Raw genomic sequence first — 72089 nt, forward strand, 5'->3', positions numbered from 1 at the left:
GCAAACATCAGAAAAAAGGATTAGATGCCATGCAGAAGTGAGCATCCCCTGTCGACTGGAGTATTCTCCTCGTCATGATCGGGAAATAATGGAAATCCATCGATTTACAAAAGATTGTATTTGCTGACAGGATCATTGTATCGACCATAGAACGACCATACAGAACTCACGAAAAGATGCTTTTAAACGAGACTGTTGATATTATTGTTTCATCAACATGTTTGTCAATGACTTTCCTCATTTTAGAAACTGTTCATTGCTAGAGCATGCTCTCGTGTATCTTATCAAGTAAGATACATAAACCTCAATTGCAGGCCTGGGGGCCATACAACTTAGACGAGCTCACTTTTGATCTCAGTCTCACTTTTCCGCAACATATTCCTTAGGGAAAAGTTAGACTAAGATCAAAAGTTAACTCGTCTAAGTTTTATGGCCCCTAGGCCTGGAGATAAGGGAAAAGGGAAAAAGTCAAACTTAAGTCATCACGTTTATCATAAAGATTTGTTGTTATATTATCACAAGTAACAGGTTTTTAAAAAGCTTGCCTAAATCAATCAATTTATCTGCATGAAGAGTGATAAACCTTTTGAGCAATACTTTTGTGGGTTTAAAAAATATCCTAACTTTATATTTTGAGAACCTTGTGTAATTGAAATATTGATTTTATTTAACTTGAAGAAGAATGATCTCTACACTGCATACTAAAGAATTGTTATTCTGGGGGTGGGGGTCTGCAAGTGGAGTGATCTGCCCTTGGATCTAAATTGATTTCAAGTTGTTGTAACACCTATTATAAAATCTATTGTAAAATCATGCATTGTAAATATTTTAAAAGATGGATATAATTAAATACACATTTCGTTGGAGTGTATTTTCTCCTCAGTCTGAAGTAAACAGTAATAATGTGTGTTCATTATTTTTTTTCTTAAAGGGGGGGGGAGTGTTGACACTATCATATATTAAGATTGAAATCAGTAAAAAATTCAATATTTAGGCCTTTGTGGAAAGAAAAAGCCTATATTTTTCGGTGCTTTCTTATTTACTGTGTGCATCTGAACAGAGACATATAATAGATCATGCATCGATATCTGGAGACGATGTCTTGAACTGCGTTGTTTATTATTATTGTTGAACTAGTCCATTTATGGAATAAAACAACCGCAGGATCGTGAAACAAATTAGAAAAATCATTATACCCCCCCGCTTGAAAAGTGTGAGGGTATATAATAATCGGGATGTCCGTCCGTCTGTTACGCTTTGGGGTACCCACTCCTCTCATACCGCTGAATGAAATTTGATGAAACTTTCACAGAGTCTTTATTACATATTGCCATTGTGCACCTCCTATTTTACTTTTTGATCCGACATATAGTTTGGGTTTCCCGTAGCAAAACATGGACACTGCTATTATTCATATAGGAGGCGGGGGGTATCATTTAGTAAGCTCATTACTCACAGTATATATCTCTGGTTTCTTTAGTGATGCATGCCCATATACTGATGTGTACGATATGCTGTTTTAAAGAATGATATAATTCATACAATATAGAACAATCCCAGGAAAATAGCTTATTAGTGACATTTCTGAAGCAATAAAAGGAAGTTAATAGGACAAGCTTTATTTAATTCCTTGGAAGTTAACACACCAATTCAAACAATATAGAACAATCCCAGAAAAATAGCTTATTAGTGACATTTGTGATTTAAATCTATGTCTACATTTTTAAAGTCTAAATCTACAATTTTATTTCACAATGAGCTAGTTTTGAGAGATGCCAGGGACATCAACCCCTTTCGTAGAATATAAATGGACTGATCCAGTAGTATAGCAATGCAGAAAACAGGATACACGGGCATGTTGAAACGGCGAATCACATGGAATAATCTGTTTCATGCAAAAAGAGTAAAGGAAGTAAACACTGCAGTATTTTGCAGCAGTAATATCATTCTTTTTTCTGAAAACTGTTTCTTTTAAAATGCAGGTAAAGGAATTCCAATGTAAATCAGCTTGCACAAAATCTAGCTCTCTAGATATGATCGCACAGTTTCGGATCTTGGAAATATCAATCCTTATATAGCCTGACGCCGTGACGTCAGGCAATAAACGTCTAATAAATAATCCAAATATGAAACTGATGTGTCAGACTCTGTGTAAATTGACAATACGTCGTCGATATATGTATCTAAATGTTGGGTTAAAGGCAACAGCAACTGTTTTCTTTTTTTTCGTATATAACAGTACTGAATCACACGAACACACACACACACACAAACCTGCAAATAATGGGGACACAATTAGTACCCATTTGAATTTCAACAGACTGTTGGAAGAACCTGTCTCCAAAAATAATATTAAATATTGTGAATCAGAAATTATTTAAAATTCAGAACACTTCTTTGTACAATCAAAATTTTTTAAACAAAGTAATTTACGAGTTCCAGTTTTGTTGTAAACGCAGCTGTCAATAATGGCATAAACTATATTTATTTTTTAAAGATTATTTTGAGATCAATCAATGTTCCTCATCTTTACCTTTTACAATGAATACATTTAAATTGAACTAGTTCTAAATTTCGTGAAGGACAAACTCAAGGTAGAAAGTAACACACTACTATTCATTTTACATAATAACGATAAAATTCATCAGGCTTTGAAGGTCATCATACATAATTCAATTTTTGCTTGGATAAAGATAATAACAACTTTAAATAAAAAAAATTTCGGTTGTTATGGATTGCAATTGGTATTTATTTGAAAAATGATTGAAAACAAGATAAAAAAAAAGAAAGTTCTAGAGACCGATTCTTTGAATAAGACAGTTTTAAACCAAAGTCCCGTGCCACAGTAGGTGGCTAGGTGCTGGAGTTTATGTCTAAAAATTTGTAGCTAATTCATTGTCGGCAAGTCAAAAAGTTTCAATATCAGTGAATTCAAAATTTCTCAAAAGGGATGTTAAACAAACAAGTAAACAAAATTGTCATTGCAAAATATTCCAACTACATTTATCACCTTTCATAAAGAAATATTTTAACACTTTAAACCCCTGCACTAACATTTATAAAATGTATTAATTACGTTGGAGTTATGACACCAGTAGAATGCTGTTGTATCACAACCTGATGTGATGAAGATCCCGCGATTTCCCATTCCCCATCATCTTGTCTATATTTCGTTGTATCCTGGCGTTAAACTGCTTATTTATACCCTGGCTTAACAAGGCAAAATATGCAAATATCAGACACTATTTCCGGAAATACGAGATACTTTATTCGAGATGGATTTCGCGCGATATAGTCTTGCGCTTCAGCCATTAATGATATTGTGTGCAAGCCGTGAGAACAATGTCAAAGGAAGCACAATACACTCTGTCTATTTGGATTCATTTGCGTCGCCTTTTCTACACAATTTTTGGTTTCCAATTGATTAATCCAGTAATTAAAAATATGGAAAATAAATTGGGTTTATTAATATTGCGGAAGTTGCGTACACTTTTGATAATGTTAATTCGAAACATAAAAGCAAGACTACTTAACGTAGATGAAATTGTGCGCTTTTAATTTGCTGGTGTATCTCTAACATTTAAAAACATGCATATACATGACTCGAACAATAAAAATCCTATCTTAGGTTACTTAAACATTGTACGAACTCGGGGTTGTCCGGTAAAATCGTGGACAAGCTTAGGTTTTCCAGATTGAAAAATAATCATCACTACGTTCTAAAACTTTCAATACTCTTTAATACATGTTTCATCAATATACATTGCAAATTTCAAACAGATATATGTATAGATAAACGTTTTATGAGATTTTATATTAAGTGATGTATCGCCTTACAACGCACTGATGATGAAACATATGGAGATACCAAACAGTATTCAAGATCAAAAGTCCATAAAATAATACATAAGAGGAACAAAGCAGACACGAACTGCCTTAACATTAGAGGTGGGATCATGTGCCATAGAGGTGTGAGCATCCCCTGCCGTCAAAGTGTCTAAAGCAGCTTTACGTTTCCTCTTCTCAGATTAAAATCTTGGATAAGTCCCACTTATATATACAAGGATTTCATTCATTCACATATCTGAGTTTCCCTTTATTCCTTCATAAACAGTCGACGAATCTCACATTATGTATTTATTTATTTATTTGTAAGTTATGGACAGTATTCTCACTGCAATATTCAACTTAATAGGTAATAATCATATATCGACTGTCTACAGTGACAGTGTTTTTAGCTCACCTGAGCCGAAGGCTCAAGTGAGCTCTTCCTGATCAAATTTTGTACGTTGTATGTCGTCGTTGGAGTCATCGTTGTTGTCGTCGTCGTAAACTTTTCACATTTTCGACTTCTTCTCAAGAACCGCTGGGCCAATTTCAATCAAACTTGGCACAAAGTATCCTTGGGTGAAGGGAATTCAAGTTTGTTCAAATAAAAGGCTACGCCTTTTTCCAAGGGGAGATAATTATAAATTAGAGAAAAAATAATGGCATTTTAAAAAAATCTTCCACTGGGCCAGGAAAGATGGAACTCATGTGGAATCATCCTCAGGTAGTGTAGATTCAAGTTTGTTCAAATCATGACCCCCGGGGCTAGGGTGGGGCCAAAATGGCCGACCAAAGTTTTACATAGGAATATACAGGAACAATCTTCTTCTCCAGAACCACTGGGCCAGGAAAGATGGAACTCATGTGGAATCATCCTCAGATAGTTTAGATTCAAGTTTGTTCAAATCATGACCCCCGGGGCTAGGGTGGGGCCAAAATGGCCGACCAAAGTTTTACATAGGAATATATAGGAAAAATCTTTAAAAATCTTCTTCTCTAGAACCACTGAGCCAGGAAAGATGGAACTCATGTGGAATCATCCTCAGGTAGTGTAGATTCAAGTTTGTTCAAATCATGACCCCCGGGGCTAGGGTGGGGCCAAAATGGCCGACCAAAGTTTTACATAGGAATATATAGGAAAAATCTTTAAAAATCTTCTTCTCCAGAACCACTGGGCCAGGAAAGATGAAACTCATGTGGAATCATCCTCAGGTAGTGTAGATTCAAGTTTGTTCAAATCATGACCCCCGGGGCTAGGGTGGGGCCAAAATGGCCGACCCAAGTTTTACATAGGAATATATAGGAAAAATCTTTAAAAATCTTATTCTCCAGAACCACTGGGTCAGGAAAGATGAAACTCATGTGGAATCATCCTCAGGTAGTGTAGATTCAAATTTGTTCAAATCATGACCCCCGGGGGTGGGTCCAAAATGGCCGACCGAAGTTTAACATAGGAATATATAGGAAAAATCTTTAAAAATCTTCTTCCCCAGAACCACTGGGCCAGGAAAGATGAAACTCATGTGGAATCATCCTCAGGTAGTGTAGATTCAAGTTTGATCAAATCATGACCCCCGGGGCTAGGGTGGGGCCAAAATCGCCGACCCAATTTTTACATAGGAATATATAGGGAAACCTTTAAAAAATTTCTTTTCAAGTACTTCAAAGCTATGATTAGTGATATTTATATGGAATCATCCTCAGGTAGTGTAGATTCTAGTTTGTTCAAATGATGAATGCCTGGGGGGGGGGGTAAATTCAAGCCCGATGTGCTCAGGTGAGCGCTGTGGCCCCTGGGCCTCTTGTTTTGCTAGTACCATAGCTGTTTGTCCGTATGTTTTGTTCTACCGGGGATTCGTTAGAACAAATTTTATAAAATTAAATATTCTGAGTAAACTATCGACTATTTAAGAATTTCCCATGTCCATGACAAAATAAAATTTTCCATAGCAAGGAAAGTGATATTTAGCACACATGTATTCACAAAACCTTTTAAAAATATTTATATTTGTAAAACTGACTTTGCACAGTCCGACTGCTTACTCTACCTTTTTGTTGAATCTTCGGACTTTCTTTGCTATTGAAAGTGTAACAAATATCTAAATATCCACATAAATATATGTGTGGGTTGGCTGGTGTGTATCCAATGAAAAAAAATCAAATAAACAATTTAACTGTACGCGCTCTCTACCTTTTAATGGCTCTTCAAAAAGTTGTGTTATTCTCCATTGCATTGTTATTGGACTTTTGAGTTCGATGTGAACGTCATCTTCATATCTTATGTACAAGTATAGAATAAACAGAAATCTAGGCGGATGACAAAATCTCTCATACATTAAAAAAACATTCTGATTGTACATACAAGTACTCGGAAGTTGACATAAAAAGATGCTAAAGTTTCTGATTGACATTATGTGGTTTTTGAACACCAGGTCTTCCAACAATTTATTGGAATACCAATGGTTACCAATTGGGCAACGTTATTAGCAGACCTATTTTTGTATTTATATGAAGCAGAAATTTGTTCCAAATATTATTATACATGAAATGAAGAAATCAGTTGTGGCTTCAACTCGACATTTAAATCGACGACGTATTGTCAATAAATAGTAATTTCCATTCTTATGTCGATAAGATATATCCCAGTGAGCTTGAGATAAAAGATTCCAGAGTCTGACACATCTGTTTCATATTTGGATATTTTATTTGAAAAGGACGTTAATGGTAATCTAACAACCAAGCTCTATGAAAAACGTGATGACTTTTTCTTTACATTCGTCAGCTTCCCTTACTTATGCAGCAATATACCTTCATAAGGATTTTTTTTTTGTGTCACACCAAGCTGCGTTCACACGGAGTCATTACGGCGTTGTTAAATTTTTAAAATCGCCGTGGAATCGCAGGAAAACTGCACAAATTTCTGTAAAATTTTCATAATATGAAGATGTCACGGCGTCCCTACGGCGACGGACGCGATCCTACGGCGATCTCACGGCGTTCTACTGCGTTCCCAAGGAGATCTCTCGGCGATTGACTGCGCTTCCGCGGAGTTTTCACGGCGCGTTAGGAGTTTTCACCTCGTGTTCACGGCGTTCTCACTGCGCTGGCTGCGTTCACAATACGTTCACAATGCGTTCTATACTCATTGATTTAAATTCTTAAGGAATGTAAAACATTTTTGTTTAAAGATTCAAGTTACACGATGAAAAAACTTCTAATCATGCCAAGAAATATTCTTATTAATTAAAAATGTTCTAATTACATAATTTAGTACTTAATTATAAATAGTTTTATGATTAAATTCCCTTTTTTTAATTTTATCGGGTCAGATGTGTTGTTAGATTTTCTTTAAATTTATTATGAATGTAAAAAAAAAATAAACACACTGAAAAGTTTTCTACAAAATTTAAGTGAAACAACAGAACAAGTTCTGATACATGTAATTTTCTCTTCCATTTTTGTTTTCACTCAAATGCTCCTGGTGCAACAAATACGTTGGAATAATTGCTGAACAAATATGATCCCATCGCTCTTGTTTTGTGAGCTGGCTGACAACGCCCTAACAACGCCGTGAAAGCGCATTGTGATCGCCAACGGACGATATATATATATATATATATATATATATATATATATATATATATATATATATATATATATATATATATATATATATATATATATTCTTAAACTACATGCGAAAGCGGATAAGTGAATCAAAAATATTCCTAAGGAACTATTTACCCGCTTATAAAACTAATCACTGGACACACCTTTTAATTATACCCTCGCTCCGAAGCCAAGGAGAGAGGAAGGGGAAAGGGGTATACTCTTTTACCCTTGTGTGTTTTTCCGTCTGTCTAGCTGTTTGTGTGTCTGTCCGTAAGTTTTGATCGCAGTTTTTGCAGCAGCTACTCATCACAGATGCTTGAAATTTTTGCACATTCTCCACTGAGGCATGCTATATCGTGGGATCCATTTTTTTTTAAATCCGATGTCAACTGCCTGTTAATCCGTGCGTCTGTCGTACAATACATAACACAGTACCGTCGCAGTTATTTTTCCAGCAACTACTTCTATTGCAGATGCTTGAAATTTTAGCGCATACTTTGTTGTGGCATGCCATATAATGGAATTCATTTTTGTATGAATCTGAGGTCAGCTTCCTGTTTGTCCGTGCATGTGCCCGTAACAGAACTTGTGTAAATTTCAGTTAACATATCAGTGTATTTTCACATCAGAGCAGGGTATTACTAGCGATCATTGGCTGACAAACTTGTGTTTGTCCAGCCCTGTTTTTTAAAAATATCAAACAAGTATGTAGTATACTTGCATTAAATTTTCCCGAATACCTTGTTTTATGTATACACATGTACGTATAATTTTAAAAATCAATACATACGAGTAAGTGCAACATTTTTTTTACGAATATTGGAAACGTTGACTCGATAACGAAATCATTCAAATTTAAATTAACCTACATCTTTTTCAACACGATATTGCCGTTTCTTAAGTTTTTTTTCCCTTTCCAATTGTGTAATTATTTTTTTTTATTGCTGTGTTAGGCGGAAACAATAATTCGAATAAATCGTATTTTTACTGATTTTAAATCGAACAAGAAATAAGATTAAATGTAAATTAAAACAAAACTTTATTATATGAACAAAACCTCTTTTCTCTTCAGTTGTATGAGTATGAGTTAACTTAAATTTTTTTTTTTGTAATTTTATCCGTTCCTTCTGTCGATTTCTGCACACACTTTTACTAATTATTTAAATAAAATTTGTCGAATTTGATAAATTCTGGATCAAGGGTCCCATCTCACACAAGATTGGGGGACAACCACATCACCAACCCAGTGGTTCAATTGGTGAGCTTATTTAGTGTCAAAAGAAAGACGTTCTTACTTTGTCTCGCATCCCAAGTTTCGTCTAATAAATCGATCGACTCGGACATATTAAAACGCGGAAAAATATTCTTATTTGCGAAATATATTAGAATGGAATTAAAAAAAATATATTATTTATCATTTATTGTCATACCATCAAAACTTTATGCGGTATCAGAGCAGAAAACGTCAAAAAACGCAATGTGCGTTAAAGTGCGTGATTGTGGGGTAAAGGTATATGCGTTAAAATGCGTGGTTGTGGGGTAACGGTATATGCGTTAAAATGCGTGACTGTGGGGAAGGGAGTTATATATCTCAATTGATTCGATACGCAAGAACATGCTCTACGTATGAAAGATTTCTAAAACGATGTTAATTAGTGACAAACAAGTCGTTGAAACAAGAATATCAACAGTCTCGTTTAAAGTCATCATTTCGTAAGTTCTATGGTCGATACAATGACCTTTTCAGCCAATACAATTTAACGTTGAGTCAAATGCTGTTTACATTGTTTATGGACTTTTGATCTTGAATACAGTTCGTTATCTCCATATGTTTCAGATTAAATAATAAACATCACATGCTTAATATAAAATAACTGAATTCACAATTTGCCATCATTTCACAATTTAAGTTAACGGCCGTGATTTTTGCTCACTGATTGTTCATTGACTTTGAAAACATTCACTTGGAATACATGTCATATATCTATATTAATAATAAACTAGATTAACCGAATATCAACACCTTTAAATGATTTATTTTTATCTCCAAGTCTAAAGAGTGATGTTTATAAGGGTTCAGAGCCTCCTTAAGCCTTTAGTTAAGGTAAGCCTAAATCAATATCATTAGTTACATAAAAAAAATCTCCACTTAATGATAAAAATTATGCCATGTTCATTAGTGAAAAGCTTTAGCCTCTCCACTTATGCTATGAGATTGATCCTTGGGGTCATTACCATTACTAGACTATCTTCATTTATAAGTAAATGGTAGTATTGAAAATTCTACACGGATTTTTAGCATAGACTACAATAAGTTCCATTTTTTGTACATCATATCCTACATGTATCTATAATGATTTTTTCTACTAAAACATCATTTGAGAATATGTAAACATTTATATAAATTCAATTCATTATTGAATATACGTAATAATAAAAAAAGAAGCATACAGGCCAAAGTCTGCTGTAAATTCAAAAGTTGAATTCATTATTATTAAAGGTTTTCAGAAACAATCTCTCGAAGTTCAACACAAAATTGAGGAAATGAGTGAATGCAAAATATATGTAGTTCCATCTTCCTCGATTAATTTACCTATGTCTTAACAGATTTGCAGATAACAATACTTTAATATTTTCGACACTTCATATTAGATTTGGTGTCCATAAGTGTGTATATATATTGTGTACCGTTATTGTGGAGTTTGATTCCCCCCTTCTAATTAAATTACCCCCTCTTCAGAAAACTAGATTTACAAAATAATCTCCCCAAAATAGCTATAGAGTAAGATTTCTCCCACGGATAAACTAGCGGAGGGGGCCGGGAATCCTAATATGTGCAATAGAGTGCGATTTTCCTTAACAAAAAATAGTTGACATTCATATTACATGGGTGTAAAAAATCAAGGGTGTAAACTCTTTCTAACATCTTTCATATCAGGCCAAAATAGCCAAGCCCTAGGGCCTGAAGACTGCGAAGTACTATTTAATTTGGATAAAACTATGCATTTATTAATATAATGATAATATTTTTATCAATTTGCATGACTGAGTGATATCTATTTATATGAGAACAGTGTGCGCTTGTCCCTTAGTTTAGAAGTTTGAACTTGAATGTATTTTCAATATATACTCACCGTCAATAGAAACGCAACACCCTTAATTTAGAAATTTAGGCATCACATCCAGTAAAGAAAGAAGGATTTTTTCCTTGGACTTTTAGTACAATACTTATGATTAACAGCTACAAAACCTTGAAAACCCCAAATATTGTTAAAATTTTTATTAAAAATGCAAAATTGTGATTTCTGATATTAGAGGGCTAAAAAGCAACTTCCGGTAATGGAAAGAAATTTATTCAACCGTTAAATAACTGATTTGGCAAAGTAAAAGATGTCCTAATTTTTTGTTACATAGTTATATCCCGTATATAATTTTCACCCTAGAATTAGAGTGTTGGGTTTCTATTGACGGTGAGTATATGTTAAAGAAGCCATAGGTTAGCGCTGTTAATTACCATGATTAAATTAAGAGGGCGCTTAATATTTTGGTCAAAAATTTAATACTCAGTATAATCATGCCTTTAGACGTCCACTAGGATGAAGTGACCATTGAGCCTAATCCACGATTTCAGAGGTCATGTATTTCACACTTGAAGTAAAAGTTCTTTCACTTATTATAATCATACCAACAGATGACTTCTTGCTGTCCATGAACAAACAAAATTTTGACTGTTGCGTTTTGATAATCCCCTATATTCTCAGATTGGCCAATATTGGTGAAGCAACGCCGGTACGGAGGCCAGTCGGTTGAGCCTCGCTCCGTGATCGGAAGTCACGGCCGCGACTGACCTATAAGTCATTTAAAATAGTTGTAGCAACTGTTCTTCGCCGGGCGAAATATTGTGTATTTCTGATGACAAGGTCTTCCCTTGAGTACCATTGATTTTGATCTTTTGGCCTTGATCTTTGAATTTGACTCACTTAAAAAAAAATTACTAGCTATAACACTTTAACGATTGGTGCTGAATCTTTCTTACATTTAACAAGACATATCTTTTCTCTGGGTAAGAATATTTTCAATCTCTTTAACTTGACCTTGGACTTGGACTTTGACTTGACTTCGCCAAATGCTGTCATATTGGTCATCAGTATTTCACATCTATTGTTCCAACTGTAAAAATAAATTGGATTACAATTACATTATGTTAACAGAAAAATCTTCGATAATAAATTATTTCAGTATTTGAAGTTAAAAAAGAATTGTTTTCTCCATTTTAATCACGCAAAACCAGCTATATGTACATCTATATAGTAGTAATTAAATTTCTTGTTTTCTAGACACGTGGCGAGACATACTGGTATATCTCGTTTAATTGCAGATCTCGTACATGTTAAACAGACGATGACAACTCCAAACGATAAATCACCCATATCATAGGAAAACAGAGCCTACCTTATGATTTGTAAATGTCAAAACATAAATCATCTCAAGACGAACAGATAATGCGTGCATGGATGTGTTGCTGAAAATGAGAAATTCTAAGAATATATTAAAAGCCCTGTTAAATAACAATAAAAACGTGTTAAATTTGTGAAGAGTATACACACCCTGTCATGCTTATCTGAAATCTTGGCCAACATCTTTCTAACAATATATCTGTAGAAAATCACTAAGAGCAATGAATATCTACACCGTTTCTTCAAACTCGAGATTACTTTCAACCTGTTTATATTAACCATAAGTTAAAGAAATTAATGGAGAACAGAATGCTGTCTAGGAACCACCTGACCAGCCTATCCAGCTTTGTATACACCTATCATTAGACGTAGCTGTACTGCTGCTATTCACAGTGGAACCATTTCTTGTTCAGTTAAGAAGGCGACATACCGGCATATTGATCATGGCACCACAGCGATTCAATGCGGCTGCTCGCTGATTTTACCATTATAATTGGTTTCTACGAGTATTAATATACCATACGCATGGAATATTCGTGAGTTCGTAATATAAATTGATGGTCATGTGTTAACAGGGGGTTTGACAGTCCAAACTTTGGACATCATTCTGTACATCAACTGATTTCAATCTAGAAGGTTTAAAAACAATGACATAGCGGGAAAAGTTTGAAAAGCAAGTTAAAGACTTTTTGAAAACCATGGGTTGTATAAATGCCAAAAAACGAAGAAAGGAGGCCTTGCGACAAGGACTTGAAATTTCATCATCGAAAAGAAAAACTTACTTGAAGACCAACGAGGAATCAGCAAACGGTTCGCCCTTCCACAGCCGGGACCCTGTCCCTCCAATACCCAACCTAACGGAGAGACAAAAGGAGCTGATCATGCAATCCTGGCAAAAAATACAGGAAGATATGTCAAAAGTAGGCGTTGTCATGTTTATGAGGTAATGCATTTTTAGAACTTTATTTTATTTGAAAAACCTGTGATAAATTATTTTTTTAAAATCTATTTCTTTTTAAAAGTTATCAATGTATAATGAATAAATTATAAATTATTTGTTGAAAGTTCTGGTATTTTTCACTTTTGTACATAAAATCTTCAAATCTGGTCGCCTTCATAAGGCTTGTAACTTCTTACAAAATGTGAACGTGTAGAAATCCAGTTATTAAATTGAAAGGGTTTTTTTTTCGTTTTCAAGTTATTATCTTGAGGGAAAATAATTGCTTGATATTAATGCTCTGAGTTCAGTGTATGCTTCAAACAGAAAAATGACAGTCGTTTTTGGAAAATACTTAGTCATCTTAGACATGCCTCTTAATTAAAAAGAAAGGATAAGGGATATTAATTTAAAGTCGTAAAGGATATAGAATTACAAAGATTTTACAAAGATCAAATATTTTTCTCCACCTCAGTGCCAATGATATCCCAGTATTATATGTATTATACCTCCCAAATACAACAAAATCCCTTGAAATGCATTCAGGTTTACTATGTATTTAGTTGCAAAGTTCGATTATTTTATACAACATTATGCAAAGACGAGCAATCCAAAGCTAAGAATACTCATCCTGAAAATAAGTCAAAATGTGGCGGCTTTCCTCCTAGTCACCTATAAGCCAGTATTGATCTAAACATAATTAGTTATTGGACAGATTTACTGATCATAAATATTTGCGTTGAACACGGGGTGTTTGAAGCCTTTTTTATGAACGTTCCCACTGTTCAACCATGTTCTTATATTACTAATTATATATTGTTCTTTGACTTTGCTGTCCATATTCCTTTGATGTTAGCATGATGGTTCTAAGGATATTAGACGTGTAAAAGTTCGTTACAAGGAAAACAAATGCACACTATGGGGTCATCAAGCGAAACAATTTGCTACAAGGAAAATGCAGCATAAAACGTTGTTTTAACAGGATTTCTGTATCATTGCGTTTGTGACACATTTCGTTTGATGGCGAGAATGATAGAAAGAGACAAGCTTGTTTACCAGAATCTACGTTTTAGAGTGATCTCAAGTTGATTTTAAACTGTTGTTACAGCTACTCAGAAGTTGCCAAAAACTATTTACTAAACTAAAAGATAACAGACCAGACACATTTATTTTCTTGCAACAAAGAAAGCTCTTAATAAGGTTAATATATATAAATTGTATACTCTTTGCGAGTTCATCCATCCTTAATGAGAGTTTCTATTTTAATAAAAATTAATTCAAAGCATTTTTTTTAAAAGGAGTAGGTCTCTACCGGTATTTAAATTTTGATATATTTTGATGTTTTTTTGCTTGATCTGAGAACTTGTGGATTTTCTCCTTTTTATTCAAGAAATAAATAAATCCATATAATTCGCAAATTTATGAAGTCGTCTTAATTTCAAATGAAAATTACATTGGTGCTATACTCACCAACCATCATCTTTCAAGGTTTTTGTTTAATTGTTTGTTTTCGTAGAAAAATAAAACTTGGATTTTATTCCCATAGTGCTCTCTTTAAAAGTCTCCAAGAAACAAAAATTATAATGCAAAATGCATGTTCCATCTGTTTGAGTAAATCACAAATTTATTGAAAAGGGAAGATGATGAGTGGAAAAAACCCACAGCTTTTATGCACACACAAACTCTAATCAGTTGCATATCAGTTTTAAGCCATGCAGTAAGAAACACAAACTTTATTCGATTGTCAACAAAATTAACCTTAACATTACCAGACATGTACGCAAGAAAATATTTGATAATGTCTGAATTATAATGCGTTGTGTCATAAAATAAATTCTTTTTCATGCCCAAAAAATAACATTATTGACGATAAATTCATATCTATATAATGAATAGATTTATATAAAAGTTTTGTGGAAGTGGGACATAAATCAAAGATATCAATTATTATTTTATTTAATTCCTTATGCCTTATTCTTGCAAAGTTATTGTTTTTATTCAGTGTTGAACTTAAAATGTATATGTATTGGTTTGCCTGCATTTTGACGAATTTAAAAGGAACGATAAACCTAGAAAAACTTCCTTTATTGAACAAAATTGAATTAAATCTAAACTTTAACTTTCCTTTGAGTAATTGAAGTTCAATTTTTAATTATGAATAAAATATTCTACAATTTATCAGCACTGAAGACTTTATCTCTAACATAATTGTTGCATACACACACAAAAGGAAGAAAAACAAAATTTGATAGTGCAGTAGTTTTCTACATTCTTTGACACAATTTTTCAACATAATTGTTAATCTCTACTTTTTTGAAGTTTTTTTTGTAAGTTTACCAAAATGAGCTAACTTCTGTATTGTAACAGATGTTCTATCAGTAACTGGAATGGTTAGAACGGAGGTCTAGCTAACAGTTGATGCTTATAGATCGCGGGCTCGTAATCGTATGTGGAGAAAAGGCATGAGATGAACCTGTGTCGCAGTCGTTGATAGCATAAAACAATCCTTAGATCTTAATATTTGAATTACAGGCGAATATAATAAAGAAGTCTTGCATTAATACTCAACAAGAGGAAAAGGAGGGTTGTTGTTGTCACCATTTGTCAATAGCACTTTTACAGAATCTCATTTTACACACGCAGACGCCCCTAAAACTTTATGGAACTTTTACAGTAATACTTTGTGAATATGTCATTGGAAAATATTTTTTATTTTACACACAGGTGCTTGCAAGATTACACCTTGCACTTTGCCATTATACTCATATAGGGGGCTGGGGTACCATTTGTGAACCTTTTATTTTTTTACTGTGTTTTTTTTTCCCTCAGGTTTTCTTAAGTATATTTGATAGATATACAGTAGTTGGCCATAATTTAGTTCCCAAAATGGCCGCCGTAGTTAAATGATGGACTATCCTGTTGCAAAGCAAAACTTGAATAGCAGGCAAACAATAATACACATTTACCTAAAGCTACTAGTATTTCGTTACGTATCCTTTTGCTTTGATTACAGCTCTCTCTTTGGAATACTTTGATATAGGTTTTTTTATATAATGTAAAGGAGGTGATGCCCAGATTTCACATACTCTCTTCTGACAAAGTTTTACGGATTTTTTTAGTAGTAATACTTTGTGAATATGTCATAGGAAAATATTTTTATCAAAAAAAGTATAAGAACCCTAGGAGTACGGAACACGGAAGGGGTCCCATACCCAAGCACCTGTGATTTTACATAATGCAAGATTACACCTTGCACTTTGCCATTATACTCATAAAAGGGGGCTGGGAAACAACATGTCTTTTATAATTATTTTCAAACAACCTTGAAGAAATATTTTCAACAAAATTGTGAACCTTTTATTTTTTTACTGTGTTTTTTTTTTTTAGATTTTCATAAGTATATTTGATAGATAAAAAACCCATATAGAACTCATTTTTTTAATACTCAGAAGATAAAATTAAAAACCCAATAATTCCGGATGCAGAAAGGTTAGAATTTTTATATTGCCCTACTCGGAAACAGGGGGAACTAAATTATCATGATTTGAACAATTCAAAAAAACTCATTTTTTTTAGAATCTATACTACGTATATACTCAAGGATGCTTCCACATACGTTTCAGATATGGGATGATAAAGAAACATTTCTCTAGCGATGTGTTATCATTGTCATTAAACCAGCAAGTTCGTATCAAAGATCTTCGTGACAGAAACTGATTGAAACAAAGTATGCTTTTACCAATACATTGCAGTAGCTTTCCTTATGACGGATTATTCACATAAACCCTGTATTTAGCTATTTACCGGTACAATTTTTGTAAATTGCAAGCAACACGGACGCCCACCAGTCAGAAAGGAAACGTACTACAATGTAAAATCTGAAAATATGCCCTCTAAGAAAAGCAGTTATCAGTATGTACAGCTAAACTCGATAACAAGTACTTACACCTACATGTATTCGTATGCGGAAAAAAAGGATCAGAAAGTGACAATTATGATATCAGGAGAACTATGCAGCAAAGTATACTTCATTGTGGTTTTATATATAATTTATCAAATTCGTTCATTCTTCACATTTATTTCTGACTAGGACTGGTCCCTGGGGAAATGTCTATGTATTTATGTTGTAATGTTGTGTGGAAATAAGCAATTGATTCCCTGGCACATAAGACTCCGTATTATTTGACAGTGGTGGTGTAAAGAAAAAGAAAATGTGTTTAACGTATAGAATAGAAACGTAGAATTGTAATGTGCATATGGTCCATGGGCCTCTTGATGAAAGTCTTGTTAATGCATGTAAATACACATTTGAAGCTTAAATCTTGAAGTTCTGATGAGGACTTTTTTCAATCTGTTTTACCAATACTAGCAATATTTTGAAATCCCGGTAGATTTACATGTAATATATATTCCTTTTATAATGAATAAAAGGAGTCTTTGTGGCGTCTACAGTATAGGAATTACTGCAAGTCTCTCAGAAACTTAATAAAGTGTGAAAGAAATATTCTGAACATTACTGGTCTAGCACGTCTACAAAAAACTTAATTGTGTAGCCAGTAAATATCATCCATTGACTGCTACAGGAGAAGGAACAAAAATTACGCCTATTTAGATGTAGAAGCTACATTCTATTCCTTCGAGGACTAATGATAAAAGTTGCAACCGAACCTAAAGAAAATTGTTTTTGTACTTCAATCAAAATCCATGCCTGCAAGACAAAGACAATTTGTAACGTTTAACATCGAATTCACATCTTTAATTTAGATCCCACGAAATAGAGTAATAACCCTTCCTTGGATTGAATTGGACAAAAACCATGACATCAAGAAAAAAAATACTTAACTCAAAAGAAACTTAATATTCGCTTTCTTTGACATTGCTGGAATTTCCATTTCTCTTCTATTTTGAAAAGGTTTTTGTTTTTGACAGAACTTCTAGGTCTTTTCCTAAGAAATACTTTTGCCGGTCTGTTCAATATTTACAAATTACTCTTTTTTTGAGGATAAATTTTATGCATTATGTATTTGAATAACACGGCATCTCAATGCGTATTACGCAATGCAGTATTAAACAATAGTGATCGCTATGCAATGAAGAATTGCAGCGAGTACTGTAGTTTTTGCTCTCTAAAGTATATTTTTCATGATATTTAATATTTACAGATTAAAAACAAAGAACTGCTACATGTTGATGTATAGTGTGATTCTAGTATTGCTCAAGAAATGCAGTAATAAAGTTATATTTAATGGTAGGCCTACATAGAAATCAGTTAATTATGATCAATCTTACAGATGGATGTACTTGTCTAGACGTGTTTATATCGTTTTACCATACAGTTCTGTATAATGTAAGTCATAATATTAAAGCAAACATAATTATTGCAATGATTAAAAACAATATCTTTACAACACTGTGACACCTAGGTATAACCTATGTAATTTGAAATATATTAATCTTATATGCTTCGTAAACTAAAATGAATATTGTAGGTTGTTCGAAACACATCCGGATGTTCAAGACGTGTTCATGCCATTCAAAGGTTTGTCACAAGACGATCTCCGGCACAGTTCACAACTTAGAGAGCATGCATTGAGGGTTATGGGAACAGTTGAAAAATGCCTGGCAAGAATCAATGAACCTAAAAAAATGGAAGAAATGCTGCATGACTTGGGGACAAGACACGTGATGTACAGCGCCAAAGTGGATTATGTTGACGTAAGTAGATATGGCCGACTTGGTGAACACGTGTACGAGCAAATTTCTTACTATTCATATTTATATTTTGATAATAAATGGTATAGTAGAAGTCAATGACTTTGTTGACAAACAGAGCATTTTCTTTCACTGAAATCTTATTTATCCTATTCCTAAATGTTTAAAATTAATGCATTACTGTGTTTTTTCCCCCGGATTTGTAACCAGTACATCAAATAGAATTCTACATTCCTTGTATTACTGATATGATATGAAGTTAAAAATCCTTGTATACAATCTATCTATCATGCCTGCAAATGATATAATCAAACAAAAAAGAACATCTTTAAGCATAGATTGAATTGTTTCTGCAGTATATTTATGTAACAAACCTCTTAAAAAAGCAAGAAAATTCGGGGGAAATAAGCGACGTGTCAAAACACTATATACCGATATCTGTGATAAAATACAGGTTTTGTTTTGAAAAAAATGTGAGAAATCTATCAGTTGGACAAGGTGTTCTTCAACTTATCTTGGGCTTCACTTGTTTATCTCTAAACAAGAGAATGTAGCTTGCAAAATCGCCATCTTTTTTTCGTAAATGTATGTAGAGCGAGGTCTCTTGAAGAAGGAGAGCAGCATTACAGATGATGAACGCTGTTTCCTCCGAAGACAAGCTTAACCCATCAATATTTATTTTGCAGCCTGAGCGGACTAAATGAAAATCCTGTCAGAATCTTCCGTTACCGAATGTTAAACATCTAAAATGAGAACTCTAATGGGATAGCTTTGCAATTACCAAGTCATTATTATCCTAAACGACACTGTCTTTCCGACAAATCGCGTTATATTCATATTGTACAGATAATTTGCAAAAAAAAATTAATCTTTTTTATGGCTGTAAAATGGAAGTTTCTGAGGATCACGTATAGATATGCCCTTGCATATAATAAATTATAAGCCAGTTGCAAACTATCTGCAATCAATTTACATTTCATTGATATATAGCGCATTCTGTCCGATTTTTGCTGGTCTTTGTTACAACTACATATATATGTTATAGTTTTAAAAAACGCAAAATTATTTTTACAAACATAATATGTTGTAAAAGAGGCCCTAAAACTACATCTTAGATTAAGAGATCTGTTAGACACACCGCTCACCTGAATTACGTTCGTTTCGGTTTTTGAGAATTTATAAATATTTTCCTATTCAATGTAAATCTTTGATCCCCTATTATGGCCCCACCTAACTACCAGAGGACATGTCTTAATCAATTCAAATTTCATCATTTTTGGCCTAGAGGTTCTTGAATAGAGACGTTTCTCTTCAGTCAATGCAAAAACTGTGATTCTTTATTGTTGTCTATTATATATCTAGAGACCACGATTTGAACGATTTAGAATCTATATAAAAAGGTTGGAAACAAAAAAACAGTGGAATATTTTCCTATATATTTCCATGTAAAACTTTTATCCCCTATTTTGACCCCAACCTACACCCTTGGAGCCCTTATTTTAACAGTTTAAAATCTACAATACCTCAGGAAGCGTGTACGTAAGTTTCATATTGTCTGATCAAGTGTTTCTTGATGGAAGAATTAGTAATCCTGTCATATTGTTGTCTTAGTTATCTCCCCATAGTAGGAGGCTTGGCCCTTTATAATTTTATTATTTAAATTAAAAAAATTCAATTATTGGGGGGATAAGTGTTTCACAAATATCTCTTGTTGCTTTTGTCTTAATTAATGAGTAAGATGTTGGACTGAAACATCCGATACCCTTGACCAGTGAAATTTAAAATATGAGAAACAAACAAAAGCTAGATGAACTGACCAATCATAAAATTTAGTGTCATTCAAACAATGGTATATACATGTGTAAATGCGTTTAATACCATGTAATGTTAATTTGCAAGGCGGAGGCCAGATAACGAAGTTATTAAAATGGTAGGTGTTCACAGAATCAGACTTGACTGATTAAGCCTTCCTTACTCTAAAGGTACTTATCACTGAGCGCAACATCTTAACAAATGAAAGGCTTATTTAAGTTATTTAGCTAGATAGGACTAAACAGTGAGCAGAATCGAGCCAGCATCGATATCGCAGAACATTACATTTATTACATGTTTAATTCCCATTGATTTATTTTATTCCAGACGTGCTTCTAAGTGATAAACTTGTAATTCGAGCAATATTTCGAGAAGAAAATCTGTCAGTGTGACACACGAATAACCTAGGATATGCATGTTTTAAATACTTAATAATATAAAAAATTTTAAGGTTGAAATGTCACAAAATAAAATATCAGTATTTTCTGGAATGAATTATCTATACCAGACTTCTTTAGCTGCGTATAAATAGTGATTCTTACAAGCGATTCGGTAAGATATTTTTAAAAAAGATTAAATTCTTTTATCATGGAAACTTGGATCACCCATAGTAGTCATACCAAATTCCAAAGGGTCATAATTTTAACAGCCTTGAATCTAAAATACGAAAAGTTTCAAGACAGCTGCGATAAAAATTATTACTATGAAGTTTATGCTTACAAAATTTTTAAGGAACATAAAACAACAAAAGTTAGAAAAATGGTGAAAATTTCAGCTTGATACCTTAAATATCATGAAATAAAGACATTATTTGTTCACCCGGCGCAGTCGCCATTTAGTTGCATGACGCCATTGTTACCTAATATACTTATCTTGATGAGATTCCTTGGAGTTAAGTAAAGATTAAAAATCGTCCTGTTTATATAAAAATGTCTTGAATAGCTAAATTTCAATGCATATGATATTGTAAATAGATCTATACATGGTGAAAGATTTCAACTTAATTATAACAGCATATTTGCTTGTAGGCGTTCCACATCTATCACGCATGATCAATGTCACTTTTCTACGTGACAAACTTTGAACGATCTTATTTTTACTTTTACATTTCTCGTCTCTTTAATCTCTCTTGATATTTAAAAAAAATGTACTTTGAATGCATTTTATTTTTCAATGGTTAAGTATTTCCTAGGTATATTCCATTTTTTTTTTTTACAGGGGTGAAACTTATAGCATGTTAGAAAAAAAAACCCAACCCTCATTCTGATGTCACTACAACTCATAAATTGTTTGGACATTTCATATAAAGTGTACTATGAAATTTCATAGAACTTACAGAATGGGGCTAAAATTGCAAATTTTACGGTATAATATTGTAGTACCGCATGGGTGAATTAATGGCATTTTTGGATGACAAATGCTCATATTAAAAAAAGTTTTTTCTCATGATCAGTTATACTTAGGTAGAAAAAACGTAATCTTCGAGGTTTCGCCGCCTAGACATTAACCGTTGCTTTAAAAAAAAATCAATTTATTAAAAAAGATAATTAATGATGTAAAGTTAATTATATTAATAAAAAAGATGCTGATTAAACGTTAAAAAAATCATTGATGTATCTTCAGCAGTTTTAATTTTATGGCGCTAGTCCACGAACTTTTCGAACAACTCGCGTACATATGAATGCTTCCATTCCATTTAGATATTACTGATCGTGGCTTTCCTGTTATTGATAAGACCCATAGTGGCTTTCCTGTTCTGAAGTAGAACCCCCAATACTTGACCGACTGATTCTTGAAAAGATTTTTAGCTGACCTGAGCTAAAGGCTAAAGTGAGCTTTTCTGATGACCTGTTGTTCGTGCGTCCGTTTGTAAACTTTTTACACTTTCAACTTCTTCCCAAGAACCACTGGACCAATTTAAACCAAACTTGGTACAAAGCAATGTTTGGATAAAGTGAAGTTTAATTGTTAAAATGAAGGACTGCGTCCCCTTCCAAGGGGAGATAATCAAGAAAAGAAAAAAAGGGGTGGGGTCATTAAAGAAATCTTCTCAAGAACCACTGGCCGGAAAAGCTGAAACTTATGTGGCATCCTGGGGTAGTGTAAATTTTATATTGTTCAAATCATGAGGGCGGGGCCACAATAAGGAATCTAAGTTTTACATCGAAAAATATAGGAAAAATCTAAAAAATCTTTTTCGTAAGAATCATTGGACCAGAAAAGCCGAAGCTTATGTGAAAGCATTCAGGGGTATAGTGTAGATTCTCAATTGTTCAAATCATGACCCCCGGGGGTAGGGTGGGGGCCACAATAGGGAATCCAAGTTTTAAAATGAAGTTACATGAAAAATCTTAAAACTCTTCTTTTCAAGAATCTTTTGGCCAGAAACTTATGTGGAAGCATTTTGGGGTAGTGTAGATTCTAAATTGTTCGATTCATGACCCCTGGGGATTGGGCAAGGTCAAAATAGGTATTACTAAGAGGAAAATATGTTAAATAACAGAATGGGCAAAGTTACTCAGGCGAGCGATGTGGCCCATAAGCCTCTTGTTTAAGATGCTCCCATCTAATTTTAATCTGTCTTTATTATTTCATATTGAAAGAGGGCGTGACCCTTCATTATCTAAACATACTCTGTGCCACATTTGTTAAAATTGGCCCGGTTGTTCTGTTGAAAAAGATATAAAAATTTAACGACGACAGATTAACACAGACTCTGCGCCCTGTTATAAGCACACAGACCTATTTTTGTATTCAAATAATGCAAATATGTCCAAAACCGTATATATGTACTTAAAAAATCTAATAAAATAAGAAAACACTAGCTGTGGCCTTCAACTCAACATTTTGAAATATCAACGACATATTGTCAATGAATGGTCATTTCCATTTTTATGTCGAAACGATACATGTATATCCCGGTGAGCTTGAATGAAGGATATGGAAAAAACGAACAGTATTCAATATCAAAGTCCATAAAAAATGCAAAATAGGAGCAGAGCAAACACGGACCTCTAAAACATCAGAGGTGCGATCAGGAGCCATGGAGGAGTGAGCATCCCCTGCTGACCGCTCACACCCGCCGTTTGCTCCTTATCATGATCGGAAAAATCCATCGTCAGTTCAGTGTATAAATAATGGACTAACAATTAGTATTAAAAACGTAAGTCAGCATTTGACTCAATGATAAATTGTATCTGCTGGCAAGGTCATTGTATCGACCAAAGAACTTAAGAAATGATGACTTTAAACGAGACTGCTGATGTTCTTGTTTCATCAACTTGTTTGTCAATAATTTACCTCGTTTTAAAAAATTGATCTTACGTAGAGCATGTTCTTGCGTATCGAATCAACTGAGATATATAAACGCCGTATACAGGTGATGAAGGTATATTGCTGCATAAGTAAGGGAAGTTGATGATATAATAAAAGTTAAAATCATCACGTTAATCATAGAGCTTGGTTGTAAGATTACCATTAACGTCTTTTTCAAGTAAAATATCCAAGTATGAAACAGATGTGTCAGACTCTGTGGTTATCTTTTATCTCAAGCTCAACGGGATCATCACGTTTATCATAAAGCTTGGTTGTTAGATTACCGTAAACGTCGTTTTCAAATAAAATATACAAGAATGAAACAGATGTGTCAGACTCTGTGGTATCTTTTATCTCAAGCTCACCGGGATATATCGTATCGACATAGGAATGGAAATTACCATTGTTAATTGACAATACGTCGTCGATATATCTAAATGTTGAGTTGAAGGCCACAGCAAGTGTTTTTTCTTATGCATAAGATTTTGCACAAATTCTGCTTCATACGAATTCAAAAATAGGTCTGTTAATAACGGAGCACAATTGGTACCCAAGGGAATTCCAATAGATTGTTGGAACACTGGTCTCCAAATATTAGATATTGTCAATCAGAAACTCAAGCATCTTTCTGATGTCAATTTCAGAGTACATGTGTGTACAATCAGAATGTGTTTTAACAAAATAATTTTGCAAATGATCAATGACCAAGTAAGTACGTTTACGAGTTCAATTTTATTGAAAAAAAAAACAGCTGTCAATGATATCAAAAAGCCTGGACTTTAATTTATCATGGAAAATGGTTGTGTATAAAGTTGAAAAGTCGTAAGTTTTTCAGCTGTTGAGTATCCACATCTGATTCAAACCACTTCTTGAATGTATTGTTGCACAGTACTCTTGAAGTTTTTCCTTCACTACTGTCAATATCTTAGATAGGAGTATAGAAAGAAGCTTGGTTGAAAATTTACTGGAACTCTCAATGTATCTTTGTTTGTAAGGATTCTTATGAAGTTTCTTTATCCAATATATACCACACAAAGTCTGACACATCTGTTTCATACTTGGATATTTTACTTGAAAAAGACGTTAATGGTAATCTAACAACCAAGCTCTATGATAAAGGTGATGACTTCAACTTTTCAATCGCCATTATGCAGCAACATGTACCATGGGCATGCTCTACGTATGAACAATTTCTAAGAAGAGGTAAATATTACCAAAAAAGTTAGTTAAGCAAGTGTAATAATAGTCTCATTTAATCATTTCTTAAGTTCTGTGGTCGATACAATGACCTTGTCAGCAAATACAATTTATCATCGAGTCAAATGCCGACACTTATTTCATATTAATTATTAGGCAGTTATATGCACACAGAATTGTCGATGGATTTTTCGTTATTTCCCGATCATGACGGGGAGCACACGACCGATCGGCAGGGGATGCTCACTTCTCCATGACACCTGATCCCACCTCTGATTTTTTGGAGGTCCAAGTTTGCTCTGCTCCTATTTTGTAATGTTAAATGGACTATTGAGCTTGTCGTGAATACTGTATCTCCGTATATTGAGCCTTTGGCACAGGTAAGCTAAATCACATTACAAAATCCAGACAACAGTGAATTATTTTCAACATCTTGATTTAAGTCCAATATTAAGGAACATGCCCCCCCCCCAAAAAAAATAGGGGCCACAACTTTGGTAAAAATAGGCCAAAACAACACCGAAATCAAAGATCTGAAAGTTAATAATATGAAAAAATCAGCGTGATCTTGCAAAGAACATTGGCCGAAAGTCATCACTATGACGGAACAACAGAATGACGGAGGCAAAGCTGTGACACTATATGCTCCGGCTATTTCATAGCTGTAGCATAAAATAATATTAATGATACTAAACTTAGTAATAGTACACATGATCCGACTACAAGTATTCTAAATCATTTTTTATGCCCCCGTAAACGAAGTTTCGGGGGGTATATAGTTTTTGTCGTGTCCGTCCGTCTGTCTCTCCGCAAAAAAACTTTTACCTTGCCCATAACTTTTGATTTAGTGAAGTTATGACTTTGATATTTCACAGTGTATTCCTTGTGACAAGACCTTTCTTTGGGTACCACCAAATTTGACCTTGACCTTAGAGTTTGACCCACTTTTAGACAAAAATTCTAAACTTTTACTTTGGCCATATCTTTTGAACAGTAGATACATGTACATGTACCAGAACATTTATACTTCAGATTATGTATTCCTGGTTGAAAGACCTTTCATTGGATACCAGCAACCTTGTCCTTTTGACCTTGGAGATTTCCGTACTTGTGAAAAAACTTTAACCTTGGCCATAACTTTTGAACGGTAAGGGTTAGGGCTTTCATACTTCACGTGTAATCCTTGTGAAAAGACCCTTCATTGGATACCAAGAACTTTGACTCTCTGACCTTCACCTTGGAGTTTGACCTACTTTTAAAAAGCAAATCTTGACCATAATATTTAAAGGGTTAGGGCCAATGCTTTCATACTTTACATATTTAATTCTTTGACAGGACTTTTTATGTGGTAGCAAGACCTTTGGCCTTAGAGTTTGACCTACTTTTAAATTTTTTAAACCTTGGCTATAACTTCCGAACGGTTAGGGCTAACGCTTCCATACTTTCATATGTATTTTTTGTGGCAAGGCCTTTCATTGAATACCAATGACCTTGTAGATTTCCGTTCTTATGAAAAAACTTTAACCTTGGCCTACTTTCATATTTCACAATTGTTTTTCCAGTGAGAATACCCTATATTAAATTTGCATTTTAGAAAAGTTTAATCTTTGCTATGTTGCCATACGGGGGCATCAGTGTTTCACAAACACAAATTGTTTAATTGAAGAAAAATAACTACTGCCAGTATTTTTACAATAATTATTTTGAAAGTGCAAGTGCATATAGGCAAGATTCGAAGATTCGATACATTGTACTGGTCCTTTTTACCACTATTTATAACATGTCCTTTTGGACTGAATATAATTCTTGTAGAAGTTTAAGACAAACAAGTGTAAGTCAAACAAGTCTAGATTTTTACATCATGTTCTGCTAAATCAACACTTTTTGAATATCATTTTCCAGAAAGACTTGTCATACAAAGACGGAATTATGTTTTTCTTTTAGCCTTTTTATCTTAATACTAGAATCCATGCAGTCTTAAGATGTTCGAAATATAACACTCAATAGGAAATTGCATCTAGAGATTCTTCGGTTAATAACTCTGTTTTTTTTCGATTAAATGATAATGGTGATAGAAGATCAATGTCTTTTGTATTGTGAGTGGTAAATTGGAAAATACATCACCAAATTACTTAAAAGCGCTGCAAGAATTAAACTTCCATAAAACGATGACAGATTTCTATGGGTTTTACATGCCGAATGCAGACGGATCTGAGAGTGAAAATGGCATGTCTGTGGATTTTCATAATTGAACTTATTAAAGGAAATATGTTGGGATTTATTGTTCACTGTCTCTAAAGGACTCATGTAAAAGAAAAAATCCGGACGGATGGCTTTGTTTGTCATGCTGACAGGAAATTGAGTTGGCTGACGTATAAATGGTCTTCATATGAGTATCAGTTGCTTATACTCCAACGCCAAGATTTTACCAGCCTAAGGAAAACAACAAAATCGAAATGTGAATTACCTTTCAGAATTTCAATTTTAAGGTTTTCAAAATTATTTTAATGCCAAGATTCGAAGATTCGATACATTGTACTGGTCCTTTTTACCACTATTTATCACATGTCCTTTTGGACTGAATATAATTCTTGCAGAAGTTTAAGACAAACAAACGAACAATTAAAGCAAGATGTGTTTGTGAAACACTGATACTCCAGCATGGCAGCTTATGGCGAGGGCTGATTTCTCATATGAAAGTCAAACTCAAAGGTCAAGGCCAAAATTGTTGCTATCCAAAGGAAGGTCTTGTCATAAGGAATACATCTGTGAAATATGAAAGCTCTAGTACTAAGTGTTCAAATGTGGCCAAGCTTAATTTTTTGAAAGTGGGTCAAACTCTTAAGACAGGGTAAAAATACGCGTACCAATTGAAAGGTCTTGTCACAATGAATACACATGTGAAGTATAAAAGCCTTGGCATCAACTATTCCAAAGTTATAGTAAAGATTTAAGTTTGGTAATTTTTTGTAAAAGTGGGTCAAACTCCAACGATCAAAAAGTCAAATTTGGTGGTATTTGAAGAAAGTTCTTGTCACAAAGAATCACATGTGCAATATGAAAGCCACATCATCACCAACTTAAGTTTTGCGCAAGGTTAAAGTTTTTCGGACAAATATACAGACAGACGGACGGACTGGGCAAAAAAATATATACACCCCCGAATTTTCAATAATAGGGACATAAGTAAAAGGTCATTTGGCCACATCGCTCACCTGAGTAACTTAGGCCTTTCTATTCTTTAACAGACTACCCACTTGTTATACTGTGGCCACGCCCTACCTTTCGGCAATCACAATTTGAACAATTTAGAATCTAAACTACCCAAGGATGCTTTTACATAAGCTTCAGCTTTTCTGGTGCAATGGTTCTTGAGAAGATTTTTAGAGTGTTTTCCAATATATTTCAATGTAAAACTTGGATTCCCTATTGTGGCCCCGCCCTACCCCCGGGGGTCATGAATTGAACAATTGAGAATCTACACTATACCCCAGGATGCTTTCACATAAGCTTCGGCTTTTCTGGTCCAATGATTCTTACGAAAAAGATTTTTATTTAGTATAAAATTTTATATAGATTTTTATTTAGTATAAAATTTATACTACCCCAGGATGCCACATAAGTTTAAGCTTTTCTGTTCAGTGGTTCTGAGAAGATGTCTTTAATGACCCCACCCCTTTTTTCTTTTCTTGATTATCTTCCATTGGAAGGGGACGCGGTCCTTCATTTTAACAATTCAAATGCACTTTATCCAAACATTGCTTTGTACCAAGTTTGGTTTAAATTGGTCTAGTGGTTCTTGGAAAGAAGTTGAAAATATAAAAAGTTTCCAGACAGACGGACAACGGGTGATCAGAAAAGCTCACTTGAGCTTTCAGCTCAGGTGAGCTAAACAAAACAAAAAACAAACAAACAGAAAATAAGGTCATCTTGCATTTAGAGTAAAGCAATACAGAACTTAAAATTACTGACAAGAATTGAAAATTAAATGAAAGAAAGACAAGTATCGCAGTATTGAGCAGATTTCAACTGGACCTGCCCTAGAGCACCACTGGAAGAAGATTATTCAGGATTGTTCAAACAAAGGGCCCACCTTCCGTCTACTGTGTATAACTATGAAAAAGTAGAAAACTGATGACATTTTTTAAGCCATCATCAACATCCAACTGGCCGGAGTACAAAATTTAAGTGAACAAAGCTTAGATAAGGTATACATCCAAAAATTGGGGATATAATGACACCTCAAATCAACCGGAAAATACAAAATTTGATTGAAAGAAATCCTTGAAGAGTATACATTCAAAATTGTTGGATGGGGTGGCACAATATGGGGTCGATATTTTATACATATGGATTTATTAGAAGATATCTTTCATAATTTTCTTAAGAACTACAGGACTATGACGAGTTGTATTAAATTAATATACAAGCTTCCTAAGAAAGTGCAGATTCAAAATTGTTCAGATCTTTCTTTCAAAGAGATAAAAATAGGTCACACTCCTAGTCGAAAAATATCTTTAAAAATCTTCCCAAGAATTATTCCCAAGATTCTTCCAAACATTGCAAGAATGATGGGAGGTCAAGTTTAGCATGAGATATTTTATTATGCAAGCGAAATTATTTCAAGTAAAAAACGGAGCCATTTTAGTATCGAAGCAACCCATATTGTGTAGATTTTAATCCATCGCTACCTACTCGAATAGGAATATGTATGTTTGTTTTTACAAGGTACATGTATATATCTTGATCTGAACTCCCTTGGAATGTTTTTTTTCTGGCAGATCGTTTAATTTACTCTTACTAAAAGCATCTAAAAGAAATCAGGAAATTGTGTTTAACAACAAAAAATCAGTTTTAGATTGTTTCCATTGTGAAACTAGTATAAACTACAAAAGAAAAATCACTTTTTACCCACATTATATGATTATTAAATATTGATCGGGAACAAAGGTTAGTCAGTATAGTGCTTTATTCATGCTTGTGCTAACACCTTCTGGTATAAATCCTCAGGCGAATCTCGACAAATGTGTAATAGTTATCGTAAATTGTAATCCCAAGGGTGGAATCCTTGCGATGTCACGAGTAGATCTCATTTGATCACCCAGTTGTGCCTTCTAAGCCATTGATCATCCGTCTTACAAATTCAAGCAGAGTAAAATGTTTTACACTTCATGCAGCCATTAAAAGAATGATTTCCAATGACGACACAAAGAGCAGTGGTAATGCTTGTTCATTTAAATGAGGTGTCCGATCAATTGTTCCTCTAATTCATAACAGAAAAACAACAATTTCTAAGTATAGTTTATTTACGTCTTATATGCATTTGGTTTATAAATAATCACGTGTGTAATTTTGTTGGGCAAGAAACAATCGGAAATGTTATTTAATGCGGGGGGCTGGGGGGGGGAATGTACGTATATTGTTATTTACACTTAATACAAGAGAGCAAGTGGTCATCATCCCCTGCTCATTAAGTTTATGTAGTATTACAACCTTTAAAGAAGCATGCAGGTGAAGCTGAACACGATTCTTAAATAGGCATACGCCATTTCGGTATCATTATCTACGATACACCAACACCAGGGTCTTCAGATTCATTACACCTGACCTTATTGTCACGGGTACTGGCGTGGAATGGCGACCCGTGTTCGTGCTGGTTATCTTGCATTACCTTTGACGTTGTTTACATTTTATTGCAATTACGTGTATCTGCACAACTATAATTGTAAGTTTCTTTGGTATCTTACTTTCCTGCATTAGACGAAGTGTTACGTTATTATTGTCGCTACTGAGTGCTGTTTAGCTTACGTCCGTCTGTACCGGTGTCGACTGATTACACTGAACAGTGACTTATAAGTCCTGCCCTTTTATATACGGGACTTCAGGTACTGCGAGAATACGAACAATCAAAGTACTGAGACAGTACTGAAAGACGGGGTCAAAATAATCTTCATGCTAGATTTCACAAAAGTGATTTTTTTACGAGTTTTAATAACAACTTTATTTTTTCATTAACATACTAAAAATAAAACTATGAATAATATACATTCACATTTTTCATTTAATTTGATTTGAAGTAGAAATTTTTATAATTGCTTAGTCTGGAAACCTTTCTGAACTGCTCCGAATTTCATCAGGTACGAACTAATAATTTTTCCGGAAGTAAACAATGGATGATGCGTACACATTCTCTAACCAGAGTTGTCTTCCGCTACGCTCACTACACCTCTGTCAACGCTCGTTGTACAAGATTCTTGTACAAATTTTAAATGGTGAAAATTTGAAGTTATAATAGTAATTAATTGTTGTAATTATTGATAAAGATGATAATTTATCATTTATTTCAAACATATATTCCCTCAAAACGACTTATTTTCAAAGTTTTAAGGGAACTATTTTGCGGAGTAAAAATTAAAATCTTAATTAAAAAATCTTTTTAAGTTTTAAAAATTTAAAATAAATATTGTTTTCCTATAATAAATATAATTATAAACGACTATTAATACAATTTTTAATCATTTACAATTTTTCCAAGTATCTTGTAAAACAAGCGTTGACAGAGGTGTATGTGGGAGCGTAGCGGGAACGACAACTCTGGATAGAGAATGGATGCGTACACAGTCATAATAATACGCAGGATAGTACTTTGTCTACTAGTGTTATTTGCAGTTAATATTTTCAGTTTTAAATTATCAAAATACTTTATTAGTTGAGTTAGACAAAGGTTTATATCAATTTCTTCAGTTTGATACAAAATGTTTATGTTTTGATCGAAACAATTTCTGCACTCTTTCGTATGCGTAGATTTAATTCATGTGTTATCACCACGGCTTCCGTTTTCTATTTTTAGGCCTCGGAGAGTAAACTAAAAGACGGGGTCACGTGACCCCGTCTAAAAATGGCGCACACATTCCTTTTATGAATCGTGTTCAGCAGTCGATCACTACCCTTGTTTTATGTTAAAGTTTGACGCAGGACCGAATTTGAGAATCGAACCTGTAACCTCCCGTACAAAAAGCAAGCCCCCACTAAGCTACTGCTATGGGTATGTGCTGCCCATAAATATGAATCCTTGTCAGTTGATGTATAATGGGTTGATATTGCTTAGTAAACTAACTGTTGGTAAATTTTTCCTCATTTCGAAGGCTTTTCATCTTTTATATTTCACACTATGGAGCGAAGAACTAAATGTTCCCATGTTCAGATAAAATAAACACTAAAAACAGAAATTTAATGTTCTAATAAATACCTAATCTCAGCGAGATGTCGTAGGGACTAAAATATTTGGTCGGACGTCCACTACGACATCTCAGTCCACTTCCACACAACTTGATTAGGGATTTTTTGCTCAGATTTCGACCGGTTGTTTCAATCAATACGGGCTGAAATGAATTATCTGCTCGCTTCAACTTTTTCCTTTGAACATCCCTTTAAGTCTCTATCACGATAAAACTTTCCTTGCTTACCTTTAAAATGTTTAAATCCAACAAAATATAAAGTTGTTTATTTTTCCTCTGTAGTGTCCAATTCATTTAAACCTCCGATGTTGAAGAGTTCCACAATAGTCTGCTTTGAATTATTCGTTCTACTACTATTTCCTATAGGAATGAACTATAGTACGAATTATTCAAAGCAGACTATTTTGGAACTCTTGAACATCGGAGGTTTAAATGAATTGGACATTACAGAGGAAAAATAAACAACTTTATATTTTGTTGGATTTAAACATTTAAAAGGTAAGAAAGGAAAGTTTTATCGTGATAGAGACTTAGAGGGATGTTCAAAGGAAAAAAATTGAAGCGAGCAGATAATTCATTTCAGCCCGTATTGATTGAAACAACCGGTCGAAATCTGAGCAAAAAATCCCTAATCAAGTTGTGTGGAAGTGGACTGAGATGTAGTGGACGTCCGACCAAATATTTTAGTCCCTACGACATCTCGCTGAGATTAATAAATACCAATAAATTGTATGATGCCAAAAGAAAAGATAATTTCTAACTGCAAAGAGCCCGAAGAGGTATGTCGCAAGGCTTTAAAGTCATATTGAATTCATTTTAAATATGTACTTTTCTCTTCTTTGCTACAGTTAATTGGTCCGCAGTTTATTTGGGCAATGCAGCCGGCACTGCAGGATCAATGGAACACTGAATTGGAGGAAGCGTGGTCTGATTTGTTTAAGATGATGGCGCACGTCATGAAAAACGCCATGCAGTTCTAATTTGTATCAGGATCTAACCTACCAGTGCCTATTATTCGTTCACCAAAGTTCCAGATGGGCTTAACAGACTGTACATAGTAATATTTTATAGAACAGTTTGTTTTCTTGACACTGTAAAATGAACGAGTAGCAAGGGACGTCTCATGCTTGGTCTAAACCTTAACCATATATTACATTTAAAATTTTAATAAATGTTGTTCATATGTTATGTTAAATATTGAATACTCTCCATATCCTTCATTTCATTACGATATAAGGTAAGTAAATCTTGATAAAATATTGTATATTCTGTTTTCTCACAAATATATACTTCTAAATTTGAACAATAATGTTTGATAAATTAATAACTTTCTGCCTTTACAGTTAAGATTCGGATTTAACGGGGAACACATTCTACTATTGCCAGAACAAAAAGAACACTTTGGCGGAGACGTACGTCTTTTTAGGTCCCTGAGTAAACTCCGAAGACGTTCCGTTTTCGTCCGTCGTGCGTTAACTTTTAAACATTTTCAACTTCTTCTCTGAAACCGCTTAAAGCCCGAGATAATAAGCTCCGCCTTCAGATTTACCTGGTCTGTATCCCCCTGTCAATCAAATAAATTAAGGTCCATCATTGGGTACTTGAAAATGATTGACATTTAGCTTGTAGTCCCTGTGTATATTTCTTTCACCTTGTTTGACACGCGTGGCCACCATCAAATTAACTTTCGGTTTTCTTATATTTACTGCTAAATCACCATCGAAATGAGGAAGCCATTGCGATACAAACAATTTTAGCTTGATTATAATTGATTATAATTACATGTATTACAAACATTGAAAAATGAAAATGTTCTCATAGTGTTTCAAAAAATAAATCAAGATTGTGTAATTTTTTATTCTAATGAAAAGTGCATAGTTGACTGAAATCTTGTTTTCACTCGTAAAAGATTTTTGTTTTGTAACGCGGCGAAAAAATTACGATGAAATAAAGGAGAAAAGGACTTTGTAACATTTTTTTGCTTGAAATGGATAGTAAGGTTGAGAACAAGATGTCTGATTAGTAGCAACTTCGCCTGGACAAGTATTTTTTTTTAAATTTTACGATTTTCTTTCTTTTCTCTCCCTATTTTATAACCAAGCGTTTCTTGCTACGTGGGTTCTTACCTCCGTTCAAGGTTACAGGTGTTAAAAATAGTTTTGAAAGAAATACAGAAGTTTCGTTTTCGTTTTAAGTTTTTTAGTTATAATCTAAATTTACTTATGGATAATATACACACATTTGTATGTAATTTTAACTTGACGAAACCATCGTAATGGCGATTTTTTCACAAGATACAGAATATACACCTGCTAAAGATAGGACCACGCGACTTTTTATACAAACGGGAAGTAACTGTTTATATCTATTTGTTATAATGTCGAAGTTATAATTGTTACGATATTTACGATAATACTGAATAGTTTTTTTTAAGAATTTGAAAGGGACATGCAAGGATGAGTATGTTACTGTTGAATTTAAACCTGTATTTCATTATATTTTTTAACAACGATCTTAAGTCATTGCTGCTGTGACGAACAATATAAGGTACATATACCGTAGATTTTTTTTACACAAGTCGACATGTGGGATTCTGCTAGTTTTGATATTAGATATGTCTGAAATTATGGAATTTTACAATGATCATTTATTATTACTAATGACATTTTTTATTCACAATGTCTACTAATTTTATGATGAACAGTAGGCCAGCAAGCTGTACAGGTAATACTCATTGACTTCCTGTGTATACTGTTTGTGTATAGGGATTAGCGCTTCCCACGGTCTGCACGACCATCAATGCCTCGGGGTGCCACGCATGTAAAATTTAGTCCCTCCCCTTACCTGAGAAAACCGTACGGTTAAAAATCTGGGCCTTTAACCAATTTCAACCAATTTTGCCATATAGCATCTATGGGTGAAGGGGAACAAAGATTTTTGAATTTCAGGGTCCCTGCCTCTCTGAAGCCTGAGGGGTGGGACTAAAACCACTAAAATTAATGCAATCTTTAAAAATCTTCTTCACTCCTGGACTTCAAGCAGTCAAACTGTTGGCATGATTGTAATAAGCAGTGATCCCGCTACAAAAATTTTGAAATTCATGGCCCCAGGGTCAGGGGTTCTGGTGTTAGGGCGGGGCTATATAGGTCTTAATGATACTGCGTTATTTCTTTGAAAATCATCTCTCTGCTCCTGGGTATTAAACAAACTAACTACATACATAGTAATGATGAGGAGGGTGCGCATCATTACCGCTACATTTTCGAAATTTTCATTACCGTTACATAGTCATTACCGCTACAAAAAAAAAAAAAAACACGTTACATTACTGCTACATATAAAAGTATACATTACCGCTACCGCTGCCTTTTTCGTTAGCCATATGCGTGTACAGTACAACCTATACATATACAAGACCTGTTTCCCTGCTCACCACGGGGAGGTGAAAGTAGGATTTTGCAGGATGCTTTGTTTTTATTATTATTAAAACCTATTTTATTTCATAAAACACTAAAAATTAAATCTAATACTAATAATTCGTTGAGGTCTGTTTTGCAGCTGCTTTTGCAACTCTTTTCAACGTATCTCCACAATTTTGAGTTTTTGAAAGTTATTTTTTTCTAAATTTATAAACCATTGATAAGTAAGCCGGCATTCCCTTGAATTGTAAGAAACTTCTCAATGGTGGTCATAATGTTCAGATGAGGCTAAATAATTACTTTTCGACTACAGAGTTATTTGTGTATATAGTCATTCTGATTAGAATTCAAATCAAAATTGTACTTCACTACATAGTGAGTGAATTCTGTTGATTAGAACTCATAGACCGAACCATACCTGGCTAAATCGATATGTAGCGGAAGTGAGCTGTTTTTGGCTGATTCAATATGTAGCGGTAATGAGTTGTTTTCGGCCGGAAAAATGTAGCGGTAATGATCGGTAGAAAATCTGAAAAAATGTAGCGGTAATGAGTTGAAATTTCTGGCAATGTAGCGGTAATGTTGACCTCCCGATGAGGAAGGGTGCCTCTTCAAAAAGTGTGAATTTCATGGCCCCGGGACAAGGGGCTCTGGTTTTAGGGCGGGGCTATATAGATCATATTGTGTAAGTGCATTATTTCTATGAAAATCTTTTTCTCTACTCCTGGGTATCAAACTTCTTCACCCACAAATGCTTTGTACCAAAATTGGTTGAGCGGTTGCATAGAAGAAGCTGAAAATGTTCAAATGTTAACGCACGACACACGACGGACGACGGCTGTCAAAAACGGATAGCAACAGATCACCTTAGTTTACTCAGATGACCTAAAAACTACATACTAGTACATCGTTTAGATGAGGAAGGGTGCCTCTTGAAAACTTTGAATTTTATGGCCCCAGGGTCAGGGTTTCTGGTGTTAGGGCTGGACTATATACTATAGTGAAATGCATTTACTCTTTGAAAATCTTCTCTGCTACTAGGTATTGAGCAAATGTATGATCAGTGGTTTTTCTTGCAGAATCATGAATTTTCCTGGGTCAGGGGTACAGTAGGGCTCTGGCAACAATCTATCTATTGGTATTATGTAACCAAATTTAGTATGCTAAGTATAAAGTTATAATGAGCAATGGCGCTTCTTTCAAAAGTGCAAATGTCTTAGCCTATGGTTTAAAACATGAACTAAATTCAATGGTTAAAAGTTTGTTGCATGATGTTCAGGTTACGTATAAGGCTCATGGGCATCTTGTTTTTTTAGCCGGGCTTTGCTGAAAGCAAAGTCCTGGCTATAGGCATCATGATCGACTGCCTTACCATAAATAGCACAGTAAACAAAAAACCAAACAGCATCAAAGCAGACACTTCTGATAAACAAAATAGTCACATTAGGATGCGATATTCAAACAAATATTTTTAACATCCCAATAATTGGAAAAGTTAATGATCAATATTTTTGTGACAGAAAATTAGATATTTGCTTCATTGGGATCATCGTGATATAACAATTTGTGCACCTATGCTGTTGAATGCATATTGTAAGGGAACTATTTTCAATAGCGCGGGCTTTTCGAAATGTTGAAATTATTGTTGAAGAGTTTCATGTTTTATATCGTTTTCGTTGATGTTATGTTAGTGGTTATATTCAGTTTTGATTTTTAGCAAATTAATGTGGTAGAGTGAATTGGAATTTTAAGAATTAACATCCGTGAAGTCGATTGACAATGTACATGTATCATTATTTCCACACGTATTTGGCGTCAAAAGTACTGTTTGTTTGAACTGAAAGAATGTCTTTAAAATACAAATGTGCATTTTTTTTAACTATTCCAAGACTAAATTTTTAAATTATGAGGAAAAAATGCGAGAATTTTTTGAAAATACTATTAATTAAATTTTAAAATTATTACATATCTTGGGGTTTGGACTGTTAAATTCAATTACTAGTATATGGGGTAGTGTTTTAGACCATAATCAAACAAACAAACTCTACCTGTTAAAAATCAATGACCAAAAGGAAAAAAATAAATATGTACTAATTTCAGATCAGACAATATACGCGAGCAATTAAAGCCCGGCTTTCAGTTCTTTCAATACTTTGATTTTTATTACTTGTCAGACTTTTAAGAAGAAAAATAATATGTCCCTGATCTTATTGGAAATAAATAATCTGTCCTTCACCGACATGAAAATAAATAATCTGAAAATAAATAATCTGACTCGAAAAAATATTTGCCCCCCGCCTTAAATAACGTCAGATATTTCGGACGACCTAGCGTAACCAGAATGTTCCACATATCGCGTTTGTCTAATGTATTTATACAATAAATATATATTATTCGTATAACGTTGAGTTGACAGGTGCGGCTCATCACATCAAAAGAGAGTTTGATCTGATGATATGCGCCTGTCAACCAGACGTGATACGGCTCTTCGGATCAAGTTACTATTAAAATGATAAATTTATTATATACCACCTTATAACGAGCAAAATAAATTTTAAGAGATCAGTTGTATAATATTTATTCATAAAATAAAGCATAATAACATGTGACTTTTTAACGCGCAAGAAAAATAACGTCATGTGATATGGATTCTAAAAACCACAGTGTGGTGATCCGGAAAGTCGGATCACGACGTCACGTGATAGCGTAGAATCAACAGTAAAATTGAGTGATACACATTAGGTATAATATAATTGAGTGATACACATTAGGTATAATATAATATGCAATAAATTATATTATTATTTTACAGCCTTTCTCTTGTTTTGTTGACTGTTCAAAGGTACAAAGCCCAAGTACCTGAATTTGAACCTAATTATAAATCAACTCATGTTCATCTACGCCTGTCCTCTGGTGCTGGAGAAGTGCACCAAGTGCATCCAATGTACAATTTCTACTGAGCATGTCAATATGAAAAATATTACACGTGTTTTAAGTGAACAATTCAAAGAAATTCGAAGTGAATTGACACAACAATTTTGAAGTATATATGATGAAACCAAGAAAACATGTTGCATATGCAGTTTGAAGTTACAAGAGATCGTTATGTTATTGCGATAAATAGATTTAAACAAGGTGTGTTTGTGAAACAGTATGCCCCCCATGGTACATGTAGTACATCCTGGAGTGGGACGTAGACTGAAGTGGTATACACTTACCCCTCACAGCGCAATAGTTAGCGGCTAGGTTAAAAACAGACAGGACAAATACAATATAACCCTGGTATCTTTCGATCCGGGGGCATAAAAATGAGAAATAAAATGGATGATATGAAATCCAACAAATGGTTGAAAATACACCAAAAAGCCCCAGTCTTAAAGTCCAACCAAGTATTATCGAGTCAGAGTAAAAATTAGTATTACCTTTCTTCTCATAGTTCCAACCCATTTCTTTAATGAAACATGTGGACACCACGAACAGTATTCAAGCTCGATAGTTGCCCACGTGGCGCAGTGCTCAAAACCAATTTTCATTTTAATTTATAAATACTGTACCATGGTTGCTTCAGAATTTATTATAGCCTCAGAAGTTACAGTAACTATTTCATTGGTATCAGGGTCCTTGTACGAAGAGCACTGCTCTGTATCGTAGAAAATTGCAAGTTTCTGTACCTCTTCATCACCCTACAGAGCTAATTCTGTATCATTCTGAAAGCTGATTGGTCTGAGATCTAGAGCCAACACAAACATGTACCGGAGAAAATCAGTTTCTGAGAACCTGATGAAAAGATGTGTTTCACTGTTTTAATACAATAATTTCAAGTTCCTGATAGCAAAAAATAAATATTTAAACATAACCACTTTACCTCTGATTAATATTTTCTATTACAGCATCAATGAATTTCTTTTTCAAACTTTCAAATTCTGTTTTACAGGACATCTTGGAAACTTTATGGGTTTCTTTATAAAAACAATCTTTTAAATCAACTTTTGTAGAAATAATGGTTTAACAAGAGGATTGATGTCATTTTTCAAGTCACATAAGCTCTGAACACATTCATCTATAGAAATTTCCCAAATTGAGATTCAGAATAGTTAAATATAAATGACAATTTTAATGAAAACTTCTATAAAAGTTTTTAAAAGTAAGCAAGCTTGCAGAGATTTACATGTAAGCACTAGAGTACAGGCTATGTTACAACGCACTTTGAAAATTTTTTTCAAAGTGCGTAATTTTTTCAAAGTGCGTTGCCACAAGGCTATTTTTCATTCTTCACTACAAGTCATTAATGAATAACAGACTAGGATGTAGAAGTTAGGCCTATAAAAATTGTGTTTCGGGTAACACTGATGAAAAAAATTAGGGTAGGTAGGTAGGTAGGTCCGTCGTCGTGCGTCGTGTGTTAACATTTGAACATTTTCAGCTTCTCCTCTGCAACCGCTCAACCAATTTCAACCAAATTTGGCATAAAGCATCTATGGGTGTAGGGGGACAAAAATTGTGAATTTCATGGCCCTGCCCCCCTGGGACCTGAGGGGTGGGGCCAAAATCACTAAAATTAATGCAGTCTTTAAAAATCTTCTTCTTTACTCCTGGACATCAAGCAGTCAAACTGTTTGCATGATTGTAATCAGCATTGAGTCTTCTACCACATTCGTGAAATTCATGGCCCTTGGGTCAGGGGTTCTAGTGCTAGAGCGGGGCTATATAGATTATGTAGTGAAAATGCATTATTTCTTTGAAAATCTTCTTCTCTGCTCCTGGGCATCAGATAAACAAACCAAGGACATAGTTTTGTTGAATAAGGCAGCTTTTTCCAAAATTGTGAATTTCATGGCCCTGGGGTCAGGGGTTCTTAGGTGCTAGGGTGGGGCTATATAGATTATATAGTGAAAATGCATTATTTCTTTGAAAATCTTCTTCTGGGTATTTGATAAACAAACCAAATACATAGTTATGTTGAATAATGCTGCCTCTTTCAAATTTGTGAATTTCATGTCCCTTGGGGCCTGAGGGGTGGGGCCACAATCACTAAACTTAATGCAATCTTTAAAAATCTTCTTCCTTACTCATGAACATCAAGCAGTCAAACTGTTTGCATAATTGTAATTAGCATTGAGTCCTCTACCAAAATTATGAAATTCATGGCCCTTGGGTCAGGGGTTCTTAGGTGCTAGGGTGGGGCTATATAGAATATATAGTGAATAAGCATTATTTTTTTGAAAATCTTCTTCTCTGCTCCTGGGTATTTAATAAACACACCAAATACATAATTATGTTGAATAATGCTCCCTCTTCCAAATTTGTGAATTTCATGGCCCCTGCCTCCTTAGGGGGAGGGGGCTGAGGGGTGGGGCCAAAACCACTAAAATTAATTCAATCTTTAAAAATCTTCTTCTTTACTCCTGAACATCAAGCAGTCAAAATGTTTGCATAATTGTAATCAGCATTGAGTCCTCTACCAAAATTGTGAAATTCATGGCCCCAGGGTCAGGAGTTCTAGTGCTAGGGCGGGGCTATATAGATTATGTAGTGAAAAAGCATTTTTTCTTTGAAAATCTTCTTCTCTGCTCCTGGGTATTTAATTAAGTATGAAAGTTGTTACGTGATACTCAGGTGACCTATAAGGCCCGTGGGCCTCTTGTTATTTATGCGCCCGAATCGATAGATTCGGGGCGTATATTGCTTTTGTTCTGTCTGTCTGTTTATCTGTCTGTTGTCAACTTTAACCTTCGCCATACCTTTTGAACCGTGAGAGTTAGAGGCTTCATATTTGGTATGCATACTCCACTAATTAAGCACTTTCAACTGATACCAAGGTCAATGACCTTGTGACCTTGACTGTGACCTATATGCTAAAAATAGCTTTTTCAAACTTTCGCCCAATATTTTTTAACCATAGGAGATAGAGACTTCATATTTGGTATGCATACCCCATTGATTAGGTTGTCTCATATGCCAACAAGGTCAATGACCTTGTCACCTTGAGACTGTGACCTATATGCTAAAAATAACTTTTTCGATCTTTCGCCATAACTTTTGAACCATAGGAGATAGAGACGTAATATTTAATATGCGTACTCCACTAATAAAATGCTTTCAAATGACACCAAGGAGAATGATCGTGTGACCTTGACTGTGACCTACATGCTAAAATTTGCATTTTCGAACTTTGTTGCCGCCGGGCGCATAGTGTTTCACAAACACATCTTGTTTTGGATTTCTTTTTAGCTCACCTGAGCTGAAAGCTCAAGTGAGCTTTTCTGATCACATTTTGTCCGTCGTCCGTCTGTCTGTCTGTAAACTTTTCACATTTTCGACTTCTTCTCAAGAACCGCCGGGCCAATTTCAAACAAACTTGCCACAAAGCATCCTTGGGTTAAGGGGATTCATGTTTGTTCAAATGAAGGGCCACGCCCTCATTCAAGGGAGATAATTGGGAATTAATGAAAATTTGGTGGTATGTTTTGAAAATCTTCTTCTCAAGAACCACTGTGCCAGGAAAGATGAAACTTATGTGGATCATCCTCAGGTAGTGTAGATTCAAGTTTGTTCAAATCATGACCCCCGGGAGTAGGGCGGGGCCAAAATGGCCGACCAAAGTTTTACATAGAAAATTATATGAAAATTCTTTAAAAATTTTTCTTCTCAAGAATAGCAAAGCCATAATTGATCATATTTATATGGAAGCATCCTCAGGTAGTGTAGATTCTAGTTTGTTCAAATCATGACCCCCGGGGGTAGGGCGGGGCCAAAATGGCCGACCACAGTTCTACATAGAAATACATAAGGAAAATTCTTTAAAAATCTTCTTCTCAAGAATAGCAAAGGCATTAATGGTCATATTTATATGAAAGCATCCTCAGGTAGTGTAGATTCAAGTTTGTTCAAATCATGACTCCCGGGGGTAGGGCGAGGCCAAAATGGCCGACATTAGTTTTACATAGAAATATATAGGAAAATTCTTTAAAAATCTTCTCAAAAATAGCAAAGCCATAATTGATCATATTTATATGGAAGCATCCTCAGGTAGCGTAGATTCAAGTTTGTCCAAATCATGACCCCCGGGGTAAGGGCGGGGCCACAATGGCAGACCACAGTTTTACATAGAAATATATAGGAAAATCCATTAAAAATCTTCTTCTCAAGAATACCAAAGCCATGATTGATGATATTTATATGGAAGCATCCTCAGGTAGTGTAGATTCAAGTTTGTTCAAATCATGACCCCCGGGGGTAGGGCGTGGCCAAAATGGCCGACCACAGTTTTACATAAAAATATATAGGAAAATTCTTTAAAAATCTTCTTCTCAAGAATAGCAAAGCCATAACTGATCATATTTATATGGAAGCATCTTCAGGTAGTGTAGATTCAAGTTTGTTCAAATCATGATCCCCGGGGGTAGGGCGGGGCCACAATGGCAGACCACAATCTTACATAGAAATATATAGGAAGATTCTTTTAAAAATCTTCTTCTCGATAATAGCAAAGCCATAATTGATCATATTTATATGGAAGTATCCTAAGCTAGTGTAGATTCAAATTTGTTCAAATCATGACCCCCGGGGGTAGGGCGGAGCCAAAATGGCCGACCACAGTTTTACATAGAAATATATGGGAAAATTCTTTAAAAATCATCTTCTCAAGCATAGCAAAGCCATGATTGGTCATGGGACTATTTTTGGTTTAAACTTTTCAATAATAAACCAATTGCTACTTTTTCCTAGCCACAGTGCTCAGGTGAGCGATGTGGCCCATGGGCCTCTTGTTTGTGTATCCTTGACCACTGGAATGTAAATAGAAAATCATGAGAATATTACGCCAACATGTTTGAAAACATCAGACAACTAACTAGTTTCATATCATTTTAATATTTTCATTTTCTCTTCATTTCAGTACATACGAGTGGTTAAGTTCCAAATATGTGTTTAACCTTTTTGGGTACAATATAAGTGGTTTTGTTCTGAATCAAAAAGATAACGGTTATTGGATAATTTAAATTTCTTTTATTGAATCTCTTCTGCATTGGAAAACTTTCATTTTTATGCGCCTGAATCGGTAGATTCGGGGCGAATATTGTTTTTGTCCTGTCTGTCTGTTTATCTGTTTGTCTATCTGTTGTCAACTTTAACCTACGCCATAACTTTTAAACCGTGAGCGATAGAGACTTCATATTAGGTATGCATTCTCCACTGATTGAGCACTTTCAACTGACACCAAGGTCAATGACCTTGTGACCTTGACTATGACCTATATGCTAAAAATAGCCTTTTCAAACTTTTCCATTACTTTTGAACCCTAGGAGATAGAAACTTCGTATTGGGTATGCATACTCCACTAATTAAGTTTTTTTTTCAAATGCCAACAAGGTCATTGGTCAATGATCTTGTAACCTTGACTGTAACCTATATGCTAAAATTGTTTTTCGAACGTTCGCCATAACTTTTGAACCATGGAAAATAGAGACGTTATATTTAGTACGCATACTCCACTAATTAAGTGCTTTCAAATGACACCAAGGACCATGATCGTGTGACCTTGACTGTGACCTTTATGCTAATAATTGATTTTTTGAACTTTGTTGCCGCCGGGCGCATAGTGTTTCACAAACACATCTTGTTAAACAAATCACATAATCTTAACCATTAACTGATTAGGATGGTTTTATTTATTATATAAAAATAAACAATATTTATTCACCAATCAAGTGCCCTTAGGGGGCACGTACAATTATTTAGAGTGATTACATCTCAATCATCTTGAAGTATATTGTAATACATGAAAGAATATTAAACATATCCATCGTGAAGGTACAAATGAAAGATTGTGCAATACCAAGTATGATACTAGTGTTTGAAAAATATTCACAAATAATGTGTTTTATTTTCATAAATAATTGCCTAAAAATGCAACTTATAAAGTACAGAAGTCTTAAACAGTGTCAAAAATATTATACATGTATTTACATTAAATTCATATGCAGTTTGAATTCAGAATAATATCAACTTTGTTTATACAATTCATTCCTGTAATTTTGAAGCAATTATAAATTTATATTTTTATTTTTTACAAGTGAAGGTTTTTGATCTTCAAAGAAGACTGTAATTGAGTTATTGTTTATTATCTTGTTACTGTTTACATTGCAGCTTGTCCCTGCGTTTGTGGGTTCTTTGAACTTCTTTCCAGAACATTCCAACAGACTTTGCTGTATGGAAAAAGCGATCTAAAATATTCTACATGTAACACACATTTATTAAAATCTCCGATTTTAGGAAAAATAATTTCGAAATACAGAAAAAAAATTTCATTATGTACCTGTGCGTTTTTAAACACGTTGGTTCACATGTGGACATGTATACAAGTTGGCTTATACAAAAGTAGTACGAAACCACGAGGGTCGAACAAGTAATCGGAACGTAACCACCCAATACCATTTCAGTTATGTCAAAATACTTTTAAATTACAGATATTATCAAAAAGATATCGCTCCATGCTGTCGGATCCGTCATAGAAACGCTTGCATGTTGATTTAAGTACCGTTAATGTTGACTGTAAGCTTAAGCGTTTTAAAGACGTTTCTTAGGAATGTACAACAAATAATCTGATAAAATCGGATTTCACATAGAAATAAAAGGAACTGTAATCGGATAAATACGGACATCGGAAAAAATATCAGGTGCATTTTTATATGGTAGGTCAGGTTACCCGAAACACAATTTTTTTTCTCTAGGCCTTATGATGAAGATGGAGATAAACATATTATTCGATACAAAGAGCAACAAAATTGGCGATGATGTACTGGTAATTTGATCTGCTGGTTATCGTACACAGTGTACGTGGTTTTGTATCCTTGCTTTGCTTTCTGTATATTTCACCGATTTCACTTGAAAAAAAAGATGTTTTCACTCATGTTTCTCTCCCAGATGGGTGTTTTTCGAAAGAAAGTTTTTCTTTTTTTTTATTATGAAAAGAGAGATAACTCTTTTCTGTAATTTGTTCACAGCAGGGATGTTGCTCTCCGTTTACCACATATACGGTCCCGACCTTTTTACTTTTCTGTTCATGGAACTCCAGTGACCCCCCTTCTGAAGACAAAAAAGTTTTGCTTTCCATGAAAGGTACCTTAAAAACAAGGTTTACTATTTGCATCAAGTTGTCCTTCTTAGTAATGACCATGCGGTCTTTTCCTGGCAAAAGTTTACGAAGGCAAACATGTCATCCAAAGAAATTTTTTTTACTGCTAATAAAGATGATCCATATTACGCCCTCACAGGTCAAGCAATACCATTAAAACAATTAGAACAAGAAAGATTATACTAAAGGTGTACGTATTTAATTTACTCCAAATGTTACAGCGACGTGGACCTTATTTGCGTTGCCTGCAATGCAGAGTGACATTGGTTGATCACTTTTCCTTGCGTTTGTCTGTCCGTCTGTCATACCTTATTCATGTATCTCAAACCTGTAACAGATATACATGTACAGATTTTATTTACACAAATATTGCTAGGAACATATTTAAGAATTACAATGGTTACGGTGTTGTGGTCATTAATTTAATCCTTGACCTACTTCTCAAAATAGTTATAAAGCTGATATACAACACAATTTTATAGACATTTAAGAGTATTTGTAATTTTGCATATGCACTGAATCAGTATGAAAAATGATGAATGATAAGATTTATGTGTTGACAAGGACCTTACACTGAACATCAAATTTGCAAAATGTTGACTTTAAAGAAGACGGTTGATATCATTGTTTAATCAACTTATTTATCAGTAGCTTACCTTGTTTTAGAAATTGTTTGAACGTAGAGCATGGTCTTGTGTATCGAATCAAGAGAGAGACATAAATTTCATATGAATGTGATAATGGTATATTTTGCAAGATAAATGAAAAAAGTTTACAAAGGAGAAGTTCACCAAGTTGTTAATAAGAAATTAAGATAAACAGAAAGTTGCCGAGAAAATTCAACTGGAAGGTAGAAGGACAATTAGATACATTGTAGAGGTTTGTATGTCAGAAAAAATGAAAATCAATTTATTTAAATTTAGTTAATTTTCACTAGGTCAAGTACTGATCGACAGAACACTGGGTGTTTAATCTCTTTCGATTTCAAGAGACTGCCTGCTAATACAAGAATGTGGGTGCAGCTGAGGCCCAAACCTTCAGAAATATATCCTTGGACCCGGGGTGTATATTCAGGGTGGGGATGTCCTGTCCAAATACTAGTTACTAGTATTAGGTCCTAAGAAACTTTTAATGTACCTGATTTAATAAACCTCTGTAAATGACTTGCCCCTCGGCACATGTATGGCATTTAAAAACTACCCAAATTCAATATAGGCACAGTTTAGCAAAACATAAGATATTCTCATCCAAAACAACCGCTCCGTGATCGGGAGATCGTGGGTTTGAACCCATGCAGGCCGCGACTGACCGAAGTCTATAAAGAAATAAATAAGAGTATTCCTTCGCCAAACGCTCAGCACATTAAGGTGAAAAGTCGCACATGGCGAGTGTGACAGGTGTCGCATAATATTTGGTCCGCCTCAATTAAAGGTCCGGCCGGACCTAATACGATAACACGGTCGGTCGATACATTGCACATGATGTTTACGGAATGGCACATGATCCCATCTCTGTTGTGTTTTCTAGAGCTCTGTTTTTGCTCTACTCCTAATCTGTGTTGTTTAATGGACTTTTGAATTCGAGTGAAACATATGAAGATAACGAAGAGTATTCCGGATCAAAAGTCCATATCACAAAACAAAATAGGAGCAGAGCAGACACGGACCTCCAAAACATCAGAGGTGGGATAAGTTGCCATGGAGGAGTAGCATCCCCTGCCGACCGGTCACACCCGCCCTGTGCTCCTTGTCATGATTGGAAATAACGGAAAAATCCGTCGTCAAATTAGTGTATAAATAATGGACTATTAATTAGTATGAAAAACGTCAGTCAGCATTTGACTCAATGATAAATTGTTTTTGCTGACAAGGTCATTGTATCGACCATAGAACTTACGAAATGATGACTTTAAACAAGCCTGCTGAAATTCTTGTTTTAGTAACTTGTTTGTCAATAATAACCTCGTTGTAGAAATTGTTCATACGGAGAGCATGCTCTTGCGTGTCGAATCAACTGAGAAATATAAAGTCCCCAAGCAGGTGATGAAGGTATATAGCTGCATAAGTTAGGGAAGTTGACGATAGAAAAGTTAAATTTTTCACGTTTATCATGGAGCTTGTTAGATTACCATTAACGTTTTTTTCAAGTAAAATAACCAAATATAAAACAGGTGTGTCAGACTATGTGATATCTTTTATCTCAAGCTCAACAGGATATATCTTATCGACATAACAACGGAAATTTCCATTGTTAATTGTCAGTACGTCGTCGATATAATTATCTAAAAATTCTGCTTCATATGAATACAAAAAATAGGTCTGCTAATAACGGGACACAGTGGGTACCAATGGGAATTCCAATAGATTGTTGGAAGATCTGGTCTCCAAAAACCACATAAATATTGTCAATAAGAAACTCAAGATCTTTTTGATGTCTACTTCAGACTACTTGTGTGTATAATCAGAATGCTTTTTAACAAAATAATTTTGCAAATGACCAATGACAAGGTACGTAAATGCTTACTTTCACCAGAAACCCCGAAGCCCCATGTCACGGCAGGCATTTGACCGATAAAGATCCTTTACTTACTGCTCAATTGTCCCGAGTGCAAAGGTCTAAATTTGAAGCACTTCAACTGAATAAAGGTATGACTGAAAAATTCTCGGAATAGTACATACAGCTAAAACCGATCAATCAATCCTAACAAAAGTTATTCTTCAATAGTTAATGAAACAGTTTTGAAAGATTTAATTGACATGAACGGTACTCAGAAAACGTTTTGGAATTGAGAAAAGGTGAATGATTGAAAATTTAACACTTGTTGAAAAAAGGAATCTTGTCCTACATGTAATTCGAAAATCCTATTACGTTATATTGAACGGGGGAATGAATTTTTTTTTAACTTTTACAAGGAAAAGCTTATGATTTACATAAATGTGCAACAGCATCGTGGAACCCACGGGGTTTCGCTCCGTTACAATACATTTACCGGATGAGTTCTGAAAAGCTTTATTTGTACAACAAACACTTGTTTTAAGCGCTGTCTTAAGAAATACAAGTCACTAGTTTAAGCGCTATCACAGGAACTACAAGAAAACATTGACGGTACCATCAATTGTCGCCCGGGAAATATATAAAGTAAAAAATGAAAATGAGTCTTGATCATCAAACCGCTTCGATGTGCGTGAAAAGGCATGCGTCTAATTGATGGAGACGATAGTCGCGAATATTTTGAAAACTTGTAGTGGGATAAAAGTACATAAAAAAGATACCATTTTAAACTTGATCAATTCCTCAAGTAAATCTTGGCTGTATAAAATATAAATTGAAGTTAAACACACGCATCACCTATATTTAAAAATGTATTAATTTTCAATTTTAGAATATAAATTACGAACTGTGCAGAGTAAGTTTTTATCCGAGAAGTAAAACTCGATGTTCTAAAAAAAGGGACCTGTCGTTTTTTCGATAGTAAATGATAAGCAACTTTATATATTAAATATGAAAAACATATACATTTTTACAGATTCACTTTATGGAAGTAAATATATTATATATCTCGTAATTTTTAAACGTAAAGAACATTTTGATTAACAATCTTTTCAATGTTGAGAAAACCTTCAATTCTAAATAACTACTCCCATCCCAATCCCCATACACCAACACTTAAACTTATATGTATAGAGCAGCCCGGTCCTCCGGGCTGCAATAAGGGTCATTCGTACAATAGAACCTTTTCCTATGACGTATTTTGCCTTGGAGTTATTCCCCTTAGCCACCATCTTTTTGGGCAAAGTAGTTAATTTTCCTTTTTTGGGGCAACCAATTTTAAACATGCATGCAAGAAATATATGGGGGGAAAATTTTCAAACTTAAAATCATGAGTAGAGGCTTTAACAAACGTATATTCATCAAAGAAAAATAAATGTTATCTTTATCTCAGTAACCAGTAAAACAAATTGAACTTGGTTTAATAATAAATGGATCTAGGAATAATGCCCTACAATATTACGGCCAAAGGGAATAGAACTCTTGCTTAAATCACCTCAGTGAAAAACACTTTATATGCCGACCGTTATATAATACGATTTGTTAATTTGAAAGTCGGATGGAAACCTCGCGTTTGAATAATCCTTATACTATGCTTCTCGCATTTTTTTGGGGGGGGGGGGGAATTTTATAAAACATTCTTTAACCAGAAGTCTCTGTCGAGACTGAAGCTCTACTGGTTTGTACTTATAGCAAAAGAAGAGAAAAGTACTTAGGCAGTTGGGAATTGAAACTTTTCAACAGCAATTAATAGAAAAATGATCCTTGATTTAGTCTCTTTATGTTTTAGTGTAGTCTACTTGCATGCCACTTTACATTATAATCAGACTAAAACTGTATTTGGAGTAGCATTTTGAGTGTATTAAACAGAAATTTCTATTTTTAGTAACCGTGGCAACACCGTTCATTGAATTGAAAAACTATACACAGAATTATGTACCTTAGTGTAGTCTACTTGTGTGCCAAGTTATATTGAAATCAGACCAAAACTGTAGGAGGTGTAGCATTTTGAAATAATTTCACAGAAAATTCTATTTTTAGTAACCACAGCAACACCGTTCATCGAAATCAAAAACCGATATACAGAATTATGTATCTTAGTGTAGTCTACTTGTGTGCCAAGTTACATTGAAATCGGACCAAAACTGTGGGAGGAGTAGCATTTTGAAAGAATTTCACGGAAATTACTATTTTTAGAAGCACGTCAACACAGTTCATCGAAATCAAAAACTGATAAATAGATTTATGTACCTTAGTGTGTTCTACTTGTGTGTCAAGTTATATTAAAATCAGACCAAAACTGTAGGAGGAGTAGCATTTTGAAAGAATTTCACAGAAATTTCTATTTTTAGTAACCACGGCAACACTGTTCATCGAAATCAAAAACTGATATACAGAATTATGTATCTTAGTGTAGTCTACTTGTGTGCCAAGTTATATTGAAATCAGACCAAAACTGTAGGAGGAGTAGCATTTTGAAAGAATTTCACAGAAATTTCTATTTTTAGTAACCACGGCAACACCGTTCATCCAAATCAAAAACCGATACACAGAATTATGTATCTTAGTGTAGTCTACTTGTGTGCCAAGTTAAATTGAAATCAGACCAAAACTGTAGGAGGAGTAGCATTTTGAAAGAATTTCACAGAAATTTCTACATTTAGTAACCACGGCAACACTGTTCATCGAAATCAAAAACCGATATACAGAATTATGTATCTTAGTGTAATCTACTTGTGTGCCAAGTTATACTGAAATCAGACCAAAACTGTAGGAGAAGTAGCATTTTGAAAGAATTTCACAGAAATTTCTATTTTTAGTAACCACGACAACACCGTTCATCCAAATCAAAAACCGATACACAGAATTATGTATCTTAATGTAGTCTACTTGTGTGCCAAGTTATATCGAAATCAGACCAAAACTGTAGGAGGAGTAGCATTTTGAAAGAATTTCACAGAAATTTCTATTTTTAGTAACCACGGCAACACCGTTCATCGAAATCAAAAACCGATACACAGAATTATGTATCTTAATGTAGTCTACTTGTGTGCCAAGTTAAATTGAAATCAGACCAAAACTGTAGGAGGAGTAGCATTTTGAAAGAATTTCACAGAAATTTCTATTTTTAGTAACCACGGCAACACCGTTCATCGAAATCAAAAACCGATACACAGAATTATGTATCTTAGTGTAGTCTACTTGTGTGCCAAGTTATACTGAAATCAGACCAAAACTGTAGGAGGAGTAGCATTTTGAAAAATTGTTTACAGCTGGACAGACAGACAGACAGACGGACGGACGACGGACGCATTACTATCGCATAAGCTCTTCTGGTCTCTGACCAGTAGAGCTAAAAATCACGTTTATAAATCAGTCTATTTAGAAATTGTTTGATATACATGCATCAAAAGACCAGTATCCTCGCTGCAACTGCACAGTCAAAAGGTAAACGCTCAAGTTATTTTTCTTAGACATAATTCAAACTTTTGGAATTATTTCAATGAGTACAAATAGGCATTTCTGCTTAAATATATCTGCTGGATATGAAGGGAAATTGGACATTGTCTCCAGCACCTGTACAAGCACGAAATAAAAAAAAAAGTAGAACGGGGATTAGACTTCAATAAAAACAAAGCGACTTCAATTCCCGATAGTGTCATCTACTAGATAATGATTTTTTTTATAATATTAATGGGAAAATATGCTATCCCCATAGTGCACTTTATATGGATAAATCCAATTTTTGTAACATTATGAGATTTTCTCCCGTCTTTGTTTAATATTTCATTAGATGTTATTTTTACACCCTGATCAATGACCCCAATAAACATGCAAAAGGTTTCTCCGAGTTCAAACGCGTGAAGTGGTTAGGGTTGCTGTTAAATAAAATATAATTGCCACAATATTTGTCAGATATGCAGAACTGAAATTTGGTTTCAAAAGGATGCTTGCAAAAAATCAATCTGTGCAAGCAACAAATACAGTTTTTGTGTATCCGTCTGTTTAATAATTTAATTATCAATCGACAAACACTAAAATCGTCTTTATTATTTAACAGAGAAAGGCGTTATCTTGGACTTGCAATGCTTCGTTGATTTTTTTTTGTTTTATTGATGTATTACTTATCTTGGTGTTAGAAAGCTTGTTTTTCACTGGGGAAATGAATATCTCGACTAATGTTCAAATATATGAACATAACAAGAAATTAATATGCATTTTTCAAATAAATAAAACCAAGGATTCTACGCTGGAATTAAACACTAGCGTCTCTGAGAAGGAAATGTTAATATTTTGTCTATTTCACCATGTGGTCATAGCAAAGGAAGTCGAGCAATAATATGACTGGTGCCGGTAGGAGCACTTCAAGATTGCACATAATATTCTGATGCTATGAAGAGCCCAAGTCCCAATTAAGAGGAGAAATTGTACCGCAATGACATTAACAACTTTCGACTTTTCACCATTTTCCTTATAGAAATTTTGAAATCCGAATACAACAAAGGAATGCCAACTGTAACTTAGCCATATAATGGCAGTGTTACTAAATTATAAATGATTTACATCCAATAACCAGATTTTCATATCAAACACGACAAATTGCAGATTCTAACATCCGACATACCCAAAATATATACCTCGAAAGTCTGTGAGCAAATGCTCATTAGTAATACCCCTGCTCTGATGTGAATACATGTAATACATACAAGTTCAGTTATTGGCAGATGCAGTTATAAATAGGATTGATTGTATATTATTTAACGTCTTTCTCGAGAAATTTTCACTGATATGGAGACGCTGCAACTTTTGTCCTACACTCGGTACTCAGGGCCATTGAGCAGGGTGGGATCTCAACAAAGTTTGTGCTAAAATTTAAAGTACCATTGAGCAGGGTGGGATCTCAACAAAGTTTGTGCTAAAATTTCAATCATTTGCAACTGCAATGAGTAGTTGCTGCGAAAACTCCTACCAAAATTTGTTACAGACACACGGACAGGTAGACAGACACCCAAGGGTAAAACTTTATACCCACCTCTCCTTCAGAGCGGGGGTATAAATAATACGAAAGCCAGTTGAATTAAAATCAAACCTTCACTAGCTCCTTTTTATTTTGTTTGTCGTGAACTTCACGCGACAAACAAAATAAAATGGAGCTAGTGAAGGTTTGATTTTAATCAGACTGTACGAAAGCATGCAACGCTGTGCAAATTGTAATCAGAAATTGGATCACACTCTTGTGTTTTGTGGTTGTGCTCATCCAACAAACCACATTTCAATAAAAAATGACATGACGAACAGCAGATTCTTAAATGCGACAAAAACAATATATCTTCAAAAATGGTGTTTCTATCGTTTTGAAACTTTCGTTTTGGAAGGGAAAAATAAATGCAAGCATCTGAAATCGGTTTTTTATGCGCCCGGATCGATAGATCCGAGGCGTATATTGTTTTTGTCCTGTCTGTCTGTCTGTCTGTTTGTTTGTTTGTTTGTCTCAAAACTTTAACCTTCGCTATAACTTTTGAACCATGAAAGGTAGAAACTTCATATTTGGTATGCCTACTTCACTAATGAGGTGCTTTCAACTGACATCAATATTAATGATCTTGTGACCTTGAATGTGAACTTTATGCTAAAAATAGCTTTTCTGTCTGCAAACTTTAACCTTCGCCCTAATTTTTGAACCATGTTGATAGAGAATTCATATTTAGTATGCATACTACACTAATAAAGTTCTTTCAAATGACACCAAGGTCAAAGACCTGGTGACCTTGACTGACCTATATGCTAAAAATAGCTTTTTCGTAACTTTCACCATAACTTTTGAACCATATAAGGTAGAGACTTCATATAAGCTGTGCACACTCCACTAATAAAGTTCTTTCCAATGACACCAAGGCCAATGACCTGGTGTCCTTGACTGTGACCTATGCTAGTATGCTAAAAATAGCGTTTTAGATTTTTGTTGCCGCCAGGGCGCATTGTGTTTCACAAACACATCTTGTTCCCTCCTGTGATTTGCAATTATTGACTAAATTGTCCTGTACTCACCACGAAACAACTGGAACGAGGGTAGTTTAAAAATGAAAACATTAGAAAAAGTGTGTCATGACATGGTGCTTATTGATTTATAAGGACTTATACTTAGGACACAGAACATTCACTTTTTCGGCTTGGCGAAGGAACAGCTGCAATTATTAATAATCGACTAAGGTTTGTCGCGGCATTATCATATATCGTATTAGCTGCAGATCTGTAGCATTAAGGTTATATATTTGTTTGGTCAAAGACAAATATATAAAACCATAACGCTACAGATCTGCAGCTAATATCGTATATAAATCAATGAAGGCGACCAAACACATTTTATAGACCACACGTTAGAGAGAACAAACTTCAAGGAACAAGACATATTACATTAAGTATATCCCATTGTAATGTATGAATTATAAAGCACTCGTGAGTGCAAGGCTTTGATAAGTTAGTTTTAATTAGATTATCAGATACAACCTCGGTATGTAATATAAAACAAAACGAGAAAAACAAATTTTCTCTTCCAGATATCTAAAATATTAATGTGATAAACTTGTAAAATATTTAATATAAGCATTATCTACTAGTTCCAGTTTCACAATTATGATGAGAAGAAGCTGAATACTGACATTTTAGACACACCTGATTAACGAACATAGGCGTCGGAATCGGGGGGAGGGGGCTTAGCCCTCCCCCCATTTTTTTGCAAAAAAGACATTATATAGGCATTGAAAATTGGTATTTACCTTTTTTCGTTGGTTTAGCCCCCCCCCCCCCCCCCCCCCATTTTAACTTCCTTCCGACACCCATGACGAAGTTTTGAAAAAGTAACTTGAAATACTTGATCTATAAACGATATTCAACTCGTAATTGGTCCGCCACAGGATCACGTATTATCCCTCTAACACCAATCAAACTCTTACTTTGTTTTAGTTTTTGCATGTAAAACGCCCCTTGAGAATTTTTCACTTATATTGAGACGCCACTACTTCCAAGGGTTGTGACTTTAGACTTAAAATTGAACGCCTAGGACGTTTTGAGCTGTGAGGGAGTGTCTTGAATTATTTTCGTGCCAGCAGCTAATTTGACACAGAATCTCCGTTTACATTGTCTCCGGCCTCCAAAGACCAGTCTCCAGGTCTTGCAAAGGGATTTCAGCCTGTGATGTAAGGATCAACTCCTAACTGCTTCGCGTCTCTATATCAAGCACTCTAACCATTGCGCCATCAGGGCGACTCGCACTGGATGTACCGTATTTTTACCCATATTATTGTCTTTGTTGTGAAAACTATATCACCACTCTTTCTAGTTGTTGTATAACAAACAATCTCTCCTTACTACAATAATTCCTGTTTGACTATTGCAACTTGTAGACTAGCTGCAAAGTTGTAGCTCTCTGCTTGAGAAAATTCGCACAGAGCTTTATCTGTCCGAATTTTCTCAAGCAGAGAACTACAGGTTTGCAGCTACTTGAAGACTATATATTTATCACAATCACTGTTCATAGGTGTATTAATAAGCACAATGTATACATTTGAATTATACACTTGAATATCCATACAACGAATATCGATATTGTGATTTTTAGCAGATTTAAGCAAACTTCGCTGTGAAAAACAGTTCTACTAAATACTGCCCTTTAACACATATGTCAACCACTCCCTAAAACAGTCACAATTGGCCGAAAAATATTCCTTTCAATTCAATGTCCCGAAGATTACTTGCAAAACATTTCTCGCCACAGTCGTGTTTTCCAAAAACGCTAAGTACTTTCTTTGCATTTTTTTTTAATTCAATATGAAGATGTCCCGAAAAAGCGAATTTACATGAGCAACTTTAAATAGGTTAAATTGAACGAGATAATTCCTCGGTGGAGGCGACCCTGGTTTGTCCAATGGCCTTTGCAATTCTTCTAGTTACTCACTCTCTTGGGAAATATGAACTAGTATTCAATCAAATAAATTACACGTACGAACAAAGCCTTTATGAGTACTGGGATTTAGATAATGAAAAATCATTTTTTTTTCTATATTATCTCAAATATGCATACATACAGATCGGATCATTGTTTTGGAAAATTGTGTTTTTAGTTTTGTTTAAAAATTTCTCAAGTTGTATGCCAGTTTTTCTCCGATGATGATATCTTTTTGCTAAATATCAAGAGTTTCTTCTTCCAATAACTTTTTATCAACGGAGCAGTACTAGTACCTATTTGAGTTTTCCAAAAAAAAATCTAGGCTGCAAAGATTACAAAGAGGAGCTGCAACATCTGTTAATATCACCAAGAAGGTACTGATGTATAGAATTTTCATTGCAGAAGTTGTTAAAGGTTCCTAGTGTATCCATACAACCTGAAGCATGACCCCCCCTCTCTCTATTGATTTTTCCTTTCCCTGGAAGCAAATCGGGAAGGCATCTTGTTGATTGTGGAAAAATATCGAAGGACTTAAGAAAAGGTACGTATCTCAGGATTTTTCAGTATGCGAGGGGCACATAGGTGTCGGAAGGGAATTGAAAGAGGAGTGACTGACAACCCCCCCCCCCCCAATTATGAATATCTTTTCAAAAAAAAGGGGGGGGGGTAAATCCGCATTGGTTCCAACGTCAATGTTAAAGGCACAGGCACTTGTTTCGCACACAGGCCTTTAGATCGCTTAGAAAAAAAATTGAGGTGTTGAAAAAAAATAAACTATTTTTTATTACACACAAATTTTTTAAGCGATCCAAAGGCATGTGGTTTCGTATACAGGACACCCCTACTTATTTTCACCACAAGGTACCTAACTTACTTCAGGCACCCCCACTTCAAGCTCGTATTTCGTTGATAAATCAATCATTAACTTACTTTGAAATGACATCGTTCACTTCAAGTGACTTTTTTTCTACCATTTAAATTATTCAGACGTCTCTGGTCGAGCCTCCTTATTGTAAACTACTCATTTATTTCTCGAATACATTTTAAGACTTTCATTGGGATACGAATCTCCGATTGGGGTTACAAATAAAGGACAAAAGCAGAGACCTCGGAATTGAATACTCGGAAGCCTCTGGTTTTATCTTAACCCCAACCAGAAGTTGTGTCCCAATAAAAGTCTTTAAATGAATTCGAGGAATAAATTAGTAGTTTACAAATTACAATAAAGAGGCTCGACCTGAGACGTCTGGAACGATTTGATTGACAAGAAAAAAGTCTTTTGAAGCAAACAATGTCATATTAAAGTAGGTTAATAATCGATATATTAACAAAATACGAGCTTGAAATGGAGTGCTGAAATGAGTTAGGTACCTTGTGGTAAAAATAAGGAGGGGGTACCTTGTATACGACACAAATGCCTGTGGTTAAAGGTCTAAATTTGAAGCCCTTCACCAGTAATTGTGACGTCTATTATTTTTTTCTATACATTACGGAATCAGGAGCGCAACATACTGGGCACTCAGGGCCATTGAGAAGTGAAGGTTCTTTTTATTGCTAATTCTTACTGTGGCACGGTGCCTAACTTTTTAGCTCTACTGGTCAGAGACCAGAAGAGCTTATGCAATAGTAATGTGTTTGTCGTCCGTCCGTGTGTCTGTCAACAATTTTTAGGTCACCTGAGTAAACTCAGGTGACCTATTGCTATCCGTTTTCGTCCGTCGTTCGTTAACATTTAAACATATTCAGCTTTTTCTCTGAAACCGCTGAACCAATTTCAACCAATTTTGACATAATTATAGCATCTGTGGTTGAAGGGAAACAAAAATTTCATGGTCCCTGTCCCCCTGGGGGTGGGGACAAAACCACTAAAATTAGTGCAATCTTTAAAAATCTTCTTTACCCCTGGACATCAAGCAGTCATACTGATGGTATATTTGTATTCAGCATTGAGTCCTCTACCAATATTGTAAAATTCATGGCCCCAGGGTCAGGGGTTCTGGTGTTAAGGCGGGGTTCTATTGATTATATAGTGAAAATGCATAATCTTCTTCTCTGCTTCTGGGTATTAAAACTAACTAAGTACATAGTTGTGATGAGCAAAAGTGCCTCTACCAAAATTGTGAATTTGATGGCCCCAGGGTCATGGGTTCTGGTGTTAGGGCGGAGCTCTATTGATAATATAGTGAAAACGCATTACATCTATGAAAATCTTTTTCTCTACTCCTGGGTAATAAGCAGATGAACTGCCAATTTAGTTATGATGTGCTAGGGCTCTTCTTCCAGAATTGTGAATTTCAAGGCACCCTGGATCAGGGATACCAAGGGGGGGGGGGGGCGCTACTTATATACTGAAAATGAATTGTTTGAAATCTGCTCCTTGGTTTTAATCAAACATTTTTGATAAGCAAGTGTGCCTTTTCAAAAATTGTGCATTGTGTAGGTTCATGTGTGGTAGGAGCACTTCTGATTATTGCTGAATGTTACTGATTAGTTGAAGTGCATTTTTTGTTCCCCTACCCTGCTTATGGGTATTAAGTAAACAAATTAAACAATTGCTAAGTGTATGGTTATGATTAGAAATGGTGCCTCTTTCAAAATTGTGAATGCCATAACATCTAGCTTCAAACATGAACCAAATTCAATCATTTGAAAGTTGTTGCATGATGGTCAGGTGACCTATTAGGCCCATGGGCCTCTTGTTCAAAATGCTACTCCTATACTTTGGTCTGATTTCAATATAACTTGGCACACAAGTAGATTATATTAAAGATACATAATTCTGTGAACCGGATTTTGTTTCGATGAAAGGGTGTTGCATTGGTTACTAAAAATAGAAAATTCTGTAAAATACTCTCAAAATGGTACTCCAAAAAAAGTTTTATTCTGAGTATAATATAATTTGGCATGCAAGGAGACTACACAGAGATATATATTTGTCTTTATTGGCTTTGTTTTTAGCTCACCTGAGCCGAAGGCTCAAGTGATCTCTTCTGATCACATTTTGTTTTGTCCGGCGTCCGTCTGCCTGACTATAAACTTTTCACATTTTTGACTTCTTCTCAAGAACCGCCTGGCCAATTTCAACCAGACTTGCCACAAAGCATCCTTGGGTGAAGGGGATTCAAGTTTGTTCAAGTGAAGGGCCACGCCCTCATTCAAGGGGAGATAATTGGGAATTAATACAAATTTGGTGGCATGTTTTAAAAATCTTCTCAAGAACCACTGTGCCAGGAAAGCTGAAACTTATGCGGAAGCATCCTCGGGTAGTGTAGATTCCATTTTCTTCAAATCATGACCCCGGGGGGTAGGGCGGGGCCAAGATGGCTGACCAAAGTTTTACATAGAAATATATAGGAAAATTCTTTAAAAATCTTCTTCTCAAGAATGACAAAGCCATAATTCATCACATTTATATGGAAGCATCCCCAGGTAGTGTAGATTCAAGTTTGTTCAAATCATGACCCCCGAGGGTAGGGCGGGCCCAAAATGGCCGACCAAAGTTTTACATAGAAATATATAGGAAAACTCTTCAAAAATCATCTTCTCAAGAATAGCAAATCCATGATTGGTCATGGGACTACTTTTGGATTTAAACTTTTCAATAATAAACCAATTTCTACTTTTCCCAGCCACAGTGCTCCGGTGAGCTTTGTGGCCCATGGGCCTCTTGTTAATTTTTTTTAAAAAATTTTGATGAATGAGATTGCTATGGTAACTAAAGTTGAAAATACTGTAAAAAATTATGAAAAGCTTCTACAACTGTAGTCTTATTGCAATATCTTGCCACAAAAGGAGACTTAATCAAGGATCACTCTTCTATTTATTTCTTTTGTAAAGTTTCAAGTCCCAACTGCTACTTTTCTCTTCCTTTGTTATAAGTACAAACCAGTAGAGCTTCAGTCTCGACAGAGGCTTCTGGTTTATCGACTTAGATCAGTCGCGGCCAAGATTCAAACTCAAGACCTCCAGATCACAGAGCCAGCGCTCTACCGACTGAATTTTCTATGATGATTCAACATATGAAACCGTTTGAAGTATGGACTCACTACATGGTCAAAAGACATTGAAATGATACATAAGGAAAATCCCTTAGGAAGAGGGAAAAAAAGGACACCCAGAAAGCAGAGGATCCAAAGTGTTCCTATTAGAACGGGAGAAGAGAATGATCAAAACCATGCAGGATATGCAAAAGTCTCACATTTTCCTGCTGGAAGTGTTCTTTAAAATAACTGATCACCCGAAACAGTCTAAAACTACACAAACATAATTCATATATATTTAAACTTTTCACATGTTACAAAAAATATTTCCTGAAAAAATGTTTTGTCTACTGTAAAGCATTTTATGTTTCCATATCTTATTATACCCCACGCAACTAGTTGCGTGAGGTACATGTATAATGTTTTTGACCCGTCCGTCCGTCCGTCAGTCAGTTAGTCAGTCCTTTTTTTGTCAGCTCAACTCCTCATAAGCCGCTGCTCAGAATTTCGTCAAACTTTGCAGGTATTTAGGACACAATGTGTAGATGTGCATATTACCAGGAAATTTTGATTCCATTATTTTTTCCGGGAATTTCCGCACTTTTTAACTTAGACATTTGGCCATACCTTAAATATAGAGATGAACAGTTTGTCAGCGCAACTTCTCATAAACCGCTGCACAGAATTTCGTCAAACTTTGCAGGTATTTAGGACACAATGTGTAGATGTGCATATTACCAGGAAATTCCGATTCCGTTATTTTTCCCGGGAATTTCCGCATTTTTTAACTTAGGCATTTGGCCATACCTTGAATATAGAGATGAATAGTTTGTCAGCGCAACTCCTCATAAACCGCTGCACAGTATTTCGTCAAACTTTGTAGGTATTTAGAACACAATGTGTAGATGTGCATATTACCAGGAAATTTTGATTCCATTGTTTTTCCGGGAATTTCCGCACTTTTTAACTTAGGCATTTGGCCATACCTTGAATATAGAGATGAACAGTTTGTCAGCGCAACTCCTCATAAACCGCTGCAAAGAATTTCGTCAAACTTTGCAGCCATTTAAGACACAATGTGTAAATGTGCATATTACCAGGAAATTCCTATTACTTTATTTTTTTCGGGAATTTCCGCATCTTTTAACTTAGGCATTTGGCCATACTTTTATATAGAGATGAATAGTTTGTCAGCGCAACTCCTCATAAACCACTGCACAGAATTTCGTCAAACTTTACAGATATTTAGGACACAATGTGTAGATGTGCATATTACCAGGAAATTCCGATTCCTTTATTTTTTCTTAGAATTTCCACACTTTTCAACTTAGATTTTTGGTCATACCTTGAATATAGAGATGAACATTTTGTCAGCGCAATTCCTCATAAACCGCTGCACAGATTTTCGTCAAACTTTATAGATATTTAGGACACAGTGTGTACATGAGCATATTACCAGGAAATTCCGATTTCTTTATTTTTCTGGGAATTTTGGCACTTTTCAAATCAGATTTTTGGCCATACCTTGAATATACAGATGAACAGTTTGTCAGCGCAACTCCTCATAAACCGCTGCACAGAATTTCGTCAAACTTTGCAGATATTTAGGACACAATGTATAGATGTGCATTTTACCAGGAAATTCCGATTCCTTTACTTTTTTGGGAATTTCGGCACTTTACAACTTAGATCTTTTGGGATATTTTGAATATAGTGGTGAACAGTTTGTCAGCGCAACTCCTCATGAACGGCAGCACAGAATTCCATCAAACTTTGCAGATATTTAGGACACAATTTGTAGATGTGCATATTACCGGGAAATTCCGATTCTTTCATTTTTTCCGGGATTTTCAGCACTTTGAGTTTTGGGGGAGCGTGGGGTATGTGAGCTTGCTCACTTTTTCTTTCATTTTATTATATTTAAATTACAAATCATGTCATATTAATCAATCACTATGAATGGTTCATACTAACAGTATTTTTATCGTATGTATTGTATATATGCTAACATGTATTACCTAATGTTCTCGAATTGGATTCACAACTTTTCATATCATCGTGTGTAAAGTGAAAGTAGAACAAGCACATTTAGTATATGCATATCCTTTCTTATTTAAAGGTATCCTTGTTGAAATTATTGCACAAATGTTGTAACTAGATCACGATCTACTATTAATAGATGTTTTTATCAAATTACTTTTGTTTTTGGTATTGAACCTGTATTGTTTAAACACGTGTTGCAGGCTGCAGATAGTCTTATTTTTACATTGAAATATACGGAAATGACGAACAGTATTCAAGATCAAAAGTCCATAAAACAATACACAGTTGAGGACCTCCAAAACATCAGAAGTGGGATCAGATGCCATGGAGGAGTAAGCATCCATTGCCAAACGGTCACACCCGCCATGTGCTCCTTGTCATGATCAGTATACAAAAGAAATCTTTCGTCAATTTAAATAATGGCCTCACAATAAGTATGAAAAACGCCAGTCAGCATTTGACTCAATGATAAATTGTATTTGCTGACAAGGTCATTGTACTGACCAAAGAACTTACGAAATGATGACTTTAAAGTGAACGAGACTGCTGATATTCTTGTTTCATCAACTTGTTTGTCAATAATTTACCTCGTTTATAGAAATGGTTTATACGGAGAGCATGCTCTTGCGTATCGAATCAGCTGAGAAAAAAGTCCGTATGCTGGTGATGAAGGTATATTGCGATAGAAAAGTTAAAGATATCACGTTTATCATGGAGCTTGGTTGTTAGATTACCATTAACGTCTTTTTCAAGTAAAATAACCAAATATGAAACAGATGTGTCTGACTCTGTGATATTTTTTATCTCAAGCTCACCAGGATATATCATATCGACATGAGAATGGAAATTACCATTGTAAATTGACAATGCGTCGTCGATATATCTGAATATCGAGTTGAAGACCTAATTAGATAAAGGCCTTAAAAGATCAAGAAAATACGTTCCTCAAATATCTGTTTTGTGTATCTTCGTTATGTATGAAAATTAGAATTACCTTTTGCTCTCATAACTGGTTTCTAATTGTTTAAGATACTACAGCTGTTATTCGTAACTGTGACGACATAAATAAATGTGAATCACATACGCATTATCCTTGATCATTCGCGATCGGAGTTCATGGCCGTAGGAACCCCTATAATTTTGCCGATATATAGAACATAGCTACTATATGCTTGTGCCCCATCAATAATAGGGTCTGCATGATAACATTTTTTCGGGTTGTGAAGGAAGTTTTTGTTGTTGATAGCGCCCCCAATGGAGTTTATGGTACCCCTTCCCTCCTCTGAACTGAAATTGTTTCCTAAGGACCAGGGGCCCGTTTTACTAAAGAACTTACGACTAAGACTTAAAACTTCAAGTTATTGTAAAAGTTTGCAAAATAAATAATTATCTTTGTTTGTGTAAAAATATCTTATGTTCCTTTTAAAAAGCTAAAAATAATTTTCGATATAATATTAATTAAAAAGTTATATTGAAGATTTAAATGGTCTTAAGTCGTAAGCCCTTTTGTAAAACGGGCCCCTGGGGGTTCAAATTAACCCAACGTGACTAGTATTAAGTTGAGCATGAATTCATTGGCTATGACATATACCCAGATTTGTTTGGCGTTACTTTCTCCCCGGAATAAATATCTTCATTACATATGTATCATATCTATATTAAAGGTCCTAATTTTTGCACTTCGAATAAAGAATGTCTCGAATCTACATAAGCAAAAACATCTCTGATAAACATAAAGCAAAACTCAACCAATTGCTAGAATATCTAATTGCGACAATATATATCATATTTTTGAAAATATACCAGCATCGTCCAGCAGATAAATCGTAAAGGGGAGAAAACAATGCACTATCCACACTTTATAACACAAAAATCCATAATAAAAACCCGTGCTATTTTATTTTCTATTGTTACAATCTTGATCAGGATGTCATGTCACCAACAACAAAGGTTCTGTCTACATTGCCCTAATGGAATAAATCAATTTTCAACATTTAATTCTATAAATATTTACAGAAGTGAGTAAAAACAAACAAGAAAATTCAAATCGGTTTTATTTTGAGCCTCAATAGAAGATGCAAAAAAATATTGATTAGATATGACGTACAAACAACGGACATTAAGGTTATTCGAGAAAATCAATCATTTTATATCAAAGATGTTTTTTTCCATCTTATTTTTCGAAAGAAAATATCGGCATTGATTTGAAAAGTGAACTCTTTAAATTCAACCTCAAAACTCACACAGTGAAAGGTAAATATGGTACTGGTGATTTGTTAAACCTGTGCATGTGTAGTAGTACAAACACAGCTTGGTCCCAATATTAAACACATCCCTAACTTTCTCTTGTATGCATGTTTGTGTTTACATCTGGCCCCCGTCTTTTATTAAGATCATTCACATTTCCTATGCTTATGTACATTGTCTCATTTGTAGAAGTCTCGGATAATTGGAAACATTTGATCAAATCTGTAAAGGCATTCTTGCAAGCTGTGAATCGAATCGAGGTAAACGAGTAATAAATATATAGCCAAAAAAAATAATAAAATAAATAAAAAGTGAAATACTAAGTATTGATCTTCGGTCAAGACTTGAGTGGTTCAAAACTGGAGAGTTTTGGAAGATATATTTCGTAAAATTTCCAGAACCTCGATCCTTGAGATACGAAATATATGACCTTACTTAAATTGTCTCTGATTGTATCGTTGGCATAACTGCGCCTGAAATGATCGATGGTGGTGATCAACTCCATGGAATGTGATGTTATTGTTAAGATCAGTGTTAGACGGCCAATTACCAGAAATCCGAATATGTCCCAATGTCGACAACGGTTTAAGTAAACTAACCTTGTCATCTACAAACTGTACAAGTAATTCCTAAAACATATTGAATGAAAGCAAACTCAAAAACAAGAAATTTTACGTCGCTGAATATTAATATTATTTCAAATTTACTTTTTCCAGATATGTGTTAGTATGTAACCAGATACATTTATTTTGTTGTAGGTGAAAATGGCTAATTACAAATTTAACGATTTATAAGACGCGATCGATATAGGGTGAGGGCAGAGCTAACTTCCCGAGTTTTCAGGCTCAAAACCGCCTACAACAGACACGAGGCAGGTGCGAGACCAATGTTTACATTGAACTGATCATATTTGTGAAGAAGCAATATCTTGTTCTGGACACCAAATCCGTGGCTAAGTAAAAGGTAAGTGGCTCAATACATTGATCTTATTATTGTAATTCGTTTCTTTGGTTGTAACATTATTTTTTATTTTATTTCACCATGATATACTCGATATGGCGAAATAAAACTATTGCAAAAGAAGCGAATGCAAGTTTTTTGTATTAAAACCTTTAAAGACTGATAATTTAAGCCAAAACAATTTAATTAAAAAAAATCATGGATTTGTTTTATTTTTTTCATTCGTAACATATTGAGCTTGTAATGTAGACGAGTAAAACCGTTTTCAACATTTTTCAAATCTGTCCCTGTTAAAGGATGCTTGGGGAAACCATTAAACAGTTTCTATCGATGGAGTCTATCTTTTCTCGACACTAATCAATATTTTTCAAGAACTTGACATGCATTGAGCACCAAACTTTACGATTCAAATCTACGTAATAACTTCAGACAACATGGTAAAATCCAGAAGCGTGTGCGTGAAATCTCACGAATGAACGTCTCTTTCCCATTTGTACAAAGAGTGATAATAAACGTCTGAAGAACTAACTCATATCTGTATAAATTATAATTGTACAGGGGTTCAAAATTTTTTTTGTCATGGTCAAGTCCAGGACTTACAGAGTAAATTTTAGGCAAGTCCGAGGAAGAAATTTCAGAGTCCATATTTACCTATACATCATTAAATTTATGTTACTTATAATTTATTTTCATTTGTTGCATTGAATCAATAAAGACTATATGTATTAATATACCATAAACTGTCATATAGTCATACAATACATGTTATATTCAACACAATACCACTGATATATTACTGGTACATTACAATAACTTTTACAAATACTTGAATAAACCATCTGTTACAATAAATAGAAATTAGAATGTGTTGTAAGTCAAGCTAAAACCGAAATTTAACAAACTTATTGTTTTCATTTAGGAGGAAACATGAGAAAATGCGTAAAAGACCGCAACGGAAAATAAAAAGACGGATTGTATTTTCGAAACGTTCGTAATGTTTTATGGGTATTTTAACGCCCACAAACCCACATTTTTACTTAAAACATTTGAGAATTTGTTTTATTTTTAGCTTTACGATCATTTTTTTAACTTATAAGAAAAGATAGACAAGAAACAGCCAAGTCCAAGGACTTTGGTGAATTCTAAATGCCGAGTCCGGATCCGGAATTTGTTTAAGAATTTTGAACCCCTGTTGTAGATTATGTTTTTTTTCACAGTGGCAACACCAATCAAATAATCCGTTACATTTACATTTTCTTCTTACTCTTTTTTTCTGTAACATGATCAAGTTGTTATTTAGACCCTGTCATATCTCCCATTAAGCAGTTTGCTTACTTTATCAGTCTCAGACTATTTTAAGATGAGGAGATCTAATTCTAGATGCCATCTATAAACGTATTCGTATGTGTAAATACAACATTGATACATTGCTGTATGTAAGAGATATGCTAGCTGCTGATCAACTTCTGATAAGTGAAAATCTCAAATCATGTTAAGTTCAACTTACTATACGGTGAAGTTAATAGTTGATAGGATAACCAGCTTGATCAGAAATTCGCGAATGCACTTAAAGTTAAGTACATTGGTTATATTTATTTTCATAAAAGTACAAGATATGCCAAAAGTGTCCTGACTTAAAATCTCTCAAGTTGGAAAGTAGAAATCTCTAACGTGCTTTTACATCCTGTCATAAGCTTCATGCATTTCTAATCGTATGGAACCGGATTAAAATTGCATGTAGGTGGAGTAATGTTTCTACAGAATTTTAAGTTATTTCCATATATTTTAAGTAATTATGGTGAATCCAGATATCAGAAACCAATACACAGAACGGTTGATTTTAGAATGGTTTGTTGGAGTAGTTTTTTTTTTTTAATGAATTCCATAGAGGAATATCTTAATGATGTATAATCTCTTCTGGTCTCTATCAGAATTTACTAGCGCTAATAATCATTGTGATTTTAACAAACGACTTGTTGAGATAGAATTGCTTCAATAGAACATTTAGCGAAAACAGAAACTTGTGTATCTGATTTGCATGATGACGGAGCGTCGATATTAACAAGATCGACCTTTCCATTTATTTACCTAAATGCCTTACATGTAAAGAGACTTTAATAATAGCTGTACTGTTGCTCTCAAATAAAACATTAAATCAAATACACTAATTTACTCGATCTACTTAAGACCAAACGAAGTAAAAATGAGCAGTGGTTAGAAAGAGTCGCAAGTTCGAATCCTACTGCGGAACGTGGCGACCGGTCTTTTGGGGGAGATTGTATAGCCATTAATTTGTTTTGCAGAATCGGCGGGCACGGAAAAAAGCCCTAAATGTTAAATTATGTGTCGAGTAAACTGCAGGTAAAATAGAAACCCTCCACAAGTAAGTGGTGGCATTTCCACATAAGTGAATTTTTTGCGAGGTACTTAACCCCCACCCCACTCCAGCCCTAAAAAGAATTAAAAGAAAATATACAACCAAATAAACGCGACAATCATCTCATATAAGCATTGTTTAGTTTAATGAAACATTTGAGTTAAATTTAAAAGGGGTTATTATAATTAAAGAAGCTACTTATTCAAGTACAAACGTATAAATTTTATAAATAACAAGGTAGTTATCTTTTTTCGTTTTCAATACTAATCGATAGCTATCTCCCGGGTCCATTATATTCTTATCATAAAGCGAAAGTTTTTTTTTACCCCAATATCTACAGTAGGAAATGCTAAAACGATTTTAATAGTAGATAGCACGGAAGCCCGGGGATTAAAATGATTAATAATGAAGATTGGCGCTTAATTTTGGAAAACATGTGCTTCTTCTGATAAAAGTTTATCGTAGATTTTTGTAATTACAATTGTGAGGATTTTGCACCAAGAGTATTGAGCTTTAAGTGTTAGGTGGTTGTGTCGAATCAATTTCCAGGGATTTTAATGCGAAAAAAGATGTTGTTCGACAGACAGGAAACAGCCGAATCGAGCAGTCATTGATATTAACGTTTTTGAGCAGTTGTGATGAAGTTATAACTCAAGCGACAGTCGGAACTAAGATGTTTTTCTTATCTTTGTTTGAAATCTCGCATGCGAGTATTTCGGTTAATCAGAAGCGTAGAAAATTGATTTAATGGCACAGAAAAGGAAATACGGCATACGATATCGAGATATTAAAAATATACTAGCATCCCATTTGATATTCTTTATTCAGTGTGAAAGATAGAGCGCTGCTGTTTGCACCGAAGAGATAAATTGACCCAATCAAGGACTGCAGACGAGTTCAAATTAATGGACTTTTTGTGTTTTCTTTCCAAACTCGTTAACCGTCCAATTAAAAAGAAGAGCTGTGCTTTTTCTTCTTGATTCAACTTGAGTCTGTGTTGAGTTGAGTGAAAATAAAAAGCAGTATGTTTGTATTTAAGTAAAATTTGTATATATAACTTTTAAAAATGAACAATACCAGAGTTAGGGGTGAAAAAAAATTCCTTCAAACGTTTTCAAATATCCAGATGTGTAAACATGTATGTGTCTTCAGGAAGGGGTAATGAATAATTGAATTAAGACCAATATAACTGATCCCGTTTGTTAAATTTGTTTAATTGTTCAACATCCTTTCAAAAACTTTTCACACCGAACGTTAACACTTCTCAGTGGAGGGCGGAAAGCCCGTTTTACATATGAACTTACGACTAAGACCAAATATTTTATTAAGTTGATTTAGAATTTTGTAAAATTAATGATTCTGTTTCACATTGTTAACATAAAAATATCTTGTAAAATTCATTTTAACAAGATGTGTTTGTGAAACACTGATGTCCCCGTATGGCAGTTTATGGCGAGGGTTGAAGTTTCTCAAATGCAAGTCAAACTTCAAGGTCAAAAATTCAAAATTGTCGGTAACCAAGGGAAGATCTTGTCATAAGGAATAAACCTTTGAAATATGAAAGCCCTGGCTAGTACTAACTGTTCGAAAGTTATGACCAAGGATAAAGTTTTTTAAAAGTGGGTAAAACTCTAAGATCAAGGTCAAAAATATTTTAACATGTACCCATTGAAAGGTCTTGTTACAATGAATACACTTGTGAAGTATGAAAGCGCTAGCACAAACTGTTTAAAACTTATGGCCTAGGATGAAGTTTGGTATTTATTTTGTTAAAGCAGGCCAAACTCTAAGGTCAAGAGGCCATATTTGGTGGTACTCAAAGAAAGGTCTTGTCACAAGAAATACACCAGTGAAATAAGAAAGCCACATCCCCACCCACTGGGCTAGGTTCCAGTTGACAAAAGACAGACAGACAGGACAAAAACATAATACCCCCCCCCCCCCTGGATCTTAAACTTTCGATCCGGGGGCATAAAAACATTTGGTCTTAGTCGTAAGTTCTTTTGTAGAACGGTTTCTTGTACTCGGCGCTCAATGTCCTTGAGAAGTAAGGGCAGCACAATGGACATCTGTTTTAGCTCTTCTGCATCAATGGTTCAAGTGAGTTTTTCTGATACAAAATATGTCCGCTGTCTGCCGTCGTCATTTTTAGCTCACCTGAGCCGAAGGCTCAAGTGAGCTTTTCTGATCACATTTTGTCCGGCGTCCGTCTGTCTGTCCGTCTGTCTGTCTGTAAACTTTTCACATTTTCGACTTCTTCTCAAGAACCGCTGGGCCAATTTCAACCAAACTTGCCACAAAGTATCCTTGGGTGAAGGGAATTCAAATTTGTTCAAATGAAGGGCCACGCCCTCATTCAAGGGGAGATAATTGAGAATTAGTGAAAATTTGGTGGTATGTTTTAAAAATCTTCTTCTCAAGAACCACTGTGCCAGGAAAGATGAAACTTATGGGGAAACATCCTCAGGTAGTATAGATTCAAGTTTGTTCAAATCATGTCCCCCGGGGGTAGGACGGGGCCACAATGGCCGACCAAAGTTTTATATTGAAATATATAGGAAAATTCTTTAAAAATCTTCTTAAGAACAGCAAAGCCATAATTGCTAATATTTATGTGGAAGCATCCCCAGGTAGTGTAGATTCAAGTTTGTTCAAATCATGACCCCCGGGGGTAGGGCGGGGCCACAATGGCCGACCAAAGTTTTATATAGAAATATATAGGAAAATTCTTTAAAAATCTTCTTCTGAAGAACAGCAAAGCCATAATTGCTCATATTTATATGGAAGCATCCCCAGGTAGCGTAGATTCAAATTTGTTCAAATCATGTCCCCCGGGGGTAGGGCGGGGTCACTATGGCCGACCAAATTTTTATATTGAAATATATAGGAAAACTCTTTAAAAATCTTCTTCTCAAGAATAGCAAAGCCATAATTGCTTATATTTAAATGGATGCATCCTCAGGTATTGTAGATTCAAGTTTGTTTAAATCATGACCCCCGAGGGTAGGGCGGGGCCAAACTTTTGGTTTTACACTTTTCTATAGTATTGTAATTATAACCAATTTCTACTTTTTCCTAGCCACAATGCTCGGGTGAGCGATGTGGCCCATGGGCCTCTTGTTTTTAGACTTAGAGGGGAGCATCGGCAGGTAGTGTATATTCAATACATTGACCACCAGGGGTTGTCAGGTGGACCCACAATAGATTATCATAGGGAAAATCATTGAAAATCTCCACCTCAAGAACAAAAATCCATGATTAAGCATAGTTATTAATACGTAGCCTTCAATAGAATGTTAATATTCAAGTTCCGTTAACCCCCCCCCCCCCCTAAGTCGCTACAATGGGCATTAAATGTTGACATAGGAATACTAAATCTCTTCAAGAACAGCAAAGCATTAAGTAATTAGATTTATACGAAAGCTTCCTCTGAAAGTGTTGATTAAGGATTTAGCTACCAGAAGAGCTTATGCGATTAGTAATGTGTTTGTCCGTCTGTCTGTAAACAATTTTTCAAAATGCTTCAGTTTTTGTCTGATTTCAAGTATTCTACACTAAGACATATAATTTAATGCATCGGTTTCGATGAACGGTGCTGCCATGGTAACTGAAAATTCCTTTTACACGTAGCCTACTCATCCTAAAGCTTTCATCTGATTTCAATATAACTTAGGACACACGTAGTAGACCACACTAAGATACATAATTTAGTACATCGGATTTTGATTTCGATGAACGGTGTTGCCATGGTTACTAAAAATAGAAATTTCTGTGAAATTCCTTTAAAACGCTACTCCCCCTACAGTTATGATCAATTATACAAAAGATCAGTTATATTTCAATATAATTTGGCACACAAGTAGACTACATTAAGATACATAATTCTATTTATTGCTGCCTGTTGCAAAGTTTCAAATCCAAGTGCTTCTTTTCCTTTGTTATATGTACAGACCAGTAGAGCTATAGTCTGAGTCAGAGACTTCTGGTTTATAATCATGACTCCGGGTACAGGTCTTATTTAAAAACTAGAGTGTTCCAAGGAACGCATGGGTAGCCTGCTCTAAGCTTCTTTTAAAGATGTGACTAAGTTTAAAAGCGGTCATCTATTTATATGCATCTAGCATATACAGTATTTGATGCGAAAAAAATCTAGCATGATTGTTCATAAATCCACAAAAAACATTCACACATAGTATAAGACTGCGATAGAGTCTGTCATTTAGAAAAAAAATTATTCTCAACCGTCAAATAAATAATTAAGTTGAATTTATTATGCCCCTGGATCGAAAGATCCCGGGGGTATATTGTTTTGTCCTGTCTGTCTG

The 72089-nt window shown here is 34.7% G+C and overlaps 1 protein-coding gene across 1 annotated transcript; it reads left to right on the forward strand.

Moving 5' to 3' along the window:
- The first annotated feature begins 12129 nt into the window (after positions 1-12129).
- On the forward strand, positions 12130-33303 carry LOC134260685 (neuroglobin-like). Its single transcript, XM_062743230.1, has 3 exons — positions 12130-12840; positions 18324-18549; positions 32957-33303. The coding sequence occupies exons 1-3, from the start codon at positions 12596-12598 to the stop codon at positions 33086-33088; spliced, it is 603 nt and encodes a 200-aa protein (XP_062599214.1). The 5' UTR covers positions 12130-12595; the 3' UTR covers positions 33089-33303.
- Positions 33304-72089: the final 38786 nt, after the last annotated feature.

This window comes from Saccostrea cucullata, unplaced genomic scaffold (genome assembly GCF_032062105.1).
Source record: "Saccostrea cucullata isolate Sc308-1 unplaced genomic scaffold, CSIRO_AGI_Scuc_v1 ctg1675, whole genome shotgun sequence".
NCBI lineage: Eukaryota > Metazoa > Mollusca > Bivalvia > Ostreida > Ostreidae > Saccostrea > Saccostrea cuccullata.

Coding starts and splice junctions, on each gene's coding strand:
- LOC134260685 (XM_062743230.1), top strand. CDS start 12,596: ATGGGTTGTATAAATGCCAAAAAACGAAGAAAGGAGGCCTTGCGACAA. Junction 12,841..18,323: donor GGCGTTGTCATGTTTATGAG/GTAATGCATTTT, acceptor TGAATATTGTAG/GTTGTTCGAAACACATCCGG. Junction 18,550..32,956: donor CCAAAGTGGATTATGTTGAC/GTAAGTAGATAT, acceptor TCTTTGCTACAG/TTAATTGGTCCGCAGTTTAT.